Raw genomic sequence first — 54,664 nt, 5'->3', positions numbered from 1 at the left:
CTACCCAGCTTCCTAGAGAATTTAGAGAATCTCAGGACCATGAGTTGAGACACCAGGACAAGACTGCAGCGCAGCCTCCAGTCAGGCGATGGCGCTACAGACTAGTTTTCCTGGCCAGGGAAAGTGAGGAATGTGCCCCTCTGGGAACGAGGGGAAGAAGCCAGTGAGTCCGGGAGAGGAAGTGGCGTTGGCAGCCACCTCGGCAGCCTCCGGGGTGAAACGCCCGTCTCCGCCTCTGCGAGTCCGGCACTGGAGGGGCTCCCGCGGCGGATCGCTCGGGCTGCACCCTGCCGGCGGGCGGCGAATGGAGCCGAGTAGACGGAAAGCAGGAGGTGGCCGGACCTGAGCTGAGCTGAGGTCAGGGAAGAGTAGGGGAGGACAGACATGCCTCCGGTGGCCCAGGATGAGGGATGAAACCTTTGTTCCCCCCCCTTCCCCTCCCGCGAATAAAGGAAAGAAGCCCAAAAAGAGCAGCTCACGCGGGTTACCGACGGGAGGGAGAGGGGGGCGGAGGTTCTGGGTTCGAGTCCCGATGTTGCGATTCATTATCTGGTAGTCCCGGGTCAACTTGCAGTTTACCCGTCTGCAAAATTGAAGGGAGGGAGGTATTTCTTAACTTTAAGTTCATGGATCCCAGCCATCCATATATTTCTGGGGAGGTCCATGAATTCTGATGAAGCGTACAGGATAAAATGTACAGGATTACAAGGGAAACCAATTGTATAGAAAATTATTAAATTTTTTAGGAGTTATTTATTACGTTATCACAATTTTTAAGTTACTAACAAAAGTATTATAGTTTTTTATTCAGTTTTAAATAATAATAATTATTTCTTCATGACTAGTTTCCATTGCAATCCTATGTATTTTATTTTATGCATTTACAAACATTCTGAGAAACGGTCCATTGGTTTCACCAGACTGCCAAAGGGGTCCAGTCAGTTGACAAACATTTATGTTCGCCTGCCATATGCCAGGCACTGTGCAAAAGAGAGCATATAAAATGAGGTGAGGGGAAAGTCTGCTTTCGCTCAATAAATAATTCTTAACAGAGGGAAAGCACCAAGATTAAGGAGAATTGGGAAAGTCTTCTTGCATTAAGTGGCACTTTAAATGAGACTTGAAGGAAGCCTGAGAAGCTGGGAGGCTCTGAGAAGAGAGAGTTTCAAGCATGGGAAGAGCCAGTAAAAATACCAGATGCTGGAAAATGAAGTGTTAAGAAAGGAAGAGTAAGAAAGCCAGTGTGTCATTGGTGGTAGATTATAAGTAAACAATAAATTCTTTCAGAAGAGCAGAAAGGTAAGAGGGAGCCCAGTTGAACTGACAGTTTTCTATTTAAAACTGGGTGTCACAGGGAGCTATGGTAATTGTTTGAAGTAGGGTGGGGTGGTGGTGGGGTAGGGGGAGGTTGCCATGTGCCTGAAGATCTGTTTGACAGGAGTATGGACTGGAGTGGTGTAATAGATAACAGTGGAAAGAGATTAGGCCAGAGACTAATCAAAAAGCTACTATAATAGTTAAAACTTGAGTTTTGTGAAAGGAAAAAGGTGGAAATAATCACCAGCATTACTTTTTGAGGCCCATGATGATCCTTTCCCCTTATGGTCTTTTGCATATAATACATCTTTGTTGCCCATTTATAATTTAGTAGTTAAATCTTAGAGTTACTTGAAACACATATCGGTTAAGTGACTTAGAAGCAGATAGATATCTTAGTAGTGTCAGAGGCAGAGATTGAATTAAGGGCTTTGAGTCTCCCAAATTCACTGCTTCACAAGGGTGGGCTGTCTCTTCTTTTCTGTATACAAGTTTTAAAAGACCTATATAAGTATCTTTAATACAATGTGTAAGTATCCTTAATACAATTATATATGTTTTTCAAAATGTACTGATTATTTTTTAATATGTAAGCTGGTGTATGTGGGGTGTTTTCTGGGGGGAACCAAGGATTGGAGCCTAAATGGTGACCGACACTAGAAAGTAGAGGCTTCAAGGCTTCAGGGGTCAAAAAAAGACTAGGTGCCCCCTAAGACTCTGATTTGGTCATCTTTGACTCACATAATAGAGGCTTCATTGAAATATCAAATCATTTTGATCTAAAAGCTAGGCAGAGATGCCAAGTTTGAGGTGGGAGGAGGAAATATGGATGTGGATAAGGTGAATAACATATCCAATTTTGACAAGCATTTAATTAGAGAAAAATAAGAGATGATGAAGGAAAATGTTGCTTTCTTCTCTCCTTTTCCCACCCCACTTGCTGCTTACTTTTAAACATTGACAAAAAATATTCTTTTTGTAAACATCAGAACTTGAAGCATTGTATTCTGGTGTTTGGAGCTGGTCAAGAAAGGGAAGAAAGAATTGTATAAGGCAGTGAAGTGGCACAGTGGAGCCTGGGCAGGGGGTCAGGAAGACCTGAAGTCAAATTTGGCCCTAGACACGTCCTAGTCATGTGATCCTGGGCAAGTCACCTAATCTGTTTGCTTTCAGTTTCTTTATCTGTTAAAAAGGGATGATATTAATAGCTCCTACCTACCAAGGTTGTTGTCAGGGTCAAATGTAGCAATTGTAAAGCTCTTAGCACAGTTCTTGGCACATAGTAAATGCTACCTAAATGTTAGCTATTATTATTTTGTTTTTATTCATTTATTATATAAGCACTTCCAATTTGGGTGCTAAGTTCATTAAAATGTATTTCTCTCTATATTCTAAAAAAGAAAGGTCAGCTTCCAGTTCCTGTTTGAGGTCAGGAAACTTAAAGGAGTAGGGGAGGAAAGATTTAGCCTCTTAAGCAAAGAGTTGAGGGATCAGTGAAATGTAATATGTTTCACATTTGGCAATCTAAATTCAGCTTCCATCTCAGAAGGAGAGCCAGTCTGATTGTCTGTTAATGTTGTGCTGTTCTAAGACTTCCTTGGGAGATGTGGAGTTTATCATTGTTCACTCATGTCCAGTTCCTTGTGACCCCATGAACCAGAGCACACCAAGCTCTTCTGTCTTCTGTTCTCTCTCTAAATTTGCCCAAGTTCACATTCATTCTCTCCATGACATTGTTTGTTCATCCCATCCTCTGTCCTACTTCTCCCTTTGTCTTCAGTCTTTCCCAACATCAGGGTCTTTCCCAAAAAGGCTTCTCCTTCTGTGGCCAAAGTAGCCAAGCCTAGTGAATAGTATGAGTTAGTTTCTTTAAGTATTGACTGGTTTGATCTTGCTGTCCAAGGGATTCTCAAAAGCCTTCTCTAGCATCAAAATTCCCCCTTTTCTTGGTGGGGCTGGGAAAGTGAACATTACAGTAATCCAATGCCTTCATTTTAAAAAAGAAGAACCACTCATAGTGGCTAAGTGAAGTAGAGGTGAAGTTCTAACTCAAATATTCTGATTTCCAGTTCAGCATTCATTAGGGCCTCCAAACCAATGTAAACTAATTTCAGTTTTAGTTTAACGAAAACAAATTATATAAATATGCTGAAAGAAACTAATTTTAAGTGGGCCCTTATTGCCCCAAAGCAATCTTTATTTTTCCCTAACTGACTCTTCCTCAGATTTTCAGTAGGGCTTATTCCAAACCTCTTTTCTCCTTGATTCTGCTCTTTTCTGTTGTTGTTTTTTCTTTTCTGGTGAGTTACCTTTGCAGTCCAATTATCTCTCATTTCTATCTTCTGTTTCTCTGTGCTCATCCTATTTGACCTTTCTACATCTTTTGATACTGTTAACCAACTTGTCTTCCTGCCTGGATACTCTTTTGTCTTTTCGTTTTTGTAATGCTCTCTTGAATTTTCTCTCACCTCGTCTGGCCACTCATAGTTTCTTACATTAGCTCTTCCAAATGTGTATGTGTATGTGTACACATGTATGTACCTATATATGTGTGTGTGTGTATACCTCTATATATGTTTATAGATAGATATATAGATGTATACTGTTGTTCCTTGCTATATCACAGTTCACTTATTGCACCTTCCCTGTATCACAGGTGTTTTTTTTAGAAATTTAATTCTGTATCATGGAGTTTTCACTATATCATGGAATTTTGTGGATGAATACCATACTGTAACAGTGGAAATGCAGTATGCCACTACTGCTTGTGCAAGTTTGCCAACATGAGATTGTATATGCACACTGTTGGCTGATGGAATGAGAGGCAACCAACCACAGCGCTGTGTTCTGTATCCTGGGCACTGTAGCATCAGTCTCTTTGTTCTCCTGCACTGTGCCTATACGTTTAGCATCTCTTCTTTTTTATTTTAAATTTTTTTATTTTTTAAACCCTTAACTTCTGTGTATTGGCTCCTAGGTGGAAGAGTGGTAAGGGTGGGCAATGAGGGTCAAGTGACTTGCCCAGGGTCACACAGCTGGGAAGTGTCTGAGGCCAGATTTGAACCTAGGACCTCCCGTCTCTAGGCCTGACTCTCAATCCACTGAGCTACCCAGCTGCCCCCTTAGCATCTCTTCTTGTCCACTTCACGTTGATGTCTGATTGCTGCTCGTAGTATTGCTCTGCAGTGTTGTGTTTTTGTGAAATTTTTGTAAAAGTTTGAATTTATTTCAAGCTTTACGCCACCCAAATGTTCTGTGCCTTCTAAGGCTTCTAGCAGTGAACCCAAGCACCAGAGGAAGGTGCTTACTATCAAAGAATAATAAAATAAATATAATGCCACTACTTCGTGGATTTTCACCTATTCTGGAGGTCTCTGGAATATAACTCCTGTGATAGGTGAGGGATTACTGGACATACATACATACATACATACATACATGCACAGGGCTCTGTTCTGGGCCTTCTGTTTCTTTGTATCCTTTAGGTGATCTACATTAATGCCTGCCTGTTAGACATTCCTGCTGGATGTCCCTAAATGAATCTCAAACTCAATGACATGTCCAAAACAGGACTTATTAACTGACACAATTTTCCCATCTGCCAACCCCTTGGCAAACTTGTGCTTCTTACTTTGATATTTCTGTCAAGGGAACTACCATGTTTCCAGGCACCCCACTTTACAAGTTCAGTTGCCAAGTCTTGTTGCTTCCCTCATAACAGTTCTCACAGCTGTCCAATTCTTTTCACTCATACGGCTTTCACTATATAGTTGGAGTCCTAATCACCTGCTGTTTGAACTACTACTGCAGTAGCTTCCTAATTGGTTTCCCAGCTTCCACTCTTTCCTCTGCACACTATCTTCCACAGAACTTACAGGAATGATGTATTCCCTACAGTGTAAGTCTGAGCATGCTATCATGACCTCCCCTATTCAAGGAGCTCTTGTTATTTCTTCATAATTGCATCTAGAATAAAATACAAGCTCCTCCATTTTGCATTTGAAACTCTTTATGACTCCAGACTTTCCTGGCTTGTTTCACAATTCTCCCCTCATGTCACTGTCTTCCAGCCCACACAGGCATACTTACAACATCCCATTGATCTTAGTGCCTTTGCATAGACTGCCCCTGCTGCCCTTAACACTTCTCTTTACCTCCTCTTAATCTTAGTGTCCCTCATTAGAGATTACAGGATCATAAATTTGGATCCTGAAGGAACCTTAGAGATCAAGTCCAATCTATTTTCTGATGAGACAGGTAGAAATTAAATGACTTGCTCAGTGTCAAAGAGTTATTACGTATCTGAGGCAGAATTTGAATCCTGGTATTCCGGATTCCAAGTCTCATTCTCTACCACTTAACCACTTAATGTCCTTGTTTCTTTTCAAAGCTCAGTGCTACAAACATAAAGTCTTTTCTGATCTAACCACTGGTGCTCCCTGCTACTGGAAATTACTTTGTATTTAATTCCTTCATATATTGTATTTACTTACCTTTGTACATGTTGATTTCCCCTTAGTAATAGTCAAACTCCTTAAGGGCAAGGCTGGTTTTTCCTTTGCTTCCTCAGAACCTGGCACAGAATAATAGCTTGATAAATGCCCGTGGATTGATTAAGTGATCACAGTGTGCCCATTAGAGTGTATTCTTTAGCATAGAGCTGTTGTCATTAATATTGTGACCTTTTGCTTTACATTAAAAAAATAGGTGACCTAAGAATGGCAGCTCTTGTCAGAAAAGAACAAACCAACCAAGATGTAGATAACCCGTCCTATGTGTCTGAATTTGTAGAAAAAGAAGTGGGAAATGATCTTAAATCTTTAAAGAAACTTGGAAAACTAATAGAACAGCTGACAGAAAATAAAGCACAGTTAGAAGAACAGGTAAGTGTTGAGCGATATTTTTGTTGATGTGTTCCTGTGGGTTTGTTTAGTATAAATAACCATAGATAAAGATAGAAAAAACTTTGTAGCATTTTCACTTTGAGATCAGGAGGCTAAGTAATGATTGTGTCATTCTTAAATTTATTAAGGACTCACCTTCTATTTAGTATACTGCAAAATAAAATACAAAGTTCTTCCTTGATCGACATTCTGTAATTGGAAAAATGATGATGGTAATGGTAATTGACACTTTATTGAGTTTTTCTTAATATTATTTTAAAGTGTTTTTATACTTGATTATGTTAAACAATGTCCCATTTGCAAAAATTAAGAGATTTTCTTTTATGCCTACCATATTGGTTAAGAATTAATTGTGTCCGTATTCTTTCATTGAACAATACTTATTCTTTCAAATGTACTGCTGCTTAAAGTGTATTTTTACACATGCCACATGCAAAATAGATGCAAGATGATCATTTTTAGTCCCTATATTTCCACAATTTGGGAATCTACAGTAAAGCTTTAAAAAGTTAATTCATATCCCAATCTGGGGCTTTTATATGTACGACTTTGGGAAAGTCCCTGGATATCATTTTCTTATCTGCAACATGATGGGGCTAGACTAAAGTATTGATAAAGTAAGATTCTTAACTACCTATAAATCCATAATTCTAAAAACCTATTAACTTATGGCACCATCTGAAATGGAGGACGAGCTTTATATTTGTTTGCTTTTACAATTTACAGCTAGTTTGCAGCTAGGGAAGACAAAGCCAATACAGTGCCCTTTCTTTTCCCCTTTTGTTCTTGTTGAAATAGGGGTTGGTAAGAGCTGAAGAACTGAAGTGATGTGCAGCAGTACCTTTTTAATGATTCCCCTCTTTTATTCCCTTTTATTTTCACATTTTACATGTAGACAAGCTATAGCTCAGAGTGGATGATGTTATTGGTTCTGTGCCACACAGAGAATTAGATGGGTAATTAATTCACAGGGCACTCTCTAGAACTCCAAACTCCAATCTTTATAATGTATTTATTGTTTTGTTTTGTTTTTACATTTTTAAACCCTTAACTTCTGTGTATTAGTTCCTTGGTGGAAGAGTGGTAAGGGTAGGCAATGGAGGTCAAGTGACTTGCCCAAGGTCACACAGCTGGGAAGTGTCTGAGGCCAGATTTGAACCTAGGACCTCCCGTCTCTAGGCCTAGCTCTCAATCCACTGAGCTACCCAGCTGCTCCCCTTTATAATGTATTTAGATAGCCATGTTAAAAGCGTCTCATAGGTTATTTAATGTATCATTTAAAAGTTTCATAGTTTATTGAGGGTTAAAACATTAGCATGATAAAAGCTTTTAGATGTAACAAAATATAAGTAAAAGTTTAAAATTATGAATTTGGTATATATGGTTATTTCTGATTTTTAGATCAGTATCATGTTCTGATAATATGAAATTACATAATTTTCTGCATGTAATGAAGAATTTAACATATTTTCAATGTAAAATAATATTGCAGATATTTTGGCATTAATGTCTCTTTTTGTACATTTTTTGCGGGGGAATGGTCAGGTACTTACAATTTCATCAGAAGTTCCTAAAAGAATTCAAAATGCCTTAAAAAATGCTGAAGATTCCAAGAAATTTCTGAGTCAGCTTCTAGAAAAAGAAACTCTTCTCTATAGTTCAATCAACAACCATCTGTTGACAGCACAGCCATGGATGGATGACCTTGGAGTATCAATTAGTCAAATAGAAGAGATTGAACGGCATCTAGCTTATCTAAAATGGATTTCACAAATAGAGGAGCTAAGGTAAAAGGTCCTTCATTCACTATATTCTTAGTTATCATTTCCCTGGAGGCTTGTCTTTAATAGGGAACCAGCAACAGTAAGCAATCAGGTTAATTAGAAATTATAATAGAAATTCTCCCAGTTGTCATAAAAATAATGGTAATTTTTTTCATGCATTGTGAATGAATGTAAACTTTTTTAGAGAATTTTGTTTCCATTTGAAAGAAAATCAGATTTAAATACTTACAAATTATCTAGTATAGATAATTTTTTTATTAACAGGAATTAAGAGCCTACTGAATGTGTTGAGTGCTGATGATGCAAAAGTAGTCATTATTATCAAAAAATGGAGAAGATCAGAGAGGATTAAGAAAAAGATGGGGTATTTGGTAATTGTGAGATCTGTGGTAATGTTGGAAAGGGCAGTTTTGATTGAGCAAGACTGGAGTCTGACTGCAAAAGTCAGGGGTCCATGTGGGCCAGTGAGGGGGAGCCAGGAGACCTGGGATTAGTCTTGGCTTTGCTTCCTATCGCAACTGTTTAGACTAGGAAGATAACGTGATTATACGTTTGCTTTCGAAAAATCACTTCTATATGGGGAAATGGAAACAATTAATATAGATGGGTTGTTTTTTTTTAAGATTTAAATATTTTATTTTTTTAGAAAAATTTTCCACGGTTACATGATTCATGTTTTTACTTTCCCCTTCACCCCATAGACAGGTTTTTCAAGAAGCAGGGTTTATTAATTTTTTTTGTCAAACAGTGCTGAGTAATTAATTAAAATCTTTCTTTTCTTTTATTGATGTATTTTGTTTTTATATTACAAACATTTCCATGTTGTCCCCAGTTTGTGAAAGCTTTTTTTATAGCAAAGTAAAATTGTGAATTAATTAACAATTAACAACACAGTAACTTCCCTTAAAAGTATATGCACCATTCTACATTTGTAGCACCCCACCAATATTTTTTAAGATATTCTTTTTAATTAACAGAAATCTGTTTTGTCTCCTTCCTACCCCATACCTTATGTAAGAAAAAAGGAGAAAATAAAAAACAAATTCTCTTTAACAAAGATGCATTATAAACTAGAACACATTGTCTTAATGACTGCATACAAAAATATCTTTGTCTCATTCTGCACCCTCAGTCTGTCACCTCACTATCAGAAAGTGGTTTATATGTTTCATTATTGGTTCTCTAGAGTCCCAGATGGTCATTGTTCTCACAGCTTTCAAGCTGTTTGTCTGTCCAGAGTTGTTAGTGAATAAATTATTCTCTCAGTTCTGTCCATGTCATTGTTCATTAGTTTATAAAAGTCTCCAAAATACTGTTATGAAGTTGATATAACATTATAAGTTATTCTTCTACTTTTTTTATTTCTTTGATGGCTTTTGGGTACAGGCGTAGCAGTTCTATGACTATGAGAGAGCATTCACTTTTTAGTAACTTTTTTGTATATGATACATGTGATTGCTAAAGGTTGAGACTTTATAGGAGAAAATGACTTCTAAGTTTTCCATTCTTTTTAAGTAAATGAGAATGCATTTATTTTAACTCTTTGAGAATTAGAATTCAATAAAGGATGATACTGAATTTGAGATTATGCTTTTGTCTCTTTTAGGTTTTCTTTCCCCCCTTTTTTTCATTATTTTGCCTACTTAAGAATTTTGATATTGTTTTTTCTAGTTCTATAAAATAATCCTTTGGTAGTTTGCTATGACAGTGAATAAGTAAATTGCTTTACATAGTTTTGTTATTTTTATTCCACTGACTGGTTTTACCCATGAGAAATGGATGTTTTGGCACTTAGGGGACTAAGCTGAAGTTACCTGGAAACCTTGTTTAAAAGGAATACCACATCAATAACAACCTAACCATGTGAGCTATTAGAATAGATGAGATGAGAGGAGCTCAGTAACTGAGTTCCTTATTTTGGAATCATGCTATATGATTATAGACTTAGAGTTCAAAAGAACTTTAAAGGGAATCTGGTAGGGCTTCTCCATTTTACAGATGAGGAAATGGAGTCCCAGAGAGGTTGTGACTTGCCCATGATCACAGAAGTAGTAAATAGCAAAACCAGGACACAGACATGGGGCTTCTTGACTCCAAATCCTGTGCTGCTTCCACTCCAGTGCTATGTGGCATACATGTGTGTCAGACAGAGTTGGCAGTAGGTTACCTGTGTGATTAGATTGAAGGATTGCTTTGTACTGCAGCCCTGCTTGAAATTCTACATTGCTTTGAATAAGTTTTAAGTTATAATGTTAATTCAAGGCCTCTGCTAAAATGGAAGGAAGAATAAAACATTGAGAAATTAACACACTAAAGCTGGAATCAGTCAGATTAATTTAGTTACCTCATAGACCTAAAAGGATGGGACTCAGGTTAGGTCAGATTTAACAGTGGAAAGGAGATATAGTGGCATTAGGCAATAGAAGAAGAGAGCTAGAACTTGAGGTTCAGGTAAAGAGGACCCTGCACTGGTGGAAGGATAGGGAAAGGGCTTTGGGCAGTACAAATTAATGGAGCACAAATGAGAAAAGGGAAATGTTGTTATTTTGTTTGATCCAGGTCTATATTTAATTTTGCCTAAAAGCTGATGGGAGAAGCAGTTTTCCTGATTTTTAAAAATTGAACTATGTGCAAATTAATTTTAATGTTTGCTTTACAGCGATAATATTCAACAATATCTGATGACAAATAATGTACCAGAGGCAGCTACTACTTTAGTATCCATGGCACAATTGGATATTAAGCTTCAAGAATCATCATGTTCTCATCTCCTTAGTTTTGTTAGGTCCACTGTTAAATTCTGGCATAAAATCCTCAAGGACAAGCTAACATGGTAGGTATCATGGCCATATTGAATATCATGGAGGATTTATGTAGGTTTTTCTTTTAACTAAAATGTATTAGTATTAATTTTCTTTTTCAGTGACTTTGAAGAGATATTAACACAATTTCATTGGCCATTCATTGGGCCCCCTCAGCCTCAGAATGTTGGCTTGAGTAAGATTACTGGCACCCCAGAGGTATGTAGTAACTTGGAGACACTATTCTGTCAACTTCTGAAACTTCAAACCTCGTATCCTTTTGGAACTAACATTTTTTATGCTGTGTAGTCAGTGTGTGATTAAAGAGTAAAATATTTTTAAAATTGCAGTGTGTACATGTGTGTGAGTGAGAGATAGACAGACAGACAAAGCTTAGGAATTATTTATTGCCATTGGTTTTGGACCTGATCTTCATATGCCCTTGGAAAAAATGTAATATCCTCTTTTAAAACATAATTTATAGTTTGAGTAAGAATTTTACATCTTCTTGACCCAAAAGACTTAACAACCATAATTTTTTCAATCCGCTTTTAGGTTCCTTTAGATAAATATTAGAAATCATTCAGTCAATATTTTCCATGCCTGCTCTGTTACATGCATTTTGCTAAGCACTTTGGGATTCAGAAGTAAAAGGGAAAGCAGGTGCCATTCTATTTAGTGAGTTACATCCATGTGTGGAAACATAACATACTTGTGGCCCACGGGAAATATTTCCCGAAGAGTTATAGCTCTGCATGCTCTGGGATCTGATCTGAAGGAGTCTGACCCTTCCATTCCTACCCTGCCAAGAGGGATTCAGGATTCAGGATTTTCATTTTATATTTCTTTTTCCTTATACTTTCTGGCTCAATTATGTCCCACATCAGAGTAGAATTCAATATCTTAATGGGGGAAAATACAACAGGATGTTTTTTTCTTGATAAACATTTCGTGAATTTGTTTTTTCCTCTATTACCTCATTACTGTCATTACTTTCTTGTTTATTTTGTTATCTTCATTTAGTTAGTTGTCTTTAGAGAAAAAACTAACAAATTGGCTCTCTTGGGCCAATTTTGAATAACTATCTACTCTAAACCCACTAGGTTGCAAAATGAGAATACATATTGAGAATAGGAAATGTTTCTTATCCACAGGACTTTGTATATAGGCAGGAAAATAGTTTTTGAATTATTGGAGCATAATGGAAATAGCATTAGGCTTAGAGCCAGAAGAAGGTCCAAATCTGACTTCTGACAGTTGCTAGCACTATAAGCAGAGGAGTCAGCCAGTCAACATTTATTAAGCACCCACCCATGTACCAGGCACTGGGCTAAGCATTGGAGATTCAAAGAAAAGTAAATAACAGTCAACCCCTGCTCTTGAGGAGCTCACAATCTAATATGAGAGACAATATGCAAATAAGCATGTACAAATAAGCTATATGTAGGATAAATTGGAAGTAAATCAATAATGTGATAGCAGTAGAATTAACTGTAATCAGAGAAACAGCTAGATAGCTCAGTGGATTGAAATCCAGGCCTAGAGTTGGGATGCCTTGGGTTCAAATGTGGCCTCTGACACTTCCTAAAGTGTATGACCTTGGACAAGTCCCTTAACCTCAGTTGTCTATCCCTTACTGCTCTAATGCCTTGAAGCTCACATTTAGTATTGATTCTAAGACAAAAGGTATGGGTTTAAAACAAAATAAAACGGAGTAATCAGGAAAGGATTCCTATTGAAGGTAGGATTTTAGCTAGGTCTTGAAGGAAGCCAGAAGATAAAGATGAGGAGGGAGAGCATTCTATACATGGGGGATAGTAAGTGGAAATTCCTAGAGTTTGGAGATGATGTGTCTCTTGAGAAAAAGCAAGGAGGCCAGTGTCACTGTATAATAGTATTTGTGGGAATGAGTAAGGTATAAGAAAGCTAGAAAAGTAGGAGAGCAGTAGGTTATGAAGGGCTTTGAACTTCAAAGAGAGGGTTTTAAATTGATTCTGGAGGTGATGGGAACCACTGGGGTTTATCAAGTAGTGGGGAGTGATATGTTCAGAACTGCATGTTAGCCAGATCACTTTGACTTTGACCCCACTTTGAGTGGAGGGTAGGTTGGAGTGGGGAGAGATTTGTGGCAGGCAGAACAACAAGCAGGCTATCGAATTAGCCAGTCATGAGGTGATAAGGTCCTATAGCCAGATGGTGGTAGTGTCAGAGGATAGCAGGGAATATATTTGAGAAATGTTAAAAGGTGAAAAAAAAATTTTTTTTAAACCCTTACCTTCCATCTTGGAGTCAATACTATTTATTGGTTCCAAGGCAGAAGAGTGGTAAGGGCCAGGCAATAAAGGTTAAGTGCCTTGCCCAGGGTCACACAGCTGGGAAGTGTCTGAGGCCAGATTTGAACCTAGGACCTCCCATCTCTAGGCCTGGCTCTCAATCTACTGAGCCACCCAGCTGCCCCCTAAAAGGTGAAATTGATAGGCCTTAGCAACCAAATTGGATATCAATTGGACAAGGAATCAAGATGAGGAGTCAAGGTGAAACCCAAGTTTTGAACCTGGGGTGTCCTCAATAGTAACAGGGAAGTTGGAAAAGGAAGATTTGGGGAAAGGGTAGGGAATAAGTTCATTTGTAAACATATTGAGTTTAAGATATCCACAGGGCATCCAATTTGAGATGTCTAATTGGCATTTGGAGATGTAGGAGTGGAGGTCAGCAAAGAAGTTATAGCTGAATAAGCCAGTTTGAAAATCATCAGCATAGAGAGTAGTTGAACCCATGGAAGTTGTTGACATTACTGGGGAGAAGAGAGCCTAGGATAGAGTCCTGTGGGACAGCCATGGCTAGCAGGTATGATCTGGATGAAGATTCAGCCAAGAGACTAAAGAAGAATGTTCAGATAGATAGAAGGAGCACTAGGGAAGAGTAGTATCTCAAAACCCTAGAAAGAAGTGTTAAGAGGATGATCAGTAGTGTCAGAGGCTGCAGAGAGGTCAAGAAAAATGAGGACTGGGAAGTGGCCATTAGATTTGGCAAACAGTCTTGGATGACAAATGAGATTGTTAGCCAGACCGTAGAGAGCTAAGAAGACAATAGGAAGAAAGGAAGCAGAGGCCCCTGTTGTAGAAAATATTTAACTTCAAGCCTCAATTTCCTTACCTATAAAATGAGAATAATAATATCTATAGTACTTATCTCATAAGTGTTTGTTGAGCCTTATCATCATAATTATCATCATCAAAATCATCTTCATCTTCACTTATTCTTCATCTTCATCACTTAATCATACTTCATCACATATTATCTGTGAATGAATGAATAAAAAAAGCATTTATTAAGCCATTTCTTTGTATAAAGCACTTGGGGTACAAATAGAAAAGTAAGGCAGTCCCTAATGTTAAGGATTTCATATCCTAATAGTGGAGATATATGCAAGGATTGTTATCTGTAAATCAAATAGAAAGATTCCATGGTCTTTAGGTTGCAGCAGGAAAGCAACTATTAACGTCTCTTCTTTAATGTCATTTCCTCAAAAAAAATAGTATCAGTTTCTTTTTTGTGTTTGTTTCTTAAAATAAATTTTTATTGAGATCTTTTTTATACCTCCAAAATTTCACCAATATTTCCTCCTCCCAGAGAACCATGCTAAATAAAAAATATTTTTAAACAAACAAGAAAAAGGAAGAGGAATCTAATCAATATCTGTCAAAATCTGAAAATATGTTTGCAGTGTTCTATGCCCAAGGGCTTCCTGCAAGCTATAATGTCTTCTCATATCTCTTCTTTGGAACTAGGGTTGTTCTTTGTAATCCTGCATAAATAATTTCTTATTTGTTTCCATTTATATGATAGGAGTCATTGCATATATTGGTTTTTTTGGCTCTTCATTTTACATCATTTCATGTTGGTCTTTTCCTCCTCTATATTCATCGTGTTTGTCCTTTCTTAAAATAGTAACATTCCATTACATTCACAGACCTCACTTTGTTTAATCATTCCCTAATCATCGAATATATTCTTGTTTCTATTTCTTTCTATCACAAAAAGTACTGCTATAAATATTTTGGTGTAAATGAGGACTTTCTTCTTATCAGTGGCTTCCTTGGGTCACATGAACCTGGTAGTGCAATCAATCTCTGAGTAAAAATGACAAAAATGTACACTTTACATTCTAATGCTGAACGTTTTTCATAAACTTGGATTTTATAAATGTATGATTTGGGGGACTTTTACCTTGACTTGAATATATCAGAGATGAATTACTGACTGAGCCAAAACAACTTCCAGAAAAATATTCTCTTCCAGCTTCACCCCTGGTCATCCTTCCCATTCAGATTATGCTGACTCCCCTCCAAAAGAGATTCAGGTATCACTTCAGTGGGAATCGACAAACTAATGTTATAAGCAAGGTATGTGTAAAGTTGTCATCTTTTATATGAGATTTTTGTTTGTATCAAATATTACTTGTATGTGTTTTTAGCTATTTTAAATGAAAACATGACTGTTCAGAAACGTTTGGAGTTAATAGGCTTTATGTTTTGTTCTCTAGAAGTACAAATTCCTTTAGTCTGACTAGAAATCTACCTTAGAAAAAAGCATTTATTGGAATTGTGATTTGCATAGGTTGAGCCATTCATATTAAATCACAATACATTAACATGATGTAATATGTTGGCATATACTTGGGTCCAGGCACTCTAGCAGATTCCTTCTTGGTGCTTTTACTGTCCTTTCTGCTACTTAATCACCTTTCTTGAAACAAGAATACAAGAATGTTTATTATTCCAGTTTTTATAACTGGATCCACATACATTTGATTGTCTTGAATTCTCCTAAGTTTAGGGGGGAAAGGAGAAAGCTGGAAGATACAAAGATTTTGTATAGAGGGTGATCCTGAAAAAGGTTGGGCAGTACAAGAAGAGGGTAGAAGAATGGAAGATAGAGAAGGACTTTGGGGAAAAGGTTACAGTCAACTGGGTAATTTTCTATTTGTTGCCTGCTGGGTAACTTTTTTGTTCAGGAATACTTTCTATTCACACTCTGCCCATAATGAGGCCTTCTTCAACCTCAACCGTTTTTGTTTAAACAAGATTGTCTAAACAATCTTGCATACACTTGTTTTCATAGTATAATAATATTATAAAATGCCACACTGTTCAAGGCATTATATGTGTAATAGTTAATAGTTAATATAATAGTTTATGAGTTTCTATAATTTAAAAACAAATAAGGATTTAATACTATGTGGGTGATATTGAGATTTTTAAAAAGATTTTTTTTCTGTTTTTATTGAAATTTCTTTTTTTGGAAGAGAAAGAAGTAGAACAAAGCAGTATAGAAGGAAGAAGTCTAGAGGAGGACAAATCAATGAAGTTGAATTTGTGGAGAGACTGTAAGGGACTTTGGGACTTGTATCAAGCTTTTTATCAAGCTCAGCCTTTTTAAAACCAGTGTTTACCCATCAACTTTTTGCACTTATTAAAGAAACAAAGGCCTAACACAGAGTGGCTTATAATTTCTCCTTAAGCAATTTTGAAAAATTATTTCTATTTCTCCTTTAAAAGGAAAAAGCACATAAAAATCATATTGTTAGTTTTTAGTGCCCATTCCAAATTTTCCTAGTTTACAAACTGTCTTAGTCATTTTCTTTTGTACTCAGGTTATATATATATATATTTTTAAATGTGTTGCTAACCATTTTTAGACTGTAGGCATTAGAATTAATTTGAAGTATATTTAGACACTTTGAAGCTAAATAAATATAAATAAAGGTCTCAAATTTTTAATTTACCTCAATGAGGTAAATTATGATGCTCTATTATGCAATTAGAGAAATTAATCATAATGGTAATTTAAATCTATGATATTGTTACAATTTCTTTACCTCCTTTTTCAGCCTGAATGGTACCTGACTCAGGTACTTATGTGGATTGGAAATCATGCTAAATTTCTGGATGAGAAAATTCAACCAATATTAGATAAAGTAGGCTCTAATGTAAATGCAAGGGTAAGAAAACCATTATTAAAATTTCCACTTTAAAGCTTTATATGTCTTATACAATACTAGTTTGTTATTTACATAAATGTGTGTCTGTCTGTTTCTTCTAGCTAGAATTTTCTCGTGCCCTTATGATGCTGGTTCTTGAGAAATTAGCTGCTGATATTCCTTGTCTTTTGTATGATGACAATCTCTTCTGTCACTTGGTGGATGAAGTACTTCTGTTTGAGAGGGAGCTACAAAGTGTTCATGGATATCCCAGCACCTTTCCTAGTTGTATGCATATTCTCTCAGAGGAGACCTGTTTTCAAAGATGGTTAACCATGGAAAGAAAATGTAAGAAGCTTTGTTATTATTAGGCTTCCTAAATTGGGGATGGGGCAGGTTTGGAGGAAAGAAGCATGATGTATATATGTGGGGTTTATTGTTTTTGTGCTTTTTCCCTGACCTGGAGAGATGAGAAACAGGGAGATCAATTAGGAGACTATTCTAATAGTACAAATGAGAGATGATGGTAGCTTCGTGTGCCTTAACATATGAAGGCAAGATGTAGGAGTGATGCCAGTAAAGTAGAATTGACAGAATTTAGTAATGATTTGGAGATGAAGAGAAGAGGGACGAGGAAAACATTTAAGATGACTGAGGTTACAAACTTAGGTGAGGGAGAAAAAGGTGGTATTCTTAACTTCTGTTAAGAATAGGGATGTTTGAAAGAGGGGCAGGATTAAATGGAATCCAGTAAGATGGAGTTCACCATGCTAGTGCCCTGTCTTTCATTTCCTCCTCACCATGAGAGCCAGGTGGAGAAAGAAACAAACATAAAAGCTTAAGTACAAAAGGAGAAAGATTGGGTGGAAATTTGAGAAGGTGATTGTGTTGACCCAGAAACTACAGAAACCGAGATGGGAAATGCCATGTCCTGGGGCACACCTGGCTGAAGTCTTTGGAGAAGTTGTTAGGACAGGACCCTCTCTTACCTGATTCAGAAGAACTTTTATCTTTACCATCTGATAAAGGACTCTTACTGTTAGAATCTTTCTTGATAAAGGATATTCCATCCATTAACGTCAGACCTACATAACTAAAATAATTATTTTTGGTCTGGGACTTACCAGTTGAATTGCTTCTTTTCCTTTTCCTCCTTTGGAATCTTACTACTTCCCAACCATTACATTATGTATATTTTAACTGGGGAGCAGACAAATATCCTCATCTGTCAAATGCAAACTTGGATTGGATTAAATCAGGGGTTCTTAACATGGTCTCCATAAAATTTTTACAAAATATTTTGATAATTATTGCTTTTCTTTTGTAAACCTATTTTTGCATTTAAAATTGTTATTTTTTAAGACAAGATTCATAAACTTCGCCAGACTGCCAAAAAGGGTCTACCATACAGCAAATATTAAGAATACTTCAAATCTATTCTCACTCCTAAAATCTTATGATTCTGAAAATGGGGTAAAAAAAAGTCATCCTAAGTCAGCATTGGCAAAGTATCTGTTTCCCCTCTTCCTGGCAGCTAGGAACATTTTTTGCATACCCTGCCCCTCTGTCCATGTGCCCAAAGCAAGCACTTCCTCCACTCTCTGGGGTAATGGGGAGGAGGAGTTCATGGGCAGCTTGAAATTACAGTTTGGGCATGTAAACTTGAAAACCTTTGCCAATGCTGCATGGTAGATAAAGACTTGGTATCAGGAAGACCTGAATTCAAATCTTGCCTCCGACATTTAATTAGCTGTGTAACCTTGGGCAAGTCACTCAAACTCAGCCTGACCCAGCTGCTTCACCTATAAAATAAGGGAATTGGGTTTCATGGTCTTTAATGTCTTTTCTAGCTTTAAATCTGTATGTCTTTGATTCTTTTTAATCTATAGTGTTTGCAATGTCAGAAGAATCTTCAATAATAGCATTCAAGTCACTTAAATATAATTATTTTAGAATAAATGTAATTATTTTATTAGGAAGGAGAGTATTTTAATGTTGAAATAAGGAGGTCTGATATAGTAGATAATTGTGGGTGTTCAGTTTCAAGTTTTTTTTCTTATTTTTTAAAAAAATCATGATCTTATTACATGATAGCATGTGTATACCCTATATCAGATTGCTTACTGTCTCAGGGAGGGGAGAAGGGAGAGAGAGAAGAGAGGGAAGGGAAGTAGGGAAAGAATTCAGAACTCAAAATGTGAGAAAATGAATGTTAAAAATTGCTTCTGCATGTAATTGGGGGAAAATATAAAATATTGCTGGGAAAAAAACAAAAAGTTTTTTAAACAATCATGATCCTTCCTAAGAAACTGAATTAGAAGCTGAATAATATAAACATTTAAAGTGGCCTCATTATGCATTTCAGTTGCTCTTCAGAAGATGGACTCAATGCTTTCATCAGAAGCTGCTTGGATCTCACAGTATAAGGATATCAGTGATGTTGATGAAATGAAAGTTCCAGATTGTGCAGAGACTTTTATGACCCTCTTGCTGGTTATAACAGGTAATTCTGTTTTTGAGATTTGACTACCTTAAGTATTTCCAAGTAATTGGAAAATTTGACTTAAATTAAAATAAAGACCACACAGTATGGAATACAGAACCATCAGATTCAGAATTTGGATGTTGGCAGATTGTGGCCCAATTTTCTGTCTCTGATACTTATTAATAATTCAGAGGAGACCTTAGGAATTTATATATATGTGGAGAATACTGCCATGCAGCTTCTGATAAAAGCAAATGTGGAGAAATTTCATAAAATGCAGTGTGTAGGTGTCTTCAGTAAATAGCTGGTAATTGGTCAATTAGTATACTGTTGACTCCAAGTTATCAAAATAGAGGAAGAGGTGACTCTTTTTGAATTGGGATAATAATGAGAAATGTTCTTCATAATATTCATGGAGGATATGTGTATATCAGAAGGAGACACTAGTTTTTGTCCATCTCTTCTCCAGTTGCTTTCTTGACTCCACCACCACCATCCCAGTTGTCCTGGCACCACCTGTCATTCTTAAGTTTCCATACTTGTCTCTTGGTAGTAATGGTTCACAAAAGAGGGTGTATTCTAGCCAATTTAATAATTTTCGTGGGTTTTTAGAAAACATGACATGAAAAAGACACTAAAAAACCACATTGGGGACATAAGTTAAATCAAAGCTCTGATGTCTTTTTGACTTTCTGTGCAGACAGGTATAAGAATCTTCCTACAGCTTCTAGAAAGCTTCAATTCCTGGAGTTACAGAAAGATTTAGTTGATGATTTCAGGATACGATTAACTCAGGTTATGAAAGAAGAGACCAGAGCTTCCCTTGCCTTTCGATACTGTGCAATTCTTAATGCAGTCAACTATATCGCAACAGTACTAGCTGACTGGGCTGACAATGTTGTAAGTGGATGTTTTGTTCTATTAAATAATTTAGTTATTTTAAGTAAATATTCTAAACTATTTCATTCTTTCAAAAGTTTTAACTATATCATGAAGGATACTAACATAATAATTTTGAGACTATATGACCAAGGTATATAATTTTCTCAGCAGAAAACCTCAGATGTGGTAAGTAATCTTGGCATTTTAATTAAGTGAATCATTGGAGAACAAGAGAAGCAACTGTTCCACCAGTACAGTTTATAACTTATGGTGCAAACATTGTCTCTAGGAAGAGGTTCCCCCCTCACTTTTCATGGGTTTTTTTTTTTAAACCCTTAACTTCTGTGTATTGGCTCATAGGTGGAAGAGTGGTAAGGGTGGGCAATGGGGGTCAAGTGACTTGCCCAGGGTCACACAGCTGGGAAGTGTCTGAGGCCGGATTTGAACCTAGGACCTCCCGTCTCTAGGCCTGACTCTCAATCCACTGAGCTACCCAGCTGCCCCCTCACTTTATTCTTAAAGGAATATATATGGGAATTTGTTTACCTTAACTTAAAAAAAATTTTTTTTAGATTAAAAAATAGCCTTAAAATCAACAAGTCACTGCTTAGATTCTTCGGCTATAACTTTGTAGATTTTTTAAACCCATGAACACCAGCCATTTTGATAGCAATTTAATTGATATTTTTATCTTAAAGTCTCACTTCAAGAAAAATATGACTTTTTTGTGGTTTTAAAATAGTTTTTAAAAGTTATTCAAGAATGGCATGGACAAATTATTTGTGATCTTTTTAAGTTTATGAATTAATAAGTTTAGCATATTCAGTTATCTTATATTGTTATATCACGTTTCATATTTCAGTTAATAACCTATCCTTTCCATTAGAATTGTCTTTTGATAGATATTAACAGTCAGCAAATAGAATATGGAATGAAATTCCAAATGAAAGCATAAAATTAAGATTCATTATATTTTTATTTACTGTGTCCTCTTCCAATTTCTTCTCCATCTGTGTACTTAGTTTTGCTGCTATTATTAGGGGTATGCCTGTGTACATGTATATTATATATATTATATTATATTTATTTGTTTGTTTTTGGAAACACAATACTGTGTATTGGTTCTAAGGCAGAAAAGCGGTAAGGGCTAGGCAATGGGGGTGAAGTGACTTGCCCAAGGTCACACAGCTAGGAAGTGTCTGAGGCAAGATTTGAACCTAGGACCTCCCTGTCTCTAGGCCTGGCTCTCAATCCACTGAGATACCCAGCTGCCCCAATGTATATTATGTATATAATCTGCAGACTAAGTACTAAAAGCACCCTTTAGAAAGTCAGCCACTTTTTCTGCTGCATTCATTGTCTTGCATGAATTTGTATAAATATTCCCATATTTATAATCTTCATGTGTCATTTTTTATGATGCAGGAATATGTTGTTGTGTTGATATGCCATAGTTTATTCAATCTTTGAGAGTCATTGAAACATTGATTGTTCACCTATAGAAACAATAATAATACTAATGGTAACAGCAATAATAGATACCAAGGGTCCAAGAGATGCTTTTTATGTAACTGTATTGGGCACTTTGTTCGTGAATGCAGATTTAAGGGACAGTTTGATAGACAGATGAACAATAGAAATTATGCTTATAACAACAACAATTGGAGAAATAATTGGAATAGCAATAATAACAATAATCCTTATAACAGTAGGACATTAACTTGTGAGTTTACTTGAGATATCATTAACAAGAAATTGTTTTTGGCCAGAGACCTTGTCTCATTTCAGATAGTGGGATATTAATTTGTGTCTGAGATACAAGTTATAGATGGAACTTTAACTTATTAAATGGAATCAGTTGGCTCATTGAAGGGTCCCAAGTATAAACGAATCATGAATGTATTAAAGTTTTTTCAAAAGCTGACTCTAATAAGCAAGGTGCTCATTGACCAGACTTATGGATATATTTCTGATATTTCACATGATTGATTTCTGGATCCTCGAATTGAGTTCGGGCTCGAATTTTGTGGAGCTCAAACCTCTCCCCATGCCTTCAGTCTGGAAGGCTTACATGCAGTTTCTAAAGCTTTTTTGTAATGGCAAAGGCACTCACTCAGCATTCGTATGAGATGGTGCCAGGATTATAGAGGAAGTAGGACTTTCACTTGAGCTTCTGGTCTGGGAATCAGCTAGGCCAGTATGTTGGGTACCTTTCTTTTGTCTTGTTGCTGATTGCCAATATGATGCTAATGTCTCTATCACTCTACCTGTTTGATTGACAATCCCACATCCCCCATTCCTGGAAACCTCAATAAAACTCAGTTCACCTGTCGGTCTCTCACCATCAGAGGAGGAGCTGACAGGCTGGATGTGATACTGAAGGGAAAAAAAATAAACATTGGTTGTTTCCAGTTTTAATTACTAATAAAAATGGCTAAAATATTAACTGGTCAGGTATAAAACTGTCCTTGGAGTCATGAAGATAAGTGATGAAATTCAGTTACTTAACCTTTCAGAGCTCCAAGAAACTTATCTAGAAGTGCAGTAATCTTTCCTTTTTTTAAAACCTTTTGGAAGCATCTTAGAATCAATAATATCATTTGTTGGTTCCCAGGTAGAAGAGTGGAAATAACTGTGTAGTGGGGGTATGTGACTTGCCCAGGGTCACACAACTGAAAAATATCTGAGGTCAGATTTGAACCCAAGTCTTCCTATCTCTAAATCTGACTGTCAATCCACTGAGCCACTTAGCTGCCCCCAGTCCAAGACTATTCAATAATAGAACATTTGGTCTGCACTGGTGGAAGGAGTTTCTGTACTGGTAGTTCCCTATACTGATGATATCAAAGATGCAAAACAACAAATTGTAATAGGGGAATGGAGGAGAGTGTGATCTATTTTTTGTCTTATATCATTTATTGCCAGATAGTGCCACAAAAGATGTACATCAGTTATATTCCCACAAACAATATATTCAAGTACTTCTTTTTCAGAAAACTTGCAAATTTTTCTTAAAATTTGCATTTTGTTGGGTATTCAATAACTTAAGGAAGTTTTCGATTGGTTATTAACATTTCATTTCCTCCTTCAAAAACAGCCTATCCTTTGACCATTTTTTCTATTGGAGAAATCTATTTTCTAGATATATTCAGAACAGGAAGGGACCTAAATGATTATCTAGTCTAACCTACACTTGATGAGGAATCCTCTCTACATATACATTTGACAAGTGACCTTCACTTAACGACTTCATTCCAAGACTGGTTATTTCTTCCTTGCACCTCAATTTTGAGGAAAGTGCTTGTGCCAGTCGCGTTCACTCTTCTCTGGGTGCTGGTCCTAATTTTCTGAATCTTCTTTACTTTGCCCTCTTATAGATGTCTTCTCCTCACTCCTGCTTTTCATCTCCCTTTTATGTATTGCCTTCTCATTAGAATGTAAGCTCCTGGGGCCGGGGTTAGGGGGTGGGGAGCGGGAGCTATCTTTCTGCTGTATTCCCAGCATAGTACCATAATAAAAGTCATAAAACATAGTATCATTCACAAATGCTTGTTAACTTGACTCATTGTACATTCTAGTTTTAGATAGTTTTAAGTCAATAGGAAATTTTTCCTTATATGTCTTAAAATGCCATGTAACTTGAGGTGCTTTTTAATTGCTCTTCTGAAGATGGACATAGTGCTTTCATCAGAAACTGTCTACGTCTCACAGTATTAAGATCCTGACATTTTTCAGCTACCAGTCAATGTAATGTTTTAAAAAGGTGAGGAGGATCTTTACCTAACAACTCTTCAAAACTTAAAGACAACTAACATTGAAGAATATTTTCTCTTCATTAAATTCTCATTTTGCCACATGATTTTGTATCCCTTCATCATCTTGGTCACACTCTTCCAACTTTATAGTGGCCTTATAGATGTTATATTTTTAGTAGATACATTTACCATGAAGATTACTTTCTATTGCATTTCTTTTCATTTTGGCAATTGCTTCTTTATTGTCCAAAAACAAAAATTTGTATTAAATGATCACATCTGTCAACTGTGGCCTTACCTGGGTGGAATACATTGGGACTATAACTTCCTTTACTCTGGTCACCCTGTTGCTCCTGAAATACTATAGCCCAAGATCCTATTGCTTTTTCTGGCTTTCGTGTTGCACTTGCCTCGTTTTATTTGCAAGTCTCAAAAGCTATTTTTACATTGTATTCCCCATTCTAGACTTGTGCAGTTGTTTTATTGAAGCCAAATCTAGAATTTTACATTTTTCCCTTTTGTAGAGTTAAGTTTTAAATGTAATGTTGGTCTTCATTGGAAATGTAAGTGAACCTTATGTTCTAAGTTACTTTTGCCCAGCCACTGGACTTCAGTGACTGGCTAAGAGAGTGAGGTTGATGACTTTGCACAGCTCTGCCTCAAATCACCCTCGTGATGTCATTGGTCCTCTTCAAAGTAAATGACAAAACAACAGGTAAATCTAGAACTGTTCTTTCTTAACTTCCATTGATTTCCATTGACTTTATTCTCTCATAGCTTCAAAGTAGTGGTTTTCGCTGTCAATCATTTCTTATTACTTTCCTGGATTGTACTACATTTTCATCTATAATCTTAAGTGGGTTGTGTGGCTCTTAGGTTCTTTCCAGCTCTAAATGTGTGATCATATGGCCTTTTGGCCATCTCTTCCTATTTCTTTCACCCTCATTCTCTCTTGTTGACTTCCAGTGGGGAAGTAAGAGCCTTTTGACCTAAATATGATTTAGATTCATCTTGGGAAGCTCTAGACTACTTCTTATGTGAAAGCCAAAGTCATTTCCTTACATCTGTTTCCCAAACTATTTCGTCAGCACTCTGGCATTCATCTGAATGTGAGTAGGAGATTTACAAAGAATTTTTATACTAACAATATTTTCCTCTTAAATATAAAATCACGTGTTAAAAAACACTTCTCATAAACATTTTTCATTATGAAAATGGGTATACGTTATTTAATATTCCTTTAAAATTTCCTTATTCTCTGTTTATTGTTGGGGTATCTCCTAAACTAGTAGTGCAGGTTTTATCAACATGTTTCAAATGTGGTATGGACACATTGGTTTGAGGAATGCTGCCTTACATTATGTTTATTCTTTTCTTATGTAGTAATATTTTTTTTAGCTCTTATTAGAATGTTCTTATGCTATACCACTTATTCTAGGTGTCTGCTTATTTCCAGATGTGAAATATTTAGCCCTACACCCTTTAACAGAATATGAAAGCTTTTTAGTCTGGATTTATATTTTCATTTCCTAGAGTTTTATTATTATTAAAAAACCAAAGTCCTATCATAATTCATGTTTTATTCAATTATAGCTAAAAAATTTTGTAAAACCAAAGCATTTGCAGATCAGGGTAACATTTATGACATTGCTACCTAATTCACAGGGTTGTAAGGAAATGCTTTTCAGTTAACCGAGTACTATAAGAAAATGAACTATTTTGAGGCCAACAAAATGTCTGATGCTCTTAAAATGGAAAATGGTTTACCACTTAGTGCTGTCTAGACCATTAATTTTTTTAGTGGTAAAATTAGATGGTCATTTGTGACTAGAAATATATTCTAAATTATCTAAATTTTACTTAGCTTAAAGAAAATCTTCATATGACATCATTTTTTATTATTTTTCTAAAAAGTGAGAGGCCTTTTTGCTTCTTCCTTAGTTTTTACATCACCTTCATTTCCAATTATATTACTGCTCTACCCAGTGAATCATCCTTTGTAACAAAGAATAAAAAAGAATGCCTAGCAGCAAAACTTATCTCATTTCAGCTGAATTTGACACCATATGTAATATTCTAGATTCATAAGAGGGAGGGAAATGTGTTTTCTCATTTCTTTTTGCAGGCCAAGCTTGATTCATTATGATTATAGGATTTTGTTTTTTGTTTTTGCTCTGTCAATTTACAATTGTATTTGTTGTATATGTTGTTTTCCTGGTTCTATGAATTTGACTTTGTATATGTCTTCCTATAGTTTTTTTTTCTCACAACTGATACTAGTATTTGTTCCAAGGCAGAAGAACAATAAAATGTAAGAGATTAGGGTTAGTGACTTGCCCAGAGTCACACAGTTAGGCAGTGTCTGAGGCCAGATTTGAATCCAGGATTTCCCATCTCTAGTCCTGGCTCTATATGCACTTAGCCACCTACCTGTCCCTTCCTGTATTTTTCTGAATTTTTCACATTCTTCTTTTGTTGCCGTGCAGTAATAACTGGCAGTGTTCATTTCCCATAAGCTTTTTAGCTGTCCCAAGTGACATTTATTTTGTTTCTAATTCTTTGACATCGCAAAAGGTGCTGTGAATATTTTGATGCTTATTGAACTTTTCTTTCTATTTTTGATGCCTTTGGATTATGTAAAAAGATACCAATAACAAAAGTTTTATTGGTGCCTCTTGTTTCTACAAAATCACAGTCATTTCTGGATAGACCCCCCACTCTCCCATTCCTCAGCCCAGATTTTCCTCATAACAAGGCAAAGCCAAAGGTATATACCACATCACCTGTGGTTGACCACACATTCAACATTTCACACTCATAGGACCCCACATCCTCAGTGAAAGGAAGAAAGTTTATTTCCTCAGGAGAGAGATTTATGAACCAAAAGAATTACCTTAGGGAAAATGCAGCAAGTTTCCAGAGAAAGCTCACACCATTTTTTCTTCTCTTTTGTATTCATCTAAAAGATGTGGGAGAATAAAGTAGTAGGATGAAAATAAACTGACATTTTATTCATGAAATGTTCTCATTAGAGTAGTTTAAAGAAAAATGACTGCTTATGCCATTGTGAAAGTCAATGATATTTTCAGTTGTCTCCTTTAGTTTCCACTACAAAATTCTTTGTTTTTAGAGGGAAAACATCTTTATGTTGAAATACTTAAAATTATATATAGTACTATGTTAGACTACTTAAACATTTTTATTATTTTTTTTAGTTCTTCCTGCAACTTCAACAGGCTGCATTGGAAGTCCTTGCAGAGAGTAAGGCTCTCAGTAAATTGCAGCTAGGGCAGTTAGCCTCTATGGAGAGCTCAGTCTTTGACGACATGATTAATCTCCTGGAGCGTTTGAAACTTGACATGTTGACTCGTCAAGTAGATCATGTCTTCAGAGACATCAAAGATGCAGCAAAATTATATACAAAGGAAAGGTGAGTTTTTCGTATTCTTTTTTTACAAGTATCCTTAGTCTAAATCAACCAGAATTGTTTTTTTGTGATAGTTTGTTTAGAGTCAGCATCCAGAATCACTGGAGAATGAGCTGTCCTGGATAATGAGGGGTAATAGCTCTTTATATTCTAATTAAATTTATTTTAAATTTTCCAAATCAGTCTTTCTAAATTGCATTTTATATTTCTTTTTTACTATTTTTTTTTTTTACTATTCCTTTTCTTAGTGATTCAGTCATGATCAGTTATTGTATTGTTTTTATGGGCAGATAGGAGTTGAATGAATTATGTGTCTGTGTTATCTCCCAACTGCTCCTGCAGTTAGTATGACATAGAGATCTGTCCTGAGCTTGTAAATGCAGACAGCCCTCCTTCAGAATTGTTAGCTTCTCTTGTGGTTCTTTGCTCTTTTCTCTGTTGTCACAGTGTCTTTCTGTCCCTATGATTTCTTCCAAGTCCTGCTACCTTGACTGGCCATTTCTATCTTCCCTTTATCAGAAGCTTTTCTTCCTTTTCCATATTTTGTTGTTTCTTTCACCCTTATTTTTTCTAAAGAGGAGGATCATTTATAGACATCAAGTCACACCTAGGGTTTCTTTTATTCTTTTTTAGTGGCCTGGCTAATCACAGCCTTTTTTTTTCTTTGTAAACCTTACCTTCTGTCTTAGAATCAATATGGTTCCAAGGCAGAAAAGTGGTAAGGGATAGGCAATTGGGGTTAAGTGACTTGCCTGGGGTCACACGGCTACCAATTGTCTGAGGCCAGATTTGAACCCAGGACTTCCTGACTCATGGTCTGGTACTCTATTTACTAAGCCATTAGCTGCCCCAATGTCTTCTTTATGTCTTCGGTCCACTCTCAACCGTTTTTGTTGCTGCTGAAGTTTTCTTCTCTACTTTAATGCTCTTTTCTCCCATCTCTTTCTGGGTTTTTAGCTCGGTTAAGGATACATGAGGGTGCCAGGCAGCTAGCCTCAGAGTAACTGAGATTTTATTATACTTGAACTCTAAATATTAGACTGTGAACCTTAAAAAGATTCCTTAAATATGAAAATGTCACTACTACTGTTTCATTTTGGGAATCAGTACAAAACTGAACATTTCCTTTAAATATTGGTTTAACCCAGTAGTTGTTTCAGAAATCTTCAGGTGTTTTCTTTAGGATTTGTACTATTTTAATATTATTCAGCTGATTTAAAGTAATGCCTCAAGTTGGAGTAAGCTTTGAAATTTGTTTTAGCTTCTAAAAAGACAAAATGTACAATAATCACTTTAGCAATACAGATTTTTCATCAGTGGCCTGTGGTTTGGATTCTTTCAGGTGGTTGTCCTTGCCTTCTCAATCAGAACAAGCAGTAATGTCCCTGTCGAGTTCAGCTTGTCCATTGCTGCTTTCTTTAAGAGATCACCTGCTTCAACTGGAACAGCAGCTTTGTTTTTCCTTATTTAAAATTTTCTGGCAAATGCTTGTAGAAAAGCTGGATATATACATCTATCAGGAAGTAAGTAGATCACCTAGTTGGCCTTGGGTTATCTATACCTATGAAAGTATCTCTTACAGGGGGATAAATTGTTGTTTACACAGATAATTCTTGCAAATTACTTCAATGAAGGAGGAGCAGCTCAGCTTCAGTTTGACATGACTCGGAATCTTTTCCCTTTGTTTTCCCACTATTGCAAGAGACCAGAAAACTATTTCAAGCAGTAAGTAACTTGCAGATTTATTGTATTTCTATAACAAGTTAGTTGGTTTAATTTAATTCCTTTTTTAAAAAAACTGAAGCTTGATAAGTGGTAGATTTTATGGATGATGGAAAAAGATAGGAATATCAATTAAATTTAATAAGAATGTATCATTGTTGATGACAATAATATAACACATTTAAGCAGTCCTTTAAGTTTTTCAAAATCAGATTCCCCCCCAGCTATTCTTTAGATACTTACTCTGTAATAGACATATACTCAATACTGTGGGAGACATGATACTGTTAAATTATAAAACTAATAGCTCCTATATTGCAGTGATTTTTAAAGTGCACTACCCATAAACAACATGGAAAGGAAACTCAGTTTTGTGAGTGCATATAAATGTAGAATTAAGATGGCAAAATCTAGACCGTTTCATATCGAAGATAAGGCCATACCTGAAGTTCACTCATCATTACTTAAACCTGATAGGAATCTTATTACGATATCATTGTGTACTGAGGTCTAGACCATCCTGAATACAGGAAAACTTCTTCCCACCAACATAGTTTAAAAACTTTTTTTTAACAACTTAGATCCTTAGAGTTGCCTGGGACCCCGCAGAGTTAAAAGCCTTGCTCAGGATGACCCAATCAGGTCTCCGGAGCATAGGTTTGGTTCACCTTCCCAACTTTTTGGAACTGCCACACTGTCTCTTGTATGAAGTGAAATTCATGCAAATGCTTTCAGATTGGCTTAAAAGTTGAATATCTTTTAAAAATCAAATCTTATGTCCAGTGACAGGCTTTTTTTTAATACAAAGGATTGTTAGTATAATAAAAGATAACTAGTAAATCCTGCTCTACCTACTTTCATCTGAGTCTTTTTTTCCTCTCTGCTGCTCAATTTTTCTCCTTCCTTATAACATAAATCTACCTTTATATATCTATGAGGTCTTGATTATACCAGGTAGGCTACTGGTAGAGCCTCATTATACCCAAAAGAGATTACTGAGAACAAGTCTTGAAATCTATACAGCAAAAATAGATGAGCTATTGAAAATAAAGACATACAAAACTCCATTGTGAAGATTAGAAATATTTTTATGTAGTTTTTAAGGGGGCTAAAACCTACAGCAATTCATATAAAAGGATCATTGGGCTACTAGGGAATGCTTAAAAAGTGAAATTTATATGTAACAATATAAAGACTTTCTTTGTTTGCTTCTCCTTCTCTTGAAAATAGTATTAAAGAAGCCTGTATCGTCTTGAATTTAAATGTTGGATCTGCCCTACTTTTGAAGGATGTACTACAGTCAGCGCCAGAAGAACTTACTGCCACAGCAGCATTAAATGAACTTGGGATTTATAAACTAGCTCAGCAAGATGTTGAGATTCTACTTAATTTAAGAACGAACTGGCCTAACACAGGAAAATAATGCAAGTCCTTTTTCAAAAGGCTTTTGATTCTGATTTTTAAAAAAGTTGAATAAAGAAGTCAAAAATTGTTTAATGAAGTTTTGTCTTCAGTAATTCATCTCTTGCAACACTATAGTAAAATGTTGTCATTTTTCCCCCTACATCAGGTTTAATATTTAGCTCAGTTACTAAAAAAGTGACTGCTGTGTTTGTTGAATATAAATACCTCATTTGTTTCATGTTCTTGTTACCTTTCTAAATACCTGTTTAAACTTTTTTTTTTAATCTAACTGGCTTTCTTCTGAAATTAAATGCAAGATACAATATTTTGACCAGCTGATTTTAATTCTCCTGATAAAATGTGGGGTTAGTCATTCCTTGCCAGAAATATCTCTACTCAGTTTTTTTTTTTTTTTATATTTTGGAGATCATCTTAGAATCCATCAAACAATTCTCAGTACAGCAAAGAAGAGCTAGCTCACTAGCTAAAGGCAACTTGTATAGTCTGAGCCCTAAGAGAGAGACTTTCTTTACATTGAATAAAAGTGAAACCTAATAGGTAAAAGCCCTGTGCTGTGAGAAGTTTGTGCATAGAGAGAAATTCTGCTCTGATCTGATTCAATACCCAGTAATCTCTCAAAGACGATAGATGAGACTTCTGGGCATGAGATGAAAGGTTGGCAAAGGGTTATTGCCAACAGGAAATTGGAAGTTCAGTTCAAAGTGGTTAGGGGAGGGTAAAAATATACAGCCTCTAGATCCCACCCCAGCCATTTGCCTCAGCCACTATCACCTCCTTTTCATTTATTACAGTGTCATTTTTACCCTGTTGGGATTGATGGCCAAAACCATCTAGTGCTAGGTCTCAGGGAGATTATATCTCACCAAAAGTCCTAGGAGACAGACCAGCGTCATATTATGCGGCACAATTTGGGCAGGGTTTATTACCTAGCTCCGGTTATATCACTTGAAATTTGGCATGCCATGCTATGGTGACAGAATAGCCGTTTTGTCCAGGCTGCACATCTTGACATGTGTGGAAGTGGAAACTTTGCTACACCTGAGCTAAATTCCCAGCATCCTTTTAAGTATGTCCTCATTTGACTTACAGGGGCTTGGGAGATAAATTTGGCGGAGACCCACAGCCGCAGAGCTCTTCTTTTAGGAGCTTGAGCTTTGCTTTGGTTAAGGCGTGGCAGGTGTGGGTCTCTGGCTCTATGCTCTGCTCACTTAACTGAAGGAATCCTTTTCCCTCTTTTTTACTATCTCTATTTTGCTATAATAAAGCCTAAGAAGCTACTAACAGCCTCATAATTTAAATTGTAATTATTACACATGCATGCATTTACTAGACTGTAGATATGATGATAAAGACTTGGTAGGGAAATCTTTAGATTTCAACTTTGTAACCCTAGCACCAGGCATACTATGCATACCAGATTCTAAAATAAGATCTCTTCTTAAAAATGATAAAAAAAAAAAAAAAAATCATTGGTCAGCTAGGTGGCTCAGTGGATAAAGAGCCAGACCTAGAGATGGGAAGTCTTGGATTCAAATGTGATCCTAGGCAAGTCAATTATCCCCTTTTGCTTAGCCCTACTGTTCTTCTGCCTTGGAATCAATACAGGAAAAATGGGTTGAAAAAGGCGGGGAGGGGTGCAGCTAGTGGATTGAGAGCCAGCCTAGAGACAGGAAGTCAGTACACAGTATTGGTTCCAAGACCAAAGGTAAAGGTTTAAAAAAAGAAGAAAGAAAATATCCTATGGAAACAGAGGACTTTATAGAATAGATGGCTATTTGACCAGCTGATTTTAATTCTCCTGATAAAATGTGGGGTTAGTCATTCCTTGCCAGAAATATCTCTACTCAGTTTTTTTTTTTTATATTTTGGAGATCATCTTAGAATCCACCAAACAATTCTCAGTACAGCAAAGAAGAGCTAGCTCACTAGCTAAAGGCTAGTGAGGGCATGGCTATATCAATGTAAATGCATACATTATCTGTAGATTTTTAGGCATTGTTTAGCCTCCAAATGCTGCCGCAGGATCTGCTGTGTGTCAAGAACAGGGAGTACAAATGAGTGGTAGGGCAATAAAGCACATGTTTCCCCAGTAGAATTAGGTTAGTTAACAGAGAAGAGTATTTCTATCTGTCATCTTCCCTACTACCTGAGGTTGAGATTAAAGGCAAAAACTGATGCAGAAATAAGAGGCTTTCCATTACATTTTAACAATTTTAGTAATTTAATTAACATACTTAGCTTATTTATTACATTTTAGGAAAAACACTTCAGTCTTTAGAGAGAAATGCATTTAGTATCTAAAGTGTATAAACATAAACTGTAGGAACCACTTATATTGTTCCGGATCCAGGGTATTAGAATTCTGCCCATATCTTGTGGGTCCTCCTATTCCTAAAGGGAACAAAAATAAAAATTTTATTTAATCACACTTGATTATAATTCTGAGAGTGACTGAGAATAGAAAAAAAGGCTAAATAAAATATACAAAGTAGTCATTTCTTGTACTAAAGGGAGAGTGCAGGCTGGACAATCCAAACCATGGAAAATCCAAATTGCAAACTGTCAAATTGGGGTGCCTATTTATACTCATGTGAATATGAAAGTTTGATTTTAAAATTCTTCATGCTTATAATAAAAGGGTGAAACCACATTTTTAAGGCCAAATTTAGGAAGAGCTGGAAAGTTGTCCAGCTTCCACACTCATTTCCCTTAATCAATTTCTTTGCACTCTGCCAGCAGAAGGCGAGTTTATGTTGTGCCTGAAGCAGATCAAGACAAACAAGAATTATTCTTTAAAGCTTGCCCTTCATGTGCTTGACCTTTTTGTTGAGAATTAGGATTGAGGTGGGGAATTAATAGTTTGCTTTTCCTGGAAGCTGAATCTGAAGAGAGGGAGAATCTCAAATGCCCTTTCAGTTCTTGCTTGGCTAAAAGCTGTGTTGTGATCTGGATTACAAAATTCTCTGGATTACTAAAGTCACAACCCCCATTGCCTACCCTTACCACTCTTCCTCCTATAAGTCAATACACAGAAGTTAAGGGTTTAAAAAAAAAGTCAATGGAAGGGGCAGCTGAGTAGCTCAGTGGATTAAAAGACAGGCCAAGAGATGAGAGATCCTAGGCTCAAATATGGCCTTAGCCACTTCTGAGCTGTAGGACCCTGAGCAAGTCACTTAATCCAATTGCCTAGTCATTACCTCTGTCTGCCTAGGAACCAATACTTGACTCTAAGACAGAAGGTAAAGGTTTAAAAAAAAAAAAAAGAGTAAATGGAGATGTTAATCCTCACTTGGCAGCCTGATGGCACAGTGGAAAGAATGCCAAGGTCTGGAGTTAGGAAGACTCATCTTCCTAAGTTCAAATCTGGTCTCAGACATTTGCTAGCTCTGTGACCCTAAGCATGGTGCTTCACCCTGTTTGCTTCAGTTTCCTCAGCTGTAAAACAAGCTGGAGTAGCAAATGGTAAACAACTTTAGTATCTTTGCCAAGAAAACCCCAAATGGGTTCCTGAAGAGTTGGATGGAACTGAACAGAAAATGAGAAGTCGTCCACCAAAGTCCTACTTGTGTCTCATCATTATCAGGAGATGACCAAGCTTTGGTATCAGATGGATCAAAAATCCAGGTGGTTCCCACAAGGTGGGCAGGCATGGCTCCATGACAGGTTGCCATTTTATGAATCTTCTGACAAATCTGATAAAAGAGAATCTGTAGTTCATTGATATAGATAGATGCTCTGATTTACAGAAGAGGAGGCTTGGGATCAAGGAATGTCTAAGTCCATCTAGTATGTCTAGCATCTTTGATTAGCCATATCCGTGTCTCAGTAAATACTTAGGAACACAGACTGACCACAGGAACACACGAGGAGGTACACATTGCCAGCCATAACATGAACATGATGCTCACCTGGATCACAAATAATAACTCATATTTAGATAGTGTTTACTGTGGGCCAGACACTGGCATATAGTAAGTGCTTTCCAATGATCTCATCTGACTCTTAACAACAACCCTGGGAGGTGGGAGGTATTATTAGCCTCATTTTACAGTTGAGGGAACTCGGGTAAACGTTAATTTTCTTATCCAGTATCATACAAGTCACTGAGGCCAGATATGAACTCGGGTTTTCTTGACACCATGCCCAGTGCTCTATCCAATGGGCCAAGGAAGTGCCTCCATAGCTGGCACCCCAAGAGAAGACTCAAATATTCTGTGGCATGCGCTGGATGTTCTTTTCATCTTAAATGGAATGACAACCACACAAGTGGTATATTATTGTTGTTCAGTCATTTTAGGGGAATATCTATACTGCAGTGGTTTGCCATTTCCTTCTCCAGTTCATTTTACAGATGAAAAAAGTGAGGCATATAGGGTTAAGTGACTTGCCCGAGAGTCTCACAGCTAGCTTCCGAGACTGGATTTGAACCCAAGTCTTCCTAACTGAAGGCATGTACTGTGCCAACTAGCATATATTGTAATATATATTTGGCAACTTCTCTGAAACGTAGTTTGAGAAAATGATTTTTTCATAATTCATTTTTACATAATTTTGGGCTCTGACAGCCTTTAATTAATACTTTTCTTAGTATCAATTGGATTCAAGTAAGTGTCAGCAGTATGCCCAAAGGCCTCTAAAATTGCACATAACCTTTTAATCCAGTAATACCATTACTATGGGAAGGAGGGAGACTTACATTATAATTATTTAATTATTATTATATATAAGTATATGATAATTATATATACATGAATATTAAATCTTGACTAAAATTCTACTGGGGTGCCTCTTTGGGGCATAGAGGTGACCCTGGTTTTCTGAAGAATATGTCTGCAAGGTACAAGTTTTGGTAGGTCACACTAAGATGGAAAGGTTTTGAGTATGTGAGGACCAGCCTAGCTAAATCTGGAAATAAAACTTGTCACCAGCAAATCGGTCACCAGGCAACTGATTTCTCTGGTCACAGCTACTCATCAAACAATCCACTGAGCGGTCGGGATTAAACTGGTAGGAGAAATATACAAAATCATAGAATTATGCTGAAGAAATTATGATTGGTACATCCGTGTTATTTATATATGTAAATACACATGCATACTATGGATTTGATACCAATTTTTTTTTGCTTAATTACTAATATCGTTGTTTGTCCTTCATTTCAAAGATAACATTCACAGGGTGATAACTCGACCATGAATTGGATTTAATGAGGCACAGATGCACCAAGTAGTCAGCCTTAGTCTTTCTGAGAGTCATCACAGTTCTGTGGCTGGACAAGTCAGGACAACTAATAATGGCTCGGGATGCAAATTGCTGCTCAGATCACTTCTGTAGGACTGCCAAGTGGGAAGGGAGTGTAGGGTGGCCTGTCACCCTTGGCTTTACAGCCTACTAAGCATTTCTCCTGCTCAGACCCTGTGGTGTCAACCCTGTCCTCATTATCTCCCAGATGAACTAATGATTTCAGAGAAAAAAAAGATGTCCTTTCCCACAAAAAGTTGGGTGACTTTCTCCAATCAATGCTCATTCTACCTGAAAACCACTTCTTTTCATTTTAAGTTAAATAAACTTACACTTCAAGCTTGAATTTTTCCCTAGTAATAATTTCCTGCGAAGGTAGTTCTTCATCTGGAGCGAGCAGACCAAGGGTACTTAGTGCTATAAATGTGAAAATGAGAAGAGAAATTTGTGAAATGTAAATTATTTCAATGAAAGTGAGTTCTGGAATGATTTCAAACTATATACAGTTAGAATAAAATAAAATCCACAAACCTTCTCTGAACTGAGCGTTAGTGATATGGCCTTGATTTGTAGGGTCCATTATTTCAAACATGGAATTCAAGTTAGAGTCCTCCATGAGATAAGGAAAGTCTACGGAGGTTATTTTCGCAATCTTTATTCGTGCTAACAAATTTAGCAAAAAATCTCTTGGTTTTTCTGTAAGAGAATAGTTGGAGTTTTCATAATACACCATGAAATGTTAAAAACATTAAAAGATAAAGAACATGATCCTAGAATTCTCAACCCTAAAATTTATTATTTAATTTCTAACAAAAGAAAAATTGTGGCTCTATGGAATAACTTATTACCTTAAGTGAAATATCACGTAACTCACACTTTCTGGAATACTACTGAAAGGAGAAGGGAAGTAAGAGCCAAAAAAGATAGGAGAAATGAAGGTTTGTACAGGAGATAAAGCCTGGATTCAGTCTGCCCATTCATACCACTTTTATTTAACTTACCCCTAAACATTAACTTTTTACTTTGCTGGCAAACCTTGAAACATTCTATGAGAAGCAATCTTCAGCAGTCTGGGATTAGATGGTTAAGGTAAAACACATAATTGGTTCTGCACATATGCCTGTCTGACCATTTCAAGAAGGCAAATACTATTGGAAATACCAACAACCCACAAGATGCAATTTGTTCTCTACTTCAGATAGCTTCTACTGATTGCACTTTAAATAAAAATTGGTACTAAAGGAAATTCTGGAGATATAAGAAATAGTACGAGAGCCCAAGGTCATTACACCCTTTTTAAAAGCAGCAAAGTTAATAGAAATTCTCAAAAGAAAATTGAATTTAGATAAAAACAAGGAAACCATTGACAAATTGTGGCTTTAACAAAGTGAAAGGCTAACATAGGAAAAAAATGCTCAAATGCTGAAATATCAGAAAAAGGAACATTAGATTATCAAAGCACAAGTAAATGGATTATGAACACCGAATTAAGAGAGAAAAAAATTAACTACCATTAAATGAAAATAAGAAACTAAGTATATGTTAGAGTATATATTATTTTTAAAATCTCAAGAAGGATGATTTATTGCAGTTTTTTATAGAAGCAAATAAAAAAGAAGGGGGCAATCCAAGCAGTTGGGGCATCGTTGGACAAATGATGGTTTATGAATTGTGCCACTGGAAACTGTGAAAAAGATAGCTTCAGTAAAACCTAGGAAGGCTAGGATGAATGAATACAAAAAGAGCAGAATAAGGAGAACAATGTCTATAATAACAACACTGGAAAGCCTTTTGATCAATACAATATCCAACCACGGTGGTTCCTGAGAACCAACAAGGAAGCCAGTTCTACCCAGCTTCTTGAAAGGTTGGTGGGCTCAGGGGAGAGAATAAGACAATTTTTGTACACAGCCACTGTGGTTATTTGTTTTGCTGGACTATTCATGTTTGTTGCAAGGATTTTGTTTTTCTTTTTTCCAAAAGTAAGGGCAAGGGAGGGAGAGAAAAATGATTTTTTTGATCATTTAAGCAAAATTAATTTAAAAAAGAGAAGTGCTGACCTCTTGCAGGATGGCTAGCTGCTTGAATGGGAGGTGAGACGCCCAGTCCCCACACACTTACTCCTACAAAACCCTACAGCAGTTCCTACCAGACCAAACAATGATCAAGACATCTCTGGAGAAACTACAGAGAACTTCTTCCCATATTTGCATAAAAAGTCACCCAGAAACCCCCAGAGAACCAGAAAGGAAACCTCCTCCAGCAAAGAAAGAGCCACTGCTATCAAAGATAAGACACACAATGCTGCCTCTGACTGGAAGGCTATATTTCTGGAGGCAGCAAGAATAGAGAAATCTGCAGGCTAGTGAGAAAGCCTCAGGTTGGGAATTCTGGAAGGTGATGAGGAACAGGAGATTCATACCCAGATCTTTTTCAGAATGACCGTGGTCTAACCATGTTTCCCCTATTTTAACCTAGAGAAATTGACTTTTTGTACTTAAATGCATGACTTCACACTTGTCCCTCACGAAAATTTTTAATACATTCAGCCTATTTATCTAGCTAGTCAAGATCCTTTTGCTAGATTGGAGCATGTTTGTGAAAGGCTTTAAATGATAAATGATCAAAAATAAGAGATTGTAGAAGTGATAGAGAGCCCCTTATCTCTGGAGGGAGTGACGAGGTCAGCCTCTTCTTTAGGAATATCACACTTGGGCAGCTGTGTGGAAGATGAACTAGAAAGGACAGAGACTCGAAGCCAGAAGACCAATTACTCAATTCCCATAGCTGAGCCAAGAGAAGATGTGGGCCAGAACTAGAGTAGTAGTAATCATGCTGAAGGAAATAAGGGGATGAATTAAAGGGATACTGGGGAGGTTCAATCATCAATGGAAGGCAACTGACCCAATATGTGGGGTGACTAGAAGGCTAGTGGTACCCTTGATGGAAACAGGCAAATTTGTAAGAGGATTGAGGAAGGGAAGGAAAGGATTTTTTTAAAAAGCAGAGAGGGAGCAGCTGGGTAGCTCAGTGTATTGAGAGACGGGAGGTCCTAGGTTCAAATATGACCTCAGACACTCCCCAGCTGTGTGACCCTGGGCAAGTCACTTGACCCCCATTGCCTACCCTTACCACTCTTCTACCTTGGAGCCAATACACAGTTATTAAACAGGAAGCTGGAAGTCAGTTCCTGCCTGCCTGGAGTCTGCAATCCTGTTGGGGAGTGAAGTTAGTTGCCACTCAAGGTCACGGGGTCGATAGGAAGTAAAGCCAAGACTAATCCCAGGTCTCCTGGCTCCCCCTCACTGGCCCACATGGACCCTACCCTGCTGCTGTGTGGAAGAAGAGACCAAAAGTGCGGCATGTTTTGGAGCGAGCCGCACAGGGAGGGGAGGGACCGGGTATCTGCACCGGAATGGAAGTAGAAAATTGCTAGGGGGAAGGTAGGGATCTTTGCTCTGGCTAGCACGTCAAGGAAAGCCAGTGGGAAGGAGGAACCCTTACCAGGTTGATTAACGAGGAGTTGAATAGTGAAGAAGTTCAGGAGCTCCATGATATGATGCTTTTTCAGATAAAGCCTGGCCTTCTCCTCTGGGGAGACGGAAAAATCCATTCTCCATCCGGAAGGAGCTGCAACTAACTGTTGCTAAGAGACCCTCAGCAGCCTGACTCTGTGAGCTCACTCTGCAGGCCACGTACCCTTCCCCAAGCCACGCCCAGACCCTGCTTATTAAGTCAGAGGAAGAGGATGACGAATGCTCGGGCAGCCAGCCCCGCCCAGGGACTGAGCACCCGAGTGCCGCAGGGTTTTGTTCCTCCCTTCTCACTTGGAATTTTCACTGGGGTCCTAAAGTCCTGCTGCAGCTTCGGGGTGACCCTGCTTACAACTGGGAACTTCCCATAAGCAAAACTTCAAGTATTCCTTGCCTAATATGTGAAACAGCCTTGTCGCCCGGCAGCGTGGCGAGGACTGCTTTATTGATTAATTTTCCCTGATGCTCCCAGGAAGCTCTGCAGGCTCCGATCCACAGGAGCTTACAGTTCCTGAAGTCAGAAAATGCTACAATTCTAGCCAGAACTGGAACCTTATTTTATACATGTCAAGCTGCGTGCCCAAGGCTACACGCCTCCTAAGGAACAGAGCTTTGATTAAACCCATCTTTTACTTCTATTCATTTATTTACTCCCCCCCCCCCCTTCTTTCTTTTTAATCTTGGCCGATTACCGGTCAGGCACAAGAAACCATCATTCCTGGCATCTCCCCTTAAGATCCATTCAGACTTAGTTGTTTTGTTGAGTTGGTCTTCAGTCTGATTCTTCCTGACCCCGTTTGGGGTTCTCCTGGCAAAGATACTGAAAGTAGTTTACCATTTCCTTCTCCAGCTCACTTTAAAACAGATGAGGAAATTGAGGCAAACAGGGTTAAATTTTACTTGCCCAAGGTAAGTACCTGAGGCCAGCTTTGAATTCCCATGAGGAGTCTTCCTGCCAACTAATCCAAATAAAATCACCAGCCCAAGCTTTTCACAAGCACTTAGAGGACAACATGAGGCTGATGGAAATTAGTCGGAGCTGGATTCCCCCAACCCTAAAAAGTTCGGAGTTCTCAGTAAAGAAACGGGATTCTTTGTTTCAGAAGGACGGTCACAGAGAGCTTTGACCCATCAGCTAGGTACCTAGTGGCTGTTCCTGAGGGATCATTTCAGACCAGAAAAGGTATGTGATGTATTCTAGGAAACCGCCCTGGCTCTTCAGGATTGAGAGGAGATCTAGGTCTGGGGAAGAGGAATAACTTGAACTCAGGAATAAAACACAGGCCCAGGTCAACTTTCGTTTTCATCTCTGCCTCCCTTGAGTCAGCTGAGACAACTTCAAGGTCCATAAATCTTTAGAGGTAATGTTTTATGGAGAAAAAGCACTTGCCTGGGATTCTGGACAACCTGGGTTCTAGGTGCTGCCACCAATTAACTGTATGACCTTCATCAAGTCCCAAGCAACACCTCTCTGTTTTGTGTTTTAGTCTATAAAACAAGAGGGGAGGGGGCTCATGACGATTAAGGCAGATCCAACTTTAAAACTATGAAATGGAGACCAAGTCAAGTCCTGGGGTAGAAAGTGGAAGAAGAAGATGGTTATCTTAACCCTAAAGCAAAGGGACCTGCTCTCTCTAGGTCACCTTTCCCCCATCTCACTTTCTACATATACACATTTAGCAATGGCTTCAAATTTTTTTTAATTTTTAAATTTATTCGTGACATTACCATTCCTAGGTAGCCCCCTCCCCTCCCCTAGAGAAGGTAGCATTTGGTTAAAAAAGATATAAGTATATATTAAATTATATCTTGCTTATTTCTATTTGTCAGGTTTTTTTCCTGGAGGTAGACATACACAGATTATTCTTCAAACAGCATTTCTGGTGCTGAATGTAATTTTCTTTTGATTCTTTGCTTTTCACTCTTCTTAATTTCCCATAGGTTTTCCCATGTTTTAAAAAATTAACCAGTTTAAAATATTATTACAACAATTATTAATATGGAAATAGAATATGAGTGATAATATATGTATAACCCAGTGAAATGATTGTCAACTCTGGGAGGGAGACAAATGGGAATCATGTAACCAAGGAAAAGAACAAAAAAATAAAAATAAATTAACCAGGATGTTATTTCTTATGGTGAAGTATTATTCCATCACAATCATCTGTCATAATTTTTTTGTTTGTTTGATTTAAACCCTTACCTTCCGTTTTGGAGTCAATACTGTGTATTGTAGGCATTAGAATGGTAAGGGCTAGGCAACGGAGGTTAACCCTTTGTGCCCAAGGTCAGACAGCTAGGAAGTGTCTGAAGTCAGATTTGAACCCAGGACCTCCAGTCTTTCAAACTGTTGAGCTACCCAGCTGCTCTCTGCCATAACTTGTTTAGCCATTCCCCAACTGATGTACATCCCTTCAATTTTTAGTTCTTTGCCACCACAAAGAGAGCTGCTACAAATATTTTAGAACAGAGAGGTTCTTTTCCTTTTTCCCTGAGCATCTTAGGAAATTAACCAAAGAGTGGCACTGCTGGGTTGAGTGGTATACAGTTTTATAACTCTATGGACATAAAATGAATTTACAGTTCTACCGATGGGGCATTAATGTCCCCATTTCCTCATATCTCCAATATTTGTCATTTTGCCTTTTTATCATTTTAGCCAGTCTGATAGGGGTAAGATAATGTCTCAGAGTTGTCTTAATTGGCATTTCTCTAACCAATATCGACATGGAACGTTTTTTCATACTGTTAGATATAGCTTTGATTTCTTCATCCAAAAATTGTCTGTTCATGGCTTTTGACCATTTGCCAATTGATGAATGGATCATATTCTTATAAATTTGATAAAGTTTTCTATATATTTTAGATATGAGACCTCTATCTAGGAAAATGTCTATAAAATTCCTTCCTCCCCCCTTGCTCCCTCCAGTTTTCAGCTTTCCTTCTAATTTTGGTCATATTAGTTTTATTTGTATAAAAATTTTTAGTTCACATTTATTTCTCACCAGCAAAGTTCTGCAAAAGAGATAGTAGGGACAACTAGGTCACAGAGTGGATAGAGAACTAGGCTTGGATTTGGGGGGACCCAGATTCAAATCTGGCTTCAGACACTTCATGTGTGACCCTGGGCAAGTCACTTAACCCCAATTGCCTACCCTTACCACTCTTCTGCCTTGGATCCAATAAACAGTATTGATTCTAAGATGGAAGGTAAGGGTTTAAAAACAAAAAGGTTCTACTTATTATGGGCCTCGTGTCTGACAACTCTGGTGAAATGGAAGGAGTGTTAGATTTGGAAGTCAGAAAGACCTGGGTAATCCTTCCTCTGACAGATCTTGATACAGTGGCCATAGGCAAGTCATTTAACTTCTCAGAGAACCCTTTAAGACTAAGTAATAGCAAATTTGAGCTGTACTGGTGAAAGGAGTTTCTAAACAGAACTCTCAATATAAAGAGTTTGATACATAGATGAAATCACAGGACCAGAGAAAAAGGGAAAAAAAATTATGGAGAGATATCAACACAAATAAATAGGGCATATTTGAAAATGAATCAGACTGGGGGTGGGGGCAGAGAGGTAGCACAATGAAGAGAGTACCAGGTCTGGAACCAAGAGGACCTGGGTTCATATCTGGCCTCATACATTGCCTAGCTGTGTGACCCTGGGTGAGTCACATAATCCCAATTGCCTAGTCCTTGATGTACTTTTGTCTCAGAAGTGATACTAAGACAGAAGGAAGGTAACATTTACAAAAAAAAAAAAAAAAAGAGAGAGAGATAGGTTAGTGTTTAAATTTTTTAAAAATACATCGAGTTATACTGAAAAAATATATACATTGACTATATAAACAACAAAACAACTAAATCTGAAGAAATATGTGGTATTGTTTAAGAGAGGATACAAAAATGTTTTGTTAAAGTTAATATATTAAAAACTTTTAAACAAACTAATTAAAGTTTATGGTAATTTCTTAAAATTATTTGCATATTTGAATGTTTTATTAATGTTTACTAAGTTATAAAGTAAAAGCCAAAAAAGTGTTTTATTTAAAAATTATATTAAATAAAAATCAAAAGGTAGAAGTTGAAAAGATGTTAAGGTAAAGGTGAAAGGCAAGTAAAATGAAAAAGTAAAAGCCTAATTCGAACATACATATTTTGAATGTGATGTAAGTTTACATCTCTATATATTATGCAAAAGAGGCAAACCTAAATGAGATACTTTTTACTGGAATATATCTAGAAATATCCATTTAAAAATGTTTTATTTTCCTCTAATCACATGTAAAAACAATTTTTAACACTCATTAAAAACTTTTTTTTTGATCCAACCATTCTGGAAGGCAATTTGGAATTATGCCCAAAGGGCTTTAAAAGAATCTCTGCCCTTTGATTCAATCATACCACTACTAGGTTTGTATCCTAAAGAGATAATGAAAAATATTTTTACAAAAATATTCATAGCCATACTCTTTGTGGTGGCAAAAAATTGGGAAATGAGGAGGTATCTATCAATTGGGGAATGGCTGAACAAATTGTGGTATCTGATGGTGATGGAATACTATTGTGTTGTAAGGAATGATGATCTGGAGGAATTCTATATGAACTAGAAGAACCTCAGTGAAGTGATGCAGAGTGAAATGAGCAGAACCAGGAGAACATTATACACAGAAAGTAAAACATTGTGGAAAAATTCAATGCAAAGGACTTTGCTATTAGTAGCAATGCAGTAATCCAGGACATCCTGAAGGACTTAAGAGAAAGAACGCTATTCACATTGAAAGAATTATGGGAGTAGAAATGCAAAAGAAAAATATATGACTTATTACTTGTATATATGGGTATATGATTTGGGGTTTTGGCTTTAAAAGATCGCTCTATAGCAAAAATGAATAATATGGAAATATAGGTATCAAGTGACAACATTTGTACAACCCAGTGGAATTGCTTGTCAGCTCCAGAAGGCAGGATGGAAGAGAGGAAGAAAGAATGAATCATGTAAACATGGAAAAATATTTTTAAAATAAATTAAATGTTTTTTAATTCTGAAAAAAATTTTTTTGAGTTCCAAATTCTTGCCCTTCTTCTCTTCCCCCTTTCCTGAGACAGTAAGCAGTCTAATATGAATTTTACATATAACATTTTTTAAATCTCCATTTTTTACAGATTAAATTTTAAAAGAAAATCTTTTGTTTCAACTTCAGGAATTCCCCCTTTATTTTAAAAGCAGAATTATTGGCATACATTTGAGTCATTAAATGTTAATGCTGGAAATGACCTTCAAGATAAACTAGTTTGATCTCACTTTATGTGTAAAGGGAATGATCTAGGGAGCCCCTCATCACCTTGATAACTTTTCAAATCAACTTAACGAGTCTACAGGGTTTGTACATTTGTCTGAAGGGCACCTTCCATGGAAGTAGATACATGACATACACACATATGAGGATGCTTCCAAGATGATGGGGCTGGGAAGGAGCGGGAAGAACAAACTCATTGAAGGAGCTGCCCTCTTTCCAGTCTAGACTATAACACTGAGCTGTCGCCTGGCGGGCTCCTTTTTTTCTTTGTGGTCCCTCCCCCTTGTACTTTCAGATCAGAGTCCTGCATCCTGGGCCATCGCTAATCATCCAGACTTTTGTCATGCCACTGATGAGGAAATTGAGGCAAATAGGGTTTAAATGACTTGCCCAGGGTCACACAGCTAGTAAGTGTCTGAGCCCAGATTTGAACTGAAGAACATGAATCTTTTGGATTCCAAGTTCAGTGCTGCCCCAAATACCACTTCCTATATAAGGTCTTTTTTCCTAGACTATCAACTATTAGTCCCTGAACATCAAAATTACCCTGTACTTATTTTTTATGGACTTATAAGTGTGAATACTGTTGTATAATTATAGGGAGGTTATTATTGGAAAGAGTGATAGTAATATTTTTATAAAGAAATGAGAATTGATGAATCCTTTTATTAGAAATAAATAGTAGAAAAAAAGGAAATTCGGAACTGAAAAGAGAAAGCAGGATTAGGTTAGAATTGCCATGTTATAAATTTGAAATATAAAAAGTTATAGATAGTAAGGATTCACAGATCCATATGCAGCCCTTTGTTTTGTTCTTTGTATAAAGGTTCATGTTTGTTGATGTTTGTCCAACTTGTAATCAACAGAAAAAGGAAAAATGTTGTCTTTCCATTTGGTTAAGATGAGGAGAGGTGAAAAGACGGTGACACCATCTCAAGAGGAAATAGCTGCTTGTATTCTAATTTAATGATGATAGGGAACTAGGAAGAAGACATTTAATAGTGGTGGTTAATGATTTTTTGCTGAGATATAATGTGAGAACTACTTGTTAACCTAACAAACTGCAGAGGGGTTCCGCTAGCTTTCCTGGGCATGTATCTAGGACATGCCAAAGAACTTTTGGAGACTTGCCAAACCTGATAACCATTATCCATTTTTTAAAAAACCCTCACCTTCCATCTTAGAATCAATACTATGTATTGGTTCCAAGGCAGAAGAGCATTAAGGGCAAGTGACTTGCCCAGGATCACACAGCTAAAAAGTGTCTGTGAGGCCAAATTTGAACTCAGGACATCTCATCTCTAGGCCTGGCTCTCAATCCACTGAGCTACTTAGCTGCCTCTCCATTATCCACTCCTGAGGATTCTTGGGACAACTGATGCCAACAGAAAGTGACCTAAAAAGCATTACTAAGTATTATGAAATCATAGGCAACCCCCCCAAAACAAACAAACAAACAAACAAACAAGACAGAGCCCTAGAGATAGAATTTTCTTTTTTCTTTTCTTCTTTTAACCTCTACCTTCTGTTTTGGTATCAGTTCTAAAATAGAAAAGTAGCAAGGACTAGGCACCTGAGGTTAAGTAACTTGCCCAGGGTTACATAGCAATGAAGTGTCTGAGGCCAGATTTGAACCCAGGTATTCCTCACTCCAGGCCCCACACTCTATACTGTGTTGTCTAGCTGCCCCCGAAGAGGCAGAATTTTCATTACTGGTGCTAATTGAAGACAGGGAATTCAGAAAAGGAATAGCTGATCACTTCTCCAATCTATCCAAGAAAAAGGTATTTGAGAGTGGGCTTTAGAGTTCAAAAAACACACATACTCTCTCTCTCTCTCTCTCTCTCTCTATATATATATATATATACACATATGTAATTATTAATATAAATATTATATATGTAATCATTTACAAGAATCAAGTGTTCTTGGATTGTTAATGAAGAACCTGACAGTAGCAGATACAAAAATATACCTTCTATTTTGAAAATCTAATCATGAGGGCTTTAAACTGTTTTGGAAGAATGGAAAAGGTATCAAGAACTGACAGTTACAGATGTTATTCAATAAAAAAAAATATTAATCTAGCAGCCACACATCTAATGTGTGAAAAGTATTGTCCGAAGACAAGAGAAAACAAAAGTTTCAGTCCAATCATTTAATATGCATTTATGAAGAAATACTATGTTCCACATGGCTATAGTTCCTTCTCCGTTTCAAAGAGGGCCAATGACATCATGGGTGATGTCTTGACTCAAGGGGAAATTGGATTTAAATGAGGCAGAGTTGCCCAAAGCTATCAGCTTCACTCTCTCTTCCAGAATCCTCACAGTCCAGTACCTGGACAAAAATCTGAGGACTGACAATGGCCCTGGATGCAGTGATGACCTTAAAGTATTCAATGTCAGACCAAGCTGTAGTTGCTCCACAGTACTTGCTTTAACCATCTTCAGGGTCATTGGAACAAATTGTTAAACTTCTAATTCACCAGATGGTTTGAGGCCTGTTGGTTACCCTCAGTCTGGTTTAGTCTGCTTGCCAAGACAGTTTACCAGGTGTGACCCCTGTACTGCAACAGCTTCTTGGAGTCACAGGTGAGAGACGGGGTTCGAGAGGTAGACCCCAAAACAGCCCTGAAAAGGGCTTGCCAAGCCCTCACACCAGAAGTGCTAGTCTTCCCTAAATCCTCTTATGCCCTATTACTTATTAACTAACTGTACTAAGTTTGAGAAGCTATAAAGGCAAAAACATGGTCCCTACCCTCAAGGAACTCCTATTCTAACAGGGAAACAACATATGAATAATTTCATTGATGGTATATATAGTGCAAATGGAAGTTAATCTCAGAGGAAAAGCATTGAGGGGCTAAGGGAAGTCAAAAAAGACCTCCTACAGGAAGTGAGATTCGAGCCCCTGAGTGACTGGGACTGGAGCTCAGGGGAATAGTGAGTCTGTACATATAAAACAGGCATAAAGGTGATAACGGAACCCATGGGAGCTGATGCAATCACTAAGCAAGAGAGGACAGAGCAAAAAAAAGGTGAGAACACAGGACAGAATCTTAGAGGATACTCCTGTTAATGAATATGACTTGGAAATCTAAAAAAGAAACCTGAGAAGGGCGTGGTCAGATAGATAGGAGGAAGAACTCATGTCACAAAAACCTAGAGAGGAAAGAGCATCCAGAAGAAGGTGTCAAACACTGAAAAGAGATCAGGAAGGGGGAGGACTGGAAAAAAACAACCCAAAAAATATTAGATTCAGCAAGTAAGAAAGAGATCACTGTTCAATTTGGAGAGTAGTTTCAGTTGACTGATGAGCTTGGAAATTGGAATGCAGGTTTAAAAGAAAGAGGAAAGGAAATGGAAGAACTGGGTCTAGAGAATACTTTTTCAAGTAATTTATAAGAAAAGGAGAGAAAAAATGTATAGGATGATTGCTAGCAGGATCCAGTGAGTTGGATTTTTTGTTGTTTTTTTAAGGAGAGAGAAGAGGGTGTTTGTTGACAGCAGGTAAGGAGACAGACAGTAAATAAGAAAAGACTGAAAATTAGAGAGCATAAAGATAAAAGAGGGGCTGGAGAAAAATCAAGTGGAATAAGATTCAGGGTGCAGAGGAATAGGTATGCCTTGACAAGGAGAATGGGCCACTTCTTCTTGGAACAGAGGTATGAAGGAGGAAATGGTGGGAAAAGATAAATGACTAATATTTAAAGAGAGAAAAGGGAGTTCTCAGAGAATGGCCTCATTTTTTTTCCCCAGTGCAGAGGGAGTCCAGCTTAGAGGGTAAGACAAGGGAGTGCCAAAGTCAGGAGGCATAAAAAATAGGAAGAGGGTGAAAACAAAATATGATACAAATTTGTACTGGATCTAGACATCATAGTTTTGTGGCTTTCTCCAGCTCTATTCAGCAGCAACTGAAAAGGAGGGAAGGCATCCGAAGATGGGAGTAATTCAAGGTTTTTGTTTTTTGGCATTAAAGAAAAATATGATGAGAGGCAAAGGGATTTTGATCTACAAGAAGTTTGTACTTTGGACAGAGAAGGGAAATGACTTACTCAGAATCACAGGGTTGGCTGGAAGCAGCCCTAGGACTAGATTCAGTTCCCTGAATCCCAGACTTTCTAGTCTTTTTGTACTTAACTCCAAGAAATCAGCTTCCTATAATCCCCCTTACGCCGACCTCCTTGCAGTGCCCCGACGACATTCCCTCCCCCATTTCTGTGTCCAATGACTGGCTGAGTCCCCAGAGGGCTGGAACACTCTACTCGCTCGCCTCTGGTTCTCTGGCTTCTCTGAAGGAAGCCCTTCCCGGTGGTCTAATGCCTTTTCTTCAGAGATGGCCTTCCGTCGAGTTTGTATGTATTTCGTAGACACCTAGTCATTGGCATATCGTGTGCCCCGGGTGGAATCAGGGACTATTCCTTGCATCCCGAGTGTTTAGCACAGCGCCTGGCACAGAGTAAACGCTTAAGGAATGCCCGTTGCCTGACAACCACCTATCTACCTCTGTAACCGCTAAGGCGCTCCGTTTTGGAGTGGGCAGTGAGTGCAGGGGGAGGAAGTGGACTGAGAAGCGGGCCGAGCCAAAGGAAGGAGAGGCGCAAAGCAGGAGCGCAGAGGGTACTCTTACCTGGCCGGGAAAAGAGGACGCTGCTGATGATATTAACCAGCAAGTCCGCGATGCGGTGCTTTTCCAAATAGGAGAGCGCTTCCTCCTCCGAAGGACTCTGCAGCACTAACCTGCGGGTAAGCAGCTCAAAAGCCATGGAAAAGTGCTACGGAGCACACCGTCGCTAAGGAGACTGGACGGCAGTTGCAAAGACTCTAGATTCCCAGTTCGTTCTTAAACGGTTGGATGGGTTCTTTCGCTCACTTGCAGTTGACCCCGCACACCTCATTTCCCCACCTGTTCTGGTCACGTGCATCCCCATCCTAACCTCCCTCGTCCAGCATCTAGGGAAAGAAAGCCTTAGCTGGAGAGGTGCTACCATGACCTCCAGCTTGGCCAGGCCTCAGGCCTAGGGCTTGTCAGGCAGCCCTGGCCTTGCCGAGCCTGCGGGGCCAGAACCCTCGGGACTGCCCCTGAGAGAAGAAGGTGCATTGGATGCACCGGCTGCCTAGTGCGCCTGAGTGGGGCGGGGCCCCCCCGGAAGCGCGGCTCTTTTCCCTTCTCCCTGGGCTTCCAGGTGCGGTCTCCTACTCTTCGGGCAGGTTGGGGTTTGAGGCTGCATCAGAGAAGTATTCGTTACAGCTGGTTAGCCCAAGCAACAACCTCTGGTATTTACAGCTACATTGGGAAACCTCCTGTGGCTGGCTGGCTGGCTGCTGCACCCCGGGTGGCACAGGCTGAGCTAACTCTGCTATTTTCTGGGGCTCAGCCCAGACCTTGCCCTGGGGGATTTGCAACCCCTGTGATGGCCAGAGAATTTTAGGATGTCTGAACTACTCGAGACTGATCTTAGAGGTGGGGGGGAGGGCTCCTCACCTCACAGGGCTCATGCGGTTTGCTCTGGGTCACAGGCTAGCAAGTGAGAACTTTGTCTTGCAAGGCAAACCAACAAACATTTTTTACACTCCTGCCACAATGCCAGAAATTGTGCTAAGCATTAAGGATAACAGGCTGAATTCCCCCCCCCCAACAAAACAGAACACCCTGTGTTAGGGACCTATATATTGCCTGCTTGCTGCCTAGTCAACGGGCACTTCTTAACCCATCACTAAAGCACCCCTTTCATGAAAGGAATAAACGATTGCCTTTTTTACTGCTACCTTCTGACTCCAGGTTTTGTTTGAGTGAATGGGGCACTTATGCTCATTTTTATCTCAGGCCTTGTTTTCTGTGTTTCTCCCCCTCTTCCCCCCCCCCCCCATACACACACACTTTTTTTTTACTCTTCTTGATTACAATTGTCAGAAACAGAAACTGCTACATAGAATATATGTAGCAGTCCATCAGGCCAGTTCAAAGTGAATAGTAATGCCTAGCATTACGATATATATATATATACACACATACATACACACATACATACTATACGATAGATAGATAGATATAGATAGATAGAGCAGTGATGGTGAACCTATGGCACATGTGCCAAAGATGGCACATAGAGTATACCCCTGCCCCAGTTCATTACTAGAAAGGTAGAGAGACTTGGGTGGAGCTGCTTTCTGCTGTCCCTCCTCCCCAGCCTCATGACATTTTTTCACATTCCCTGCCCTTCTGCCCAGCTGCCCATTGGGAATGCTTCCTCCTTCCCCTGTGTGTGTGTGGAGGGGGGCAGGACACATGATCTCTGGGGGTGGGGGTGGGGCATGGCACTTGGAGTGGGGGCAGGGCCTCAAACTCCATCTCTAAAAGGTTCACCATCACTGATATAGAATTTTATGGTTGGTTAAGTGTGTTATATATGTTGTCTAAGTGCTACTGTTATCCTTATTTTATAGATGAGGAAACAGACCCAAGGGAGTTGTGAATTGTCCAGAGTCACACATTTAGTGTCTGATGCAGCGTTCAAGCTCAGATATTCCTGACTTCAAATCCAACCACTTCATCACTTGTGACACACACTTGCCTTTAATTAGGAAACCCTTTAAGTTTCCTCTGTTTCTGGCAAATAATATCCTCAGCCTAAGCTCTTCAAAAGTATCTCATACACAGGGACAGGTCCAAATAGGTCATGTGTAAGGGACCCAAACCCTAAAAATTTGATATCTTAAACAGACTACAGTTTTTGTTGTTTTAACCTTTTACCCTGTGTATTCCAAAACAGAAAATCAGTAAGGGCTAGGCAGTAGGGGTTAAGTGACTTGCCCAGGGTCACACATCTAAGATGTGTCTGAGGCCAAATTTGAACCTAGGACCTCCCATCTCTAGGCCTGGCTCTCAAGCCACCAAACCACCCAGCAGCAACATCCCCACCCCCAATTATTTTTTTTAAAAAGTACTTTCCCCTGCAAGGTTGTTGTGAGAATAAAAAGAGATAATATATGTATAGGAGGTTGATTAGGGGAGTTCCCCTGCTCACTTTGATGAGCTTTCAGAGGGATGAACCTTTCCTGGAGACTCTGGTCATATCTAGTAGTGTTAAACTGATCAGGTTAAGACTGCTGTAAAGGCACCCCTGTGTGCTGGCCTATAAAATGGAGTCAGTTCCAGTCATGTCCTTTTTGCCCCATTTCTCCTTTTTCCCTTTTCTGAGTACAGGCTGGAAACCTAAGAGTGAGTGTTATTAGTCATCGGGCTACACGTTTCCAGATGCTCCTGGGGTCAAACAAGATGGTGGCTTCTTGGCCCAGCGTATGGCTGCAGCTAGGGGTGGAGGGAGTTCCTGGATTCTGAGCGCCACAGGAATGTGGCAGTTGAATATGTTGTCAGCCACGTGGCCCTAGAAGATTGGGATGTTTGTGGAGAGTTATTTGACTCTACTTGCTCATTGTTTATGTGAACCACACTCTCCATTTCATGGGATGAGGAAACTGAGGAACAGGAAGATTCAGTGACTTGCCCATAGCCCTTTGTATTATGGGGTGTCTTCCTGCACTGGATTTTGAGCTCCTTGAGGGTAGGAACTGTCTTTTGTTTTTCTTTTCATCCCTAGCTTAGCACAGTGTAGACACATAGTAGACATTTAATAAATGCTTATTGATTGACTGACAATAGATAGTGACAGAATGGAAACAGAAGCCATGTTCTTTGATTCCAAGTCCAGGGCTCTATCCACTATATATATTAAATTTGGATGGAGAGGGAAAAGGAAATAAACATTAAAGTGTGACCCTGGGCAAGTCACTTGACCCCCATTGCCTAGCCCTTACCACTTTTCTGCCTTGGAGCCAATATACAGTATTGACTCCAAGAGGGAAGGTAAGGGTTTAAAAAAAAAAAAAGCAAAAACCAAGCAGCTGTATCTGAAATGCCCTACCACAATATGTTCTAAGGCAGCCATTGCTCCAGATTTTAAGGATGTCCCAAGGACCCCCGATTTCATGAAGAGAAGCAGTCCGGCAAAACTAGGTTTGGGAAGCTAATTAGAAGTGTTCATATGCCATCTAGTGGAGCTTTGTGAGTATATGCCAAATGTTTCACAGTAAACAGAACTGCTTATCCGTTCTGTAGTTGGTGGGTTTTGATTTTGGTTTGGTTTCTCTCAAATCCCAAATAACATACCATGGACAAAAGGAGAAAAAAGAATCAAAAACCGCCTCCTAGACAGATAGGCTCTTGGGTCCTGCCTCAGGGGGAGCTCCCAAGGGACTTGTGGGAGTAGTTTCAAACAAATATCATTGCATCAGCCCAGTTGGGATGATGGAAGACAGATTATTTTCTGCTGTGACTAGAATATGTTGGACAACAGCTGAAGAGCAGTTTCTGCTTAGAGAATTGTCTTGAGGAATATTATGTCGAAAGAGCAGATTAGACTTGACTTCCCACAGTAAGGCAGCCCCAGCCTAAATATTGTGCTTATATTTGTAATCATTCGAGTTTTATATAGTATTTCTACCATACAGATAATAATAGATGCAAATAATCTCAAGAATAAAGCAGTTCTATCCACATGATACTTGATACTTCCTCTCCCATCTCTATTTTTGCACTAGTTGTCCCCCATACCTTGTTTCTGCCTCTTTGGATTTCTCGTTTCTTTCAAAACTACTCTAGCAATACTTTCCATATGGGGTCTTTCTTGATCTCTCCTCTCTAAGTGCTGATACCTTCCCCTTCTAACTTTTACTTTGTAAAAGAAAAACATATAAATAAATAAATATCATGCATACTTTTTTAAAAAAGAAACTATGAATCTATATTTATATAACTAGTTTAAAAATAACTAATATGTTTTATATAATAGTTTCGACACAGCCCTGTTTGCTTATGTTCTTTTCTGAACTTCCTTCTGCACTCCTCTGTATATTTTTAAAATGGTTCAATGCAGGGGCAGCTGGGTAGCTCAGTGGATTGAGAGTCAGGCCTAGAGACGGGAGGTCCTAGGTTCAAATCTGGCCTCAGACACTTCCCGGCTGTGTGACCCTGGGCAAGTCACTTGACCCCCATTGCCCACGCTCACCACTCTTCTACCTAGCAGCCAATACACAGAAGTTAAGGGTTTAAAAACAAAAGAAAAGAAAATGTTTCAATGCTGATTTTTTTCTTTAATTTCTTCTCCCCCCCCCCCCCAGCCATTATTATCACTGTCTTCCCTTCCTACTAGTAAAAGTCCTACTGGTCATGTTTGAAGATATAGCTCTCAGTCTATCACCTGGCTACCAAGAAATGGTGAGCATGGTTCATTATCAGTCTTTTGGAATTGAGATTGGTCACTGCAATGAATGGGATTCTTCTCAAGTTTTTTAAAGGCATTTTCCTTTCCAATATTGTAGTCATCATATACATTTTTCTCCTGCTTTTGCTTACTTCATTAAGGCATCAGCTGATAAACATTTTCCCAGTTTTCTCTGAATCTATACCTTTAATCAGTTTTTATAGAGCAGTGCTATTCCATTAGTCAATTAGGTAATAAATACTTATTAAATACTATGTCCTAGATTGTGTGCAAAGTACTAGAGGTATAAAGAAAGGCAAAAGACAGTCCCTGCCTTCAAGGAACTTACAATCTAATAGGGGAAGATAATATGCAAAAAGAAGCAGAAAAGGAATGAGGGGCAGAGAAGATACCTGGCTGGAGCATGATGATGGAAAATGAGAAGATGGCTGACCTTGTTCCTTCCTTAAATAGAGACTCTGGAGAGAAAGGTCTCTGCTCTCTAATCAGACGGGGAGGGAAGGATATCAGAAACAGAGAGGGTACTGATGAGGTCTGAGTTCTAAGGCTGATGTGACCTTGTGGGATCAAGAGGTTTCTGGGACCATGATTAAAAAGTCCAGGAGGGCAGCTAGGTGGCAAATAATACTTGCACAACGTAATTTATTAAATCCCCAGTTGATTGGCATTCACTTCATTTCCAAGTATTCGTTACAACAAATTATGCTGGCACGAATCTTTTAGTGCATGTGATTCCTTCCTTCCTTCCTTCCTTCCTTCCTTCCTTCCTTCCTTCCTTCCTTCCTTCCTTCCTTCCTTCCTTCCTTCCTTCCTTCC

General features: G+C 38.0%; 2 protein-coding genes across 3 annotated transcripts; one reads left to right on the top strand and one right to left on the bottom strand.

Moving 5' to 3' along the window:
- The first annotated feature begins 260 nt into the window (after nucleotides 1–260).
- RINT1 (RAD50 interactor 1) lies at nucleotides 261–30,557 on the top strand. The gene is made up of 14 exons (XM_044677400.1): nucleotides 261–357; nucleotides 6,025–6,200; nucleotides 7,767–8,008; nucleotides 10,665–10,838; nucleotides 10,929–11,078; nucleotides 15,056–15,212; nucleotides 16,700–16,810; nucleotides 16,912–17,137; nucleotides 19,155–19,292; nucleotides 19,975–20,174; nucleotides 27,127–27,341; nucleotides 28,681–28,861; nucleotides 28,945–29,063; nucleotides 30,291–30,557. The coding sequence occupies exons 2-14, from the start codon at nucleotides 6,036–6,038 to the stop codon at nucleotides 30,481–30,483; spliced, it is 2,271 nt and encodes a 756-aa protein (XP_044533335.1). The 5' UTR covers nucleotides 261–357; nucleotides 6,025–6,035; the 3' UTR covers nucleotides 30,484–30,557.
- On the bottom strand, nucleotides 28,806–39,372 carry EFCAB10 (EF-hand calcium binding domain 10). 2 transcript variants are annotated; one of them, XM_044677402.1, is made up of 4 exons: nucleotides 39,231–39,372; nucleotides 36,258–36,422; nucleotides 36,059–36,143; nucleotides 28,806–28,851 (listed from the first exon to the last, which is right to left on the bottom strand). In XM_044677402.1, the coding sequence occupies exons 1-4, from the start codon at nucleotides 39,337–39,339 to the stop codon at nucleotides 28,806–28,808; spliced, it is 405 nt and encodes a 134-aa protein (XP_044533337.1). In that variant the 5' UTR covers nucleotides 39,340–39,372. The 2 variants fall into 2 exon arrangements, with proteins under 2 accessions (XP_044533337.1, XP_044533336.1); XM_044677401.1 differs by lacking the exon at nucleotides 28,806–28,851 and adding an exon at nucleotides 32,796–32,876.
- Nucleotides 39,373–54,664: the final 15,292 nt, after the last annotated feature.

Source organism: Gracilinanus agilis, chromosome 5 (assembly GCF_016433145.1).
Source record: "Gracilinanus agilis isolate LMUSP501 chromosome 5, AgileGrace, whole genome shotgun sequence".
NCBI lineage: Eukaryota > Metazoa > Chordata > Mammalia > Didelphimorphia > Didelphidae > Gracilinanus > Gracilinanus agilis.
Note: the sequence above shows the minus strand (reverse complement) of the source record. Positions and strands in the feature narration are given on the sequence as shown.

Coding starts and splice junctions, on each gene's coding strand:
- RINT1 (XM_044677400.1), top strand. CDS start 6,036: ATGGCAGCTCTTGTCAGAAAAGAACAAACCAACCAAGATGTAGATAAC. Junction 16,811..16,911: donor GCTCTAATGTAAATGCAAGG/GTAAGAAAACCA, acceptor TGTTTCTTCTAG/CTAGAATTTTCTCGTGCCCT. Junction 17,138..19,154: donor GTTAACCATGGAAAGAAAAT/GTAAGAAGCTTT, acceptor TATGCATTTCAG/TTGCTCTTCAGAAGATGGAC.
- EFCAB10 (XM_044677402.1), bottom strand. CDS start 39,339: ATGGATTTTTCCGTCTCCCCAGAGGAGAAGGCCAGGCTTTATCTGAAA. Junction 36,144..36,257: donor TAACGCTCAGTTCAGAGAAG/GTTTGTGGATTT, acceptor TCACATTTATAG/CACTAAGTACCCTTGGTCTG. Junction 28,852..36,058: donor GAAAAATTCAAGCTTGAAGT/GTAAGTTTATTT, acceptor ACTTCCTGATAG/ATGTATATATCCAGCTTTTC.